General features: G+C 38.2%; 2 long non-coding RNA genes across 2 annotated transcripts; both read right to left on the bottom strand.

Moving 5' to 3' along the window:
* Positions 1-25,245: 25,245 nt before the first annotated feature.
* LOC309507469 lies at positions 25,246-27,792 on the bottom strand. Its single transcript, XR_014209153.1, has 2 exons — positions 27,649-27,792; positions 25,246-26,268 (listed from the first exon to the last, which is right to left on the bottom strand). It is a non-coding gene; the product is annotated as an uncharacterized lncRNA (long non-coding RNA).
* Positions 27,793-43,973: 16,181 nt separating this feature from the next.
* LOC309508133 lies at positions 43,974-70,892 on the bottom strand. Its single transcript, XR_014209406.1, has 3 exons — positions 70,550-70,892; positions 50,759-50,903; positions 43,974-44,090 (listed from the first exon to the last, which is right to left on the bottom strand). It is a non-coding gene; the product is annotated as an uncharacterized lncRNA (long non-coding RNA).
* Positions 70,893-72,089: the final 1,197 nt, after the last annotated feature.

Here is a 72,089-nt window from a genome sequence, read left to right as displayed (position 1 = left end):
AATAACTGTTTTCAACATTGATAATAATAATGAATGTTTCTTGAGCATCAAATCATCATATTAGAATGATTTCTGAAGGATCATGTGACACTGAAGACTGGAGTAATGATGCTGAAAATTCAGCTTTGATCACAGGAATAAATTACAGTTTAAAATATATTAAAATAGAAAACAGTCATTTTAAATTGTCATAATATTTCACAATATTACTGTTTTTTTTTATTGTTTTTTATCAAATAAATGCAGCCTTGGTGAACAGAAGATACTTATTTTAAAAACATAAAAAAATCTTACTGACCCCAAACTTTTGAACGGTAGTGTACGTAAGTGCTTTAACACTAGCATTGCATTTCTGTTTTTAAATTCCTTCTAATTTGCCTGATAGTATGGTGGCCGAGAGAGCTCAATGCACTGCAACTGAAGAAAGCTCATGCAAATAGAAAAAAACACCCTCAAATAGAAAAAAACACCCTCAAATTAAGAAAACATCTTCCTCAGTTTCACAACACACGTGTGCTCCGAATACTCACAACACAACCAAATACAGAAACGCGCTGCAAATAACACAGACCACAACGGAAATGTTTCCAGGGGAACTAAATAAGTGACGAACCCGGCTGGGACGTGCTTACCATAGTGCTTACAGCTCAAAAGTCTACTTTATTTTATTTTATTTTTTTACTTTTTTTGTTGTTGTTGCAAAACATACAGAGATTACATTTTTATGACATACAATTTGTATACAATATACAAAATGTATTAACAATTTGTTCAATGTCATCAGAATACAAATGAGAAAAGAACAATGAGCTGAAAACTAAAATAAATAAATAAAAAAGATAGAGAAGAAGAACATGAGGGAAAGATATTAATCATCTACACAGTAAAAAAAAATGTCATGTTATGTTTAAATTTTCATAAAGAAAAGTTTCATAAGAAATGTTAGGTAATGTAGGGTCCAAAGTTTTAAAGTTGAGACACTCACACGCAAATTTTAAAAGCTTTTTTTGTAAAAATGTATATATTTATTTACAACCGTTATGTTAACAGCATTATATTTCTGTCGCAAGAACAGCTATTCAGCTGATGGACACCGTGCTTCGTTGTCATGGGAACATCCCAGGTGAAAATAATGAGGAAATTACGTTGTCTTTCGTTGCTCCCTTCATTAACACTAGAACTCCCAAGGCGGTCATTTTGACCGTTTTTAAATTTTACAGTGTAATAACTTTGTTAAAATAAAATAAATGTGGCTGTAGGACCCTGACTTTTCCTAGATATCTGTATATTTTATTCTGACACTGTTATTTTATTAAAATCACAAAACACACAACAGTTCTGACTATTTCTACCTAGAATGACCATAACGGTCATTTTGACCGCACGCATTATAAATATCATAAGTCCGCTACATTGCAAGTTTCGCGGAGGGACTTCATCACACAACTGGCGAGCGAACTTCGCTCCGACCACATGGAATCAAAAGCCATACAACTGGAGGAACTGCAAACAAAATAAAACCAAGGAGACGTGCCAAATGTCACAAAAGTGTGTGGGAGCTGCACACGAAAGGCGGTGTTTACCTGTGTGGAATGTGCGTAAGCGTCAATGATGCGGGGTGTTTGCGCCGTTCAAATGGGCAGTTAACCTGATTTTGTTCGTTAATATTTTTTGTTCACTGAAACTAATCGTTCTAGCAGTTCATTTTCTTGTTTAGCTATTCATGTTTTTTCTTAGCCTGTTTGTATACATTTTCACATTCATTTGAATTAAAATTTTGTGTCCTGTTTATAGGCTACCTATCATTGTAGATCCATTTATTTTTTTTTTTTTTATTAATTATTGAACTTATTTACAAACAGGGCTGTACTAAACGATATGAGCTTTGACGTTTCCTAACTTTTGTGCATGTCTATTCATGTGGTGAGTGCGGTGAAAAAAATATTATTTTGACGCAAAACGTCCCTTAAATAGAGGCAGCGCCTGTCGGGGGAAACTTTCTTTTGTGCTTGTTTTAAGGGCTATGACGACAGGAATTAAAAGCTTCATTGGAAAAGAGAAGGTTAACATGTACAATAGATATGACATGACGAAAATGACGTTCAGTACGGCCATATGAACGTCAAAGTATGAACGGTCAGAATGACCGCTATGGTCGTTCTAGTAGTTATGGAATTCCGGTAGTTCTAGTGTTAAAGGGATAGTTCACTTTGAAATAAATTTTTGGTATGTTTTAGCTTACCTCAAGGGCATCCAAGATGTAGGTGTCTTTTTTTCCGCAGTAGTTTCAATTTTGATATTTTTAGGTCAAACCGTTCTTGTCTGTCAGTCATATAATGCAGGTCTATGGTCACTGTCTCAAAGAGCATGCACAGAGTCCAAATTAAAACAATTCCCCGTCGTCCAAATTAAACAATTCCCCATCGTAAGTACACATTGATGGCCTAAGACACGAAACGAGCGGTTTGTGTGAGAAAACGAACAGTATTTATATCATTTTTACCTCTTATACACAGCCATGTCCGAGTGATCTGATCTGACGTGTACGCAGACTGGTTCATAGATATATACACTAGATGTCGCCTTGTCTACGGCAGTTCATTGGAACGAATGTCTTTAAGGCGACATCTAGTGTATATATCTATGCACCAGTCTGCGTACACGTCAGATCAGATCACTTGGACATGGCTGTGTATAAGAGGTAAAAATGATATAAATACTGTTCGTTTTCTCACACAAACCGCTCGTTTCGTGTCTTAGGCCATCAATGTGTACTTACGATGGGGAATTGTTTAATTTGGACGACGGGGAATTGTTTTAATTTGGACTCTGTGCATGCTCTTTGAGACAGTGACCATAGACCTGCATTATATGACTGACAGACAAGAACGGTTTGACCTAAAAATATCAAAATTGAAACTACTGCGGAAAAAAAGACACCTATATCTTGGATGCCCTTGAGGTAAGCTAAAACATACCAAAAATTAATTTCAAAGTGAACTATCCCTTTAAGTGTGTTCCAAACGGCTACATAATGGCACTAGTGCCCAGCTCACTCCAAAGTCCCACTTCAAGAGCTCTACCGTCTGCCCTTCGAAGGGAGCAGGGCATAGGGATGCTCACGAGCAATAAGCACGTCCCAGCCGGGTTCGTCACTTATTTGGTTCCCCTGGAAACATTTCCGTGGTGGCCTGCTATTTGCAGCGCGTTTCTGTATTTGGTTGTGTTATTTGGAGCACACGTTTGTTGTGAAACTGATGAAGATGTTTTCTTAAAGGAGCTGTACGTAAGAAATGTATTTCAATTAATCATAAAATAGCCCTGATATGTCACTAGACATTAAGAAATCATGTTCATTTCAAATACTTATATCACTGACAACAGTAGTCCGGCCAGGATATTGTCATTTAAAAAGTGAAGTTGCAGCCCTCAACTGATGTTGATGTTGTCATCTTGTGTTTTGGCCTGAAGCGCCACCCTCCACCTATCTACCAATCACAAAGTCAGTAGTGTTTCGGCATCGGGGTTGCCAGCTCTGCTCTAGTTACCACAGCTACGGAGCAGCCTACGTTCCTGCTGGATCCTGCAGCCTATCTGGCAACCTCGAGTCAGGGGGGAGGGGGAGGGGATACACCGCTCTACAGTAATTTGAAAGTGATTGCAGTACCAGTTTTGGCCACAATCTTACATACAGCTCCTTTAATTTGCGGGTGTTTTTTTCTATTTGCATGTGTTTTCTTCAGTTGCTGCGCATTGAGCTCTCTCGGCCACCATATGATAGACTTCCATTTTAAACTCGATAGTGTGAATGCATTGGAATTGACAGTATGCAACAAATGTTTTTTAAGACATTGGAAGATAACCCAGAATACACCTTTACATTGTAACGGAAGTAGTGACATATCACTGTCAGAAATAGGGGTACAGTAGGAGTCCATTTCTGTCGCCCAAGGTACAATCTACACTAACGTTCCCCATAGGGCTTATTATTGGACCTCAAGGTACATACAGTATATGTACCTTTTTGAGGGTCAAAAAGCATTAAAAGGTACATATATGTACCGTTTCTTTTAAAGGTTAAGGTACAATCTTGTTCCCTTGAGGGTACAGCCCCAGTGCAAGCCATTGTACCCCTAAAGGTACAATTATGTACTTAATTTTTTGAGAGTGCATTGCATACTACAATTGAGTGAAATGGATTAACGAAAAAAGAAAAACGTGAGTTTGCAGTAAATTGTAAGTAAGGGTCAGGGTTTAAGCAGACTTAGACCGTTTACACCTGGTATTAAGAAGCGTTTTGGTTGATCAGATCACAAGTGGATGACGCTAAATACAGGTGTAAATGGCGTCTAAAGCGTTTTGTGCTTGTCTACTTTCAATCAATTCCAGAGGTAGTCGAAAATGCATTCGACCGGATTGCTTTCGATGTAAACGCTCATGTGGTCGAATGCATTCAAACAGCCACAATCCCACAAAAGACGCCTACTCTCCACCTACTGACCTAATGCGTAAACATTATGGGAAGCGCGCTAGCCAGACGGGATTTAAACTTTGTTGACGGGAGACCCAAGTTTGGTTTGAAGACGAAAAACGTACTAAGCACAATGTTCTCTCACCATTCTTGATATCTAACACACACTCATAGCGTTTGGCGAGGTCTTGCAGCAAACGAAAGCTGCTGCTCTCCGTATGTTTTTCCATCATCTCCGTGTGCATTCATATGTAAATTGCGCAAGCTTAGTTTGTCCATTGGATTAAAAGATCTGAAAAAAACAAAAACATACCTTTACCTGGCCCATGGCCCTACCCTTGAAGAAATCAGGACAGAAGTGGTTGAACGTGGACAAAAGAGACGGATTTAAACACCAGGAGTAAACGGATATGAGTCTCCCTTGTCTACTTGTGATCCAATCAACCAAAACGCATCTTAATACCATGTGTAAACAGGACCTTAATGGTTGGTGAAGTCCGGCATATGACAGGAGATAGAAGTTTGTCATTTCATGCATGGATTAATCATTCACAATAAGATCAATACGATGCTTTTAGAAAATAGGTAGGGTGAATTTACATTGACATCATTTAATGCTGTTTTTTGTGACTTTTAGTCCATTTGTGCAAGCTTTCATTTGTGCACAATGAAAGACAGTGGAGCCCAGCACAACATACAATGCCACTCACTTTCATTGTATGGACAAAAAACAGAGACATTTTTCAAAATATCTTCTTTTGTGTTTAAAAAAAAAAGAAAGAAACGCATACAGGTTTGGACAAACATTAGGGTGAGTAAATGATGACGGATTTTAAAGAATTTGAACCATCCCTTTAAGATATGAACTAACTTGGGTAGACTGCCAACTTTATTATTCCCTAGGCTTTTTAAATTTTAATTACTCTCCCTAAACATTGGAGTGATTATTGGCTAATATTATGCAGGCGTTAAAGTGATCAACAAAGAGAAGTACATTAATTCATCACTCAATATTTGAAATGAATTATTCATAGTATTAGTTTGGAGTCGCGCAGCAGTTCTTAGAAGCAGACATTTATCTTGCAGTTAACCTTTTGTCACAGTGAAAACAGAACAATGTTATGCTCTATGGTTGACATGTCCTGGTTATATTTGCTGGGGAGAGTACAGTGAGAGAAGTTAAACAGGTTTCTGTTCAATACACTGACTCATTAATGAGCTGGGTAAAATGTCACTCTGGAGGTCCAGATTAATTAAAAACCACAGACAGCTGATTACAGGAAAATGACTTACAGATTTCCTACCGGCTGCTGAGAGTCAAATGCAAAGTTCCGATGAGCTAAATTACACTATTATTGATTGCTTGCAGTAAAATTAGACTGTAATTGCTCCAGCTCGCATTGAAACCGTTAAAGATGGAGTAAATCCTACAAACAACATAAAAGCTATTCTGGTGCTAAATGACAGACATGTGAAAGTAATTTCTGAGACAGTTTCCTGCTGAGATGCAAAATGAAGCATTCAGGGCAGAAAAAGCTTAGAGATTTGGGATTTTTAAACATGTAATACTGCACTTCACCAGAGGACGAAATAAAACGAATATTCAAGTTTGAATTGATTTCCATCTGGTATAAAAGTACATGAGTGTAAGTGAAAAAGTATTGTTTATTTTGTGTGTGGAAATCCTATTGACAGCATAAGGTATCCACCTAAGTCGTGTAAACCCTCGGCCTTATGACATTATTGAACTTATTACAGTAACTGTTGACAGTATGATGTTGAACCAGACAAACCTGATACTGTAAGTCACAGTGAGCCTTTAAATATCAGCATATGGTAATACAACTATTAGTAGATTGTGGTAATAACTTATCATCATACCTTAAATGATGCATTTTCAGCATAGCCGCTCTATTAGCTGCACTCGGTTCTTTTGTTTTGTGCCCTATATATGTATATTTATCAGGGCAGGGCAGAGACAGCCCTGAGAAACAGAAACTGGCTCTGGACAAAAGTTGCTGAAACAGAAAAAGGCAGAGGCCCGACACAACTGCCACTGCCAAAATAATACCAGTGACTCACAGTTGCCTTCAAGCCCTGTTTCAACATGCAGTCTGAGCATGAACTTTTAATTAAACACACTATATATAGAGGCTACACAATCTCCGATATCTTACTATTTAGAAGAAGTGAAAGTTGTGATATACTTCACTCAAAGTCACCTGCCAAACTAATGTACACCTTTCATTTGTACGAGGGTTAAGGACAAATACATTTGAAAAATATTCAAAATTACAGTTTTTATTACAGTTTTCAATCACATTTATTCACATTTCTCGATACTTAAGTCACTTTTTCAAAACTCTTTGCACAGTTCTCCTTCACTCTCAGAAAAAAAGGCAAACAAGCGACAGTCTCTACTGTACAGAATTCAGTGCAGTATATTTGACCCTTTTTGTATAGATGGTTATGAAATTAAGACTAACACCTGTGTAGGTGATTAGCTACATCTAATTGTTTTTATAGTATATTTCAAAATTGCATTACTGTACAAATTTGACTAATTGCTGTTTTATTCAAATAAGTTTAACAGTTTTGAAAAGAGTAATGTAAACATGCAAATTTGAATGTAAAGTCCACATGTATGGAAATGTTGTGATCACTGTGTGAAGAGTTCGGAAAAACTGACCTAAGTAATGAAAAATTTGCCCTAGAGATTTGTCCTTGACACATTCAAGCTATTTTAAGGCATGAAGAAATTATTTTAACAGGAAAAAAACGTTTAACCCTCTGGTACTGTTCACCAGAGGGTTAAACAAAATGATCTTTTTATTTCAATATTTTAGTTTGATAATGTTTTTTATTTATATATTTTGTATTTTAGGGGTATTTTATGGTACTTAATTTTATTTAGGCAGTAGTTATAATCCATTCATTCCCTTTTTGAGCATGGACCTGAAAATGAAATTTCCAACTTAAATGGTAATACATCTTTAATGCATGTTTAGAGCACAGACTTAAGTTTTAAAAATGTTTCTTATAAAATGTTATTTTACATTTAATGAAAATTGCATAAAATACCAATTTTATTATGAAAATACCATATTTTATTTTCCAAAACACGTTTTACTCTAAAACTGTGAGAAAGTCAAAGCCATAAATCTGAGCAAGCTGTGTTCCAAATTTGAGGTTGATATCTCAAAAATTAGCTTTCAGTAAGTATACCAAACATTTTGGGAAATTCGTCTCCCATTCATTTCCAATGCGGTCAAAAATAATACAAGTGTGAATATTTTTTCAAGACGATTTAATCTTTTTTAATCATGTCCATGATTATTTTTATTTTTTTCACATAGCAAGTGCCAAAACCTAAGTTTCAAACCATTCCGATGGCGTAAAAAATTCTAAAAAAACAAAACTTTTGCCATTTGCCATTTTGATTATCATAGATGCGTTTTAAGGGATACAATTATTGACTGCAGGGGGACTTTAAGGGTTAAGCAGGACATCCCCAGTAAAACAGGCCTGGAGTGACTTCAGCAGATGTCTGCAGGCTTTTCCCCTCCAAGAGTGGGATGGAAGCTGTTTTATACATGCTATGTGGGAGAGGGATCTGCAAACTCTAATGCAGTGTTCCTGCAGTGCACAACATGAATAATAATAATATAAAAAACTCTAGTCAGTCTCACTGAAACAATACCTGGCAAATTCCTGGACAACGGATGTGTTGTCCAAACCAAGTAAAGTGTGGGCGCCTTGACCCCGCTGGCCAACTCAAACCCTCCTGAATTTGTATTCAGCCACACTACACATTTTAAAACAAGTGTTTTGGTATTGTAGTGCCAAGCTTTCTCTGCGGAGCTAGAGCAGAATGCCAATTCAAACACAGTTGTGCAGCCGTAATATTCTCAGCGCTTAGGTCTTGAAGAGCTGAGCGAAAGCAGGATAGATGGTGTTATGTAACCGCAGCCCGTTCCAGTCTGTTTGCGTCAACCAAAACAGACGGCAGCAGTTTTGAAAGGAGCAGAATGCAAAATTAGACTTTGCAAACAGCAAAATGAATCCTTTGTGTGAGCATACGGCAGGATGCGCAGCATCAACTGCTCATCCAGATGGCTAACACATGTTCTTTCCTGTTGCTGTCACTCTCTCCCTTTTTTCCTATGGAAAGGTGATCCACACCAGCAGCCCTGCTATATCTGTCTGTTTGGCAAAGTTATATTGTTGCAGCAGAGCAGCGCCTTGATCTAAACTCCACCACTCTGAGCTAAGAACCACCTTTATTCCAATTGGCAAGGGTTTGTATGCATGCACACACTCTCTAACCGCAAAAGAAGGAACGCTGTAATACACCCCCACAGTGCTAGGTAGTAAAGCATTGAAAAAAGAGGTGGAGCAGAGGTGAAAATGTGTGTCAGGTTAATCCTAACAACTGCAAACCATTTTTTGTGCTAAATACGCTATTGATTGAAGCCCATTGATTTGTGCACATGTGTGTGAGCGCATGTGTGTGTGTGTGTGTGTGTGTAAACAGCTGCTCTTGTGACACATTGGCATTCCTGCCAATATCTGTCAGTATGGAGCTCTGAAAATAAATCCCAGGCTTTCGGCTGTCTCGGCCCACACAGAGGAAATTTGAAATCACACAGCAGTTTTAGATAAGAAAGTCACACAGCCTCGATTTCTGCCAGATGCGTCAGCCAAAAACTGCCCGGGCTACAGATGCTGTCCATACTTGTCTCTTTGTTGCATCTATATCAATATTTAGGGAAGGTGTTGGCTGTTTTTGTAGTATTAAGTATAAGAGATACAAAGTAAATGGCTGGTGAATGAAGCTTCTCTGCCTTTAGGTGTACTGTGATAGAAAGAAGGCCCTCCACATTGATCATTCAGCAGCACGTCTCGTGATTTTCACCAGATGATGATGTCAGCTTCGCCTTAAAATATTCCCGATATAAAAGTAATGCGGTCTGTTGCATATTTTCATCTGTAGTGATTCCATACACACAGTGACTTTGAATACCTCTTCTAGGAGAATGCTTTTTTATTTGTAAATCTTTTGAAGAGCGCAAACTCAAAACGTCAGGGCGATACGACGGTCCTGGTTGCATAATGAAAAAAAGGGCTCATTAAAATTAATTAATGAAATGCTTCACTGCTTATTCATATTCAAGAAACGTTTGGGCAGCAAATCAAAGTTATGTGATGCGAACAACAAAACAGGAAAGGATATCATAGAGAAGAAGACCTCATGATTCTGTGTCAAGATCAAGTTATCTCTTAAATATGAGATAATGTGACCTTTTAATGACAAGGAAGTTTGGTTCAGGTTGTCATGTGGCGTGACTCCTCAAAAACGTAATATTTATGAATGAATAATTCATGTTTTTTCTTTAAAAATGTCCTTAAAACATATTTAAAACACGTTTTTTTTTGTATGCATTTAAGGTAAACTATATTACGTGTTTACTTGATCGTTACACCACATGACATTTAAACCAAGACATTCAATTTAAACTTTTCTTGGAAACACTAAAAAAAGTGTTTCAAAACTATATTTGAACGTATAACGTTCATAAAAGCACATCATGTGCATTAAACTAGATTTCCCCCCTTTTATTTGTCATTGACCTACACCAAAAGTTATTCAGATAGACTTCTTTGTTTGCAAAAAATCTGCTGTGATTTGCTTGGAAATTGACCCTGACCTTAAGTACAAAGTGTATTTGGACACATGTGTCTATGTGTACACACACACACACACACACACACACACACACACACACACACACACACACACACACACACACACACACACACACACACACACACACACACACACACACACAGCTACTTAATTCATAAAGGCGTTCTTTTGCACCTGCAAATCCTTTGACACAATGCAGCTGACTGACAAAGAGGTGAAGCCTTCAATCTCATTGAGGCAACTGACAGCCAATGAGGCTCCCACACAAAAAGGAGAAGAAAATAAGATTCTTTAAAGGCATCCAATGGAACCATAGAAGGAAACAGCTAAAAAAAAGAGACAAAAAGGAGGGGAGAGAGTACGAGTGTGTTTGAGAGTTGAACTCAGGCAGGCTATGCCTAAAGCAACTCATCCCACTCACCAGCCTTCACCAAACACAATATTTCACTAAACAAAGAAAACGTGACTTCTAAAAGTTCATTTGAGTCGCAACTACATTCATTAAAATGACAGTTATGTGTTCAGTTAAGCTAACGCTCCTCTTCACAAGCTCTCAACTGTGGTTTCATGCCATGAATAAACCTAATAGATTATATCAGCCTCATGAACTGTTTACTTAGTCAGGCCTACCTGACTTGGGATGGGGGTTGAACTCTAGGTGGATAAAATATGCAAAATCTTCTTTGTTATCAATGTGACAATGAATGCCATCAAAATTACCAAGCACTTATCAAAAGTGGGTCATATAATGCTTCTTAACATTCATTGTTAAAGGGAATTAACACAGGGCTGAACCTGCATATCAAGTTCTGAATCAGCATCTAAATTTACTGAAAAAGGCAAGATGCTTCATTGGCATCTAGATCTATACAGAACCTTTAACATTTTCTTTTTAACCTTTTCTCTGCACAAAAGGTTCTTTATAGTGTACAGATTATTAAAAGAACTGAACCCCCAGATTTATTGGAAGCTTTATTTTTAAGAGCGAACCAAGTTTGTAATCGTAACTGCAATATTTCTTTCATTCACCCCCAGCCCATGTGATACCCCACCTCTCTCAAACAGTGGAAAGATGGCAAGATGTGCTTTGCCAGACACCTGGGATATAACTCATGTGGACCGGCCCTCCCTCTGTAAATGAAAGCACCATGTGTCTGAAAGAAGCGGCTTGAAAGAAATGAACCCTGCACAGCAATAAGATGGTGAGCTTTCTTGGCCTCTATCTGATAATCGCCTTTATTATCCAGACTATGGATAGTGCGGAAAGTCTAATTTGAAATGATAGTCCATGTGGTGTGAACAAAGAAGAGGTGACACCTGGAATTTCACTATAGTCAAACTGGCTATTGTATTTAGTTGAATTAAGCTAATAATTTGGAACATGCGCTTATAATGAAATCTGTTACGCAGGAGAGCAAATATTACATTGATAACGGCAAAAACACATTCTTATAGTCACTTCCTCGTAAGTGTTGGTAATGTAACCCCAGAGATACACACAAGGTCCTCTGGGTGTGTTTAAAAAAAACAAACATCTAATGTTGAATTTGACAGTTCTGACATTTGTAGGCAAATAAGGACTTCAGCACTCATCCCCTCTCAAAATGGTGCTGGTTATTAACAGAGTCGGTATTGTGGAGTTTTATGCCAGAGTCTGTCTAATTTTGATGTAAGATTTTATATTTTTGAAAGAAGTCTCTTACGCTCACCAAGGCTGCATTTATTTGATGACAAGTAAAATACGGTTATATTGTGAAATATAATTACAATGATTTTTTTCCCGATTTTAATATATTTTAAAATGTAATTTATTCTTGTGATGCAAAGCTGAATTTTCAGCATCATTACTCCAGTCTTCAGTGTCACATGATCCTTCAGAAATCATTCTAATATGCTGATTTGCTGCTCAAGAAACATTTCATTATCAATGTAGAAAACAGTTGTGTTTAATATTAATTGTTGAATCAGTAATCATATTTCCCCCAGGATTTTTTGATAAATAGAAAGTTCAAAAGAGCAGCATTTGTTTGAGATTATTGTCACTTTATTGTCACACTTTTGATCAATTTAGTGCAGCCTTGCTGAATAAAAATATGAATATATTTTTTTTAATATTTTTACTTTTAAACATTAATGAATTCTAATATTCTCAAAACTCTAAAATCTGCAAAATACAGCAGTAGCGTTCTATTCCTTCGGCCACACTTTAATATTTTTCTAAAACAAAACATAAGGTTCCCTTTCAAGGGAACTCCCGTTGCGTCGAGAAATGACGCTGTGGGAACGCTTTGCGTGATGACGTCTTGAAGCACATGTAAAATCAGTCCAATGGTGTGGCGGAACGTCAGAGGCGGGTGACGTCACGTACCAGGAAACTATAAAAGCCGGCCCAAAACAGAAAACGAAAGCTTTCTGAGTCTTCAGTTGCGCTCTGTGTTGAAATCTGTCCTTGTTATTTGGTGTTGTCTGTCTCTATATATATATATATATATATATTCAGTATGGCGAGCAAGCAGCAGTATCGAGTGTGTGTCCATCCCTGCCCGCGTTATTTAACGGGAGGTGACACACACACTCTTTGTGTTGTTTGTTTGGGAGAGGAGCATGCCCAGTCAGCACTCGAGGGTGGTGACTGTGAGCATTGCTGTGCGCTTCCATTGCGTACGCTCCGATCCCGTTTGGCTCGGTTCAATCCCGACCACGTTCCCCAGGGCTCGGGTCCCGCCGCGGCTGAGGCTCGGCGGCGATCTCAGACCTGGGGTTCGCAAATGGATCTGTCAGTGGATGTTGAGACGGGCTCTGCCTTATCTCAGCATCAATCTGACAGATCCAGTGCCTCTCATCAGGGTGCGGAAGCACGCGCTGCGGTTTCTTCCCCCCTGATAGAGGCACCAATACTGCAATTGTCCAGCTCTGAGGAGTTGGATGTTGTGAGTGTTGAAGCTGAGTCTGAGGATTCGCCACCTCAGTCTCATGCGTTTGAGGAACTGCTCGATGTTATTACTAGAGCAGTTGACAGACTGTCTATTGAGTGGCCAGAGGATAGGCAGGACGTTCGCTCGAAAAGTAAGCTCGACGAACGCTTCCTGCCATCTCGTGCTCAGCCTCAGCGAAGAAGCCTTCCGTTTTTCCCCGATCTCCACACCGAGGTGTGGAGATCGTGGGGAAAACCGGTTTCATTCAGAGTATATGCACCACAAACATCTCACTATTCATCTATTCAGAAATATAAAGATTATGGTTATGGGGAGATGCCGAAGGTGGAGGAGACGCTTGCGAGCTATCTCTCTCCAGCAACGGCATCTTCCCTGAAAGCTCCTTCACTTCCCTCTAAACCAGTAAAATATACTTCATCCCTGGTTCATAAATCTTATGCAGCCGCTGGTCAAGCAGCAGCGTGTCTGCATACGATGTCCATTATGCAAGCATATCAAGCAGAATTATTGGGGGATTTAGAGGAGGGCGGGGGAATTGGTCCCGATACAGTGGCTGAACTACGCAGAGCCACAGATTTGTCTCTCAGGGCCACCAAGGAGACCGCTAAATCAATCGGGCGGTCTATGGCAGCCCTGGTGGCCACTGAGAGGCATCTGTGGCTCAACCTGAGTGATATAAAAGAGAAAGAAAAACATGTTCTCTTAGATGCTCCGGTTTCCACTGTGGGTTTATTTGGCGATGCAGTAAACAGTGCAGTAGCTAAATCTCAGGAAGCTGCTAAACAGGCAGCTGCATTGCAAAAACTCCTCCCCCGCCGTTCTTTCTATGAGGCTGCTGAGCGGGAGCAGCCTCACTCCTCTAAAAAGAGCGCTGAGCACCGTGCCACTCAAAAACAGAGCGTTTCCTCCCGTGCTCCCCCACAAAAACCTCGGGGACACGGAGGGCGCGCTCAAACCCAGCAGTCTTCGAGGGGTAGAACGGATCTGCGGACCGTTATTACCGCCAAGAAGGCTGCTGGGAAAAAGTCCTGACGTCCGAGGACCCAGGACAAATGAGGGTAGTCCCCCCCGAAGTAGAGCGGTTAACACCTCATTTTACGGTGCCCGTCTCTCTTCGGTGCCCTCAGGGGACCGTTCTGCCAACCCTGCCACCTCTGGTGTTACAGGGCGCAGCGGTCTCCGGCGAGCACATATCTCAAGGTCCACCCGGAAACGTAGTGGCCTCGGGATGCCCGCCCCCTCCGAGGAGGGTGCTAGAGCAGTCTGTTCGGTCGTTCCCTGCCGGTTCGCCGTTACAGGGCGTCGAACCGACTACTCAACAGCAACAAAATCCAGAAACCAGTCTCGAGAGGCTGGTACCTCTAGTAGAATCTTTGACAGCGTGGAAGCTACTGTCAAATGTTTCTCGTTGGGTCCTGCAGACCGTGGAAAAAGGGTATCAGATACAATTCAAGAAACGCCCACCTCGGTTTATGGGGGTCCTGCCCACAGTGGTGGGCCCCGAGCAGGTTCTGGTTATGGAACAGGAAGTGATCACTCTGTTAGAGAAAGGGGCCATAGAATATGTACCTCCCTCCAGCAGGGAAACCGGGTTTTACAGCCGGTACTTCATAGTTCCAAAAAAGGACGGGGGATTGCGTCCCATTTTAGATCTTCGAGTTCTGAACGAGTCAGTCATGCAGCTCAAGTTCAAAATGTTAACATTGAGGCAGATCGTGCCACAGATCAGGTCCGAGGACTGGTTTGTCACGATAGACCTCAAGGACGCATATTTCCATATATCCATCCGTCCGTGTCATTGGAAGTTCCTGAGGTTTGCTTTCGGGGGCAAAGCATACCAATATCGAGTTCTTCCATTCGGCCTAGCTTTATCACCCCGCACTTTCACCAAATGCATGGATGCAGCTCTGGCGCCACTGCGCCTCCAGGGTATTCGCATTATGAACTACATCGACGATTGGTTGATTTTAGCTCATTCGCATCAGATGGCGGTTCAACATCGAGATGTTGTTCTCGCCCACATGAAAGAGTTGGGGTTATGGCTGAACGCCAAGAAGAGTGTGCTTTCTCCATTACAGAGGACCACTTTTCTAGGCGTGGTTTGGGATTCTGTGTCGATGCAGGCGCGCCTGTCACCGCCACGGATAGATTCCATCCTTGCAGCTGTGAAAAGTGTAAAGCTAGGCCAGCTACTCACTGTCAAACAGTTCCAGAGACTGTTGGGTCTCATGGCAGCAGCTTCCAACGTGATACCTTTTGGACTGCTACACATGAGGCCCCTGCAGTGGTGGCTCAGGACCAGGGGGTTTTCCCCGAGGGGCAACCCATTTCGCACAATCAAGGTCACGCGGCGATGCCTACGTGCCTTGGTTATGTGGAAGAAGCCTTGGTTCCTGTCCCAGGGCCCAGTGTTGGGAGCTCCTTGTCGTCGCAAATTGCTAACGACGGATGCTTCCCTCACGGGCTGGGGAGCGATCCTGGAGGGTCGCTCGGCTCAAGGTCTGTGGGAAGACCATCATCGTTCCTGGCATATCAATCGCCTAGAGATGTTAGCTGTCTTCCGGGCTCTGAGGAGCTTTATCACAGATCTCAGGGGGCACCATGTGCTAGTACATACGGACAACACATCGGTAGTCGCCTATATCAACCACCAAGGGGGTTTGCGCTCGCGCCCGTTATCCAACTTGGCACGCCATATCCTCTTGTGGTCCCAGGGGAAGTTACTGTCACTCAGGGCAGCTTACATCCCCGGGGTACAGAATATAGGAGCAGACACTCTGTCGAGGCAGGGGCCGAGGCCCGGGGAATGGAGGCTCCACCCCGAGGTGGTGGAGCTGATATGGAGGGAGTTTGGCCAAGCACAAGTGAATCTGTTTGCGTCTCGAGAGACGTCTCACTGTCCACTTTGGTTCTCCCTCACGCATCCAGCTCCTCTGGGACTGGATGCTATGGTACAGACGTGGCCGAGGCTACGTCTGTACGCCTTTCCCCCAGTTGCTCTGCTCCCGGGAGTTCTGGAAAGAGTTCGCAGGGACCGGGTCCATCTACTTCTTATAGCCCCGCGCTGGCCGGGCAGAGTATGGTTTCCCGATCTTGTGTCCCTCCTCGACGGGCATCCTCTGGAGTTACCCGTCAGGAGGGACCTTCTGTCCCAGGCAGAGGGCTCGATATTTCACCCTCGGCCAGAACTGTGGAACCTGTGGGCTTGGCCTCTGAGGGGGCCCAGCTCATAGAGTCAGGTCTCTCAACCGAGGTTGTTGAGACCATTCTACAGTCCAGAGCTCCCTCCACGAGGAAACTTTATGCCCTGAAGTGGAGAGTATTCACTTCCTGGTGTAGTGACCGTCGGTTGGACCCAGTCCACTGCCCAATTGGTACAGTGCTGGAGTTCCTGCAGGACCGGTTCACTGCAGGTCTGACCCCGTCCACTTTAAAGGTTTATGTGGCGGCCATAGGTGCTTACCACATTCCTTTGGGTGGAATGTCTGTGGGGAAAGACCCCTTGGTATCTCGTTTCCTTCGTGGCACTTGGAGGCTGAGGCCTGCAGTTCGCTCTAGGGTGCCACCTTGGGATTTGTCCTTTGTGCTACAAGGCTTATCCCAGGCCCCCTTTGAGCCCATTGAGGAGGTTCCTGAGAAGTTTCTTACTCTGAAAGCTCTTTTCCTTCTGGCTATTTCTTCTCTTAAGAGAATAGGGGATCTTCAAGCATTGTCGGTGGCTCCGTCATGCTTAGAGTTTGCTCCGGGTATGGTTAAAGCGTTCCTTCATCCGAGACCGGGTTATATCCCCAAGGTCCCCACTAATGTGGTCAGACCTGTTGTTCTGCAGGCCTTCTGTCCTCCTCCCTTTCAAAATGCTGACCAGGAGGCTAATAATTTGCTTTGCCCTGTGCGGGCGTTAGACGCTTACGTCCACAGAGCTGCCTTGTGGCGTAAAAGTGATCAATTATTTGTGTGCTTTGGGTCCCCTAACAAAGGGGGCCCGGTGTCTAAGCAAAGGATGAGCAAGTGGGTGGTCGAGGCTATCTCACTTGCTTATGAGGCGGCTGGGCAGCCTTCTCCTTTGGCTGTCCGGTCGCACTCGACGAGGAGTATGGCGGCCTCTAAGGCCCTTATTTCAGGAGTTTCTTTACAGGACGTCTGTGATGCGGCAGGCTGGTCCTCACCGCACACTTTCGTCAGGTTTTACTCTCTGGATCTAGACTCTGCTCCAGGGTCTCATGTTTTGTCTTCCTAGTGCTGCTCTACGGATTTCACACAGGACAGACATTTGTAGCTATGGAGGCGTTGGTATAGACGTTCCCACAGCGTCATTTCTCGACGCAACGGGAGTTCCCTTGAAAGGGAACGCCTCGGTTACGACTGTAACCTCGGTTCCCTGAAGAGGGAACGAGCGTTGCGTCGCCCTGCCATATCTCCTTCATGCCTGTCAGCTCGACTTCAGACTTTTACGAAGCTTTCGTTTTCTGTTTTGGGCCGGCTTTTATAGTTTCCTGGTACGTGACGTCACCCGCCTCTGACGTTCCGCCACACCATTGGACTGATTTTACATGTGCTTCAAGACGTCATCACGCAAAGCGTTCCCACAGCGTCATTTCTCGACGCAACGCTCGTTCCCTCTTCAGGGAACCGAGGTTACAGTCGTAACCGAGGCGTTTTTGGTGAACTTTGCAAATCAAGCCCAAAAGCAACTTTTGAAGGAGCATTAACAGTTCAAGATGATTTGATTTATTGCAAATAATATTGCTTAAAGGGAAAATTCTGTCATAATTTACTTATCCTTACAACAAGTTTGACTTTCTTTCTGCTGTCAGTAAGGTGATGAAAATAATGACAGTATTTAATTTTTGGTCAACTATCCCTTTAAGACTTTTTTTCACTCAAACTCACTCAAAATGCATTTTTTCCCAAAACAAGTTGACTGCTACTTAAAGTGAAGGAAGTAGAGGACTGAATCGTGTTTGCACATACCTGCTGTGAGCGCTGAGCATTAAGTTATTACTGATGTTACATTTATAGAGCATTACATTCATACCGGTGTGAAATGAATCATTTCACCTAAATCCTTTTGAGGTTTAAAACTGCATGTTTCTTTGTTTTTGATTTTTTACAAAAACATAAACTCATATTTCTAAAGGGAATCTAGGGAGAGGCCGTTTATTTGCCCAATACACGATCATTCAAAAGAAACTAATATGGCAAGTCAGTAGTTGCACATTATGTATTTTCTCAGCCCCACCCACCAACATGTCATCCGTTCAACCCTCTGCCACTTCAGCAGAATGATTTAATGTCCATATCCTTTTCACAGCCCCCCTATTATTGTCCACGGTGAGAAATGGCTCTAGTCTCTTTTTATAAGGTTAAGACAGAAAGTGACAGGGCAATACCTGTAAACAGGCCGATGAGTCTGGGAAAGACAGAAGACCTAATCTCAGTTTGGTTGGATTTATCATATCTGCTCTAGTAATCCTTAACACAAAGCCTGGATGAGTGCCGTCTTTGTGTGTGTCAGAATAGCAGGCTTGCAGAACAAGCCTTGGCGTGTATTTTCTTTTTTCTCTTTTTTCTTTGTTCAGCGGTAACACTGTGGCAGGTATGGAATCTTAGGTTACAGTGGGGATATCTTCTGACAACATGGAGGTACTGAGGGTACTGGGTGGGGTAAGCTGGGCCGGAAGGTTGATGTGGAGCATCGCAGCTATGTGCATCCATACTGCATGACACGCAAAAAAAGTCTAATTCTATCATGACAACTCTCGGAAGATTTTAGCATGGTAATGGATATGACAATGTTAATGTATTTGGTCTTGGCAGAATAGATCTGCTACGCTGCAGCAGACGAACGCTGAAAGCTGCTATAGTGAATGGTAGCCAGCTATGTAAATGTTGAGCAGCAAGCTCATTGGCTGCAGATGCAACATGAACCAATCAGCTTGTGCCAAGTAGTTAACGCTGTAAATATATTTTTGTTAAACCACCAGAGGCAAACTTTTGTTTAAAAGCTTAATTAGAATGGAACTTTTAAGATTGACCGTATTTTCGTTTTCAGTCAAATTGCCTTTTGATTGGGAGTGCTTGGGGCACTACTATAATAGCATCAAAAAGCACTATTTTTAAAACACTAAGAAGGCTCGACACAACATGAAACTGTGCTGGAAGTATCACCAGAGGCTCGACACATGAACTTGAGCATTGAAAACATTGTTTGTGTACACAGAGTTTACTAAAAAGACTGATTTTGAACAGCTCACTGTAGCTGTTGTTGTTTCTGTCCGCCGCATTTTGACAGTCAAAAACAGTCGATCTCCAAATGCAACGTTACAGGGAGGAGAGTAAAGATGGAAAGCTCATAAAGCTTAGTTCCATACAAATTCACGGATAATTTGTTGTTTTGTCGTTAGTGAAAATCAATATTGACCTTGTATTTGAAAAAGGATCCTCATATACACTGTAAAAAGTGAACAGTTGGATCAACTTAAAAAAATTACTTCAATTGGTAACACCTAAAGAAATTAAGTTTTCTCAACTTAAATTATCATGTAACGTGTAAAAATTTACTGCATAAGATATTAAGAGTAGTTTAAAGAGAATAGATCTTTAATATGTGTATATTTTGGCACATTTTTCACTTGTTTAAAGTATAAACAAGTTAAAAACGAGTGGAAAAAAATCTGCCAGCGTAGGAAGACAAAATACACTTATATTCAAGATAATACAGTTTATGAAAGCAAATCTTAACGTGTAAACCCTGACATATAATATAATAGCCAGATTTATTTATTTATTTAATTTTTGAGAGCAGTTTATTGACAAAAAGTTTTTATTGAGTATCATATTTGATGTTGTCATATTTTGACTTGTCATACTTGAGAAGAAAAAAACAACTTGATTTTATTCAGAGACACAAACAGAGCAAAAATATGCAATTTGGTGCAGTTAAAAAAATTAAATTAAATGTATTAAAGTATAGCAGACTACTTGCTTAAAATGTTTATGAATATCACTAGTCACACTATATCTTCCAATAATATCTTAGTAAGATGATATTTACATCCTTTTTATGATCAAATGTCTGTTTTTATTGTGGGAGGGCAAAACATATAATGAAATACATACGATATAATGATGATTGAGAAATGTACAAATAAACATTCCTCAAAAGCCTGATGTATTATACTTGATACTTACATTTTAACATGATTTGTTTAAAAATGATATATGGATAATCATGTAAACCTAAGCTGCTTCAGCCCTGCAAGTGTTCATCTTGAAATTTGACTAACAATATACAATTTACTTCATAAAAATCAGTAAAGATTTCACAGCAATAAGACGCGTACCACGACCTGAAGAAGGATGTTTTAATAATCATACTAAAAAACCTTTTACTTGCAAATTTTTTATTATAAACAGATGGCATGCAATAGATTGCGTACAACAGGTTTTTCAGCAAAGATTTGATCATGTTGATAATTTGTGTATCAAATATTATAGGGTTAATGTCTTGTTTAATTATCAAGATTAATCTTGTTTAGTGATTTTTAAAATATATATCTTTTTTACTAGAAAAGACTAATCAAAAAGACTCATTAGAAAGTCACTTTTGCAGTATATTTTTGTCTCTATTTTTTCTAGTTTCAAGCACAAATCCAACAAAATTTTTATGTTTTTGCTTTTGCCAATGAGAGTAGAATATATTCTCTTGTTCTGAGCAGAGTTGGGTAACGTGAGTAACATGACGTGAGTTACGTAATCAGATTACTTTTTTCAAGTAACTAGTAAAGTAATGCATTACTTTTACAGTTTCAACAAAATATCTGAGTTACTTTTTCATATAAGTAATGCAAGATAATTTGTTTTCCCATTTATTGACTGACAGCTCTCCTGTCCCAATGTAAAGAGAAATCAGGAATAAGTGCAGAGGCGTTGTGTGTGAACATGATGGTCATTGTAGATCTAGACTAAATGTGAACAAACATTTACTCATCTCACTTGCACAAAAACAGATTTTTTCTGTTATTTTGTTAAACAAACAAGGTGAGAAAAAGTAACGCAAAGGTAACGTAATACATTTCCATAAAAAGTAACTGAGTAACGCAATTAGTTACTTTTTTAGGGAGTACCACAATATTGTAATGCATTACTTTTAAACCTAACTATTCACAACACATGGAATAGTTCTAAGGATGCTTATAAATAATAAAAAATAAGACTAAATACTGTAAAATTATAAAAAACTGATTTAAAAAATGTATATGGCAGCATGAATCTGCATGAGTAATCTTTAACAGTGAGATAATGTGTAATATTTAAATAATCAAATATTTAAAATTATTCCGAGGAGCTGTAAGTATGACAGAGCTCAGTTCTGCGCAGACCTTATACTGAGACATGCTGAAAGAACAAAAGAGCCACAGGTGCAAGCTCACTTTACACCTTGACCTGGTTTGTCAGCTTGTCTGCTGAATTTGTGCCACTGCAAAGCGAAGTGTCAAAAGCAGCAAATCTGCGTTGACGAGAGGGAGATTAAGGGCTAGAGGTCAGAGAACAAACACAAAACTCCTCGGAGATTCAGGGAATTCTCCAAAACACAATGCCGTTTTACACACTACGGTTTCCTTTATTGTTGAATGAATATCTGATGGCTAAATGTGGCTGGATTGCAATCGGATATGTTAAGTATGCGTGCTTTGTGTATGCGCACATGTGTGTTTATTTGTTGCTCTTCGGGTCTGTGAACCCGAGCAAGGTGTTACAGCAGTGCAGCTGTTAAAAGACGATATCACTCTTTAGTCATTGTGTGTTTATTTTGTGTGTGTGTGTAAATGCACCTGGGGGTGTCCATGCTTGCAAACCTTCTGAAAACCTCAAAGCTGTTCTAGCTGAGACACAGAATACCTGCATCATTGTCACTTCAGCACCTTAGGCAGGCAGAAGGCAGTGGATGGGGAGAATAAGTCATTTGTCAAGAGCTGGGCAAGTTGAAACTACAACCCCATTTGTTCCACTATAGAGCAGGTTATGGATCCAGTTAATGAGAAGAGACAAGGTCTTACACATTTTCTAGCACACACATATTCACATGCAAACATTGACCTAGCTGTTCACACACACCCACACACACAAAAATGGCCGCAATACTCGCTGTAATGCATGGAAAGCGTGAGAGACGCTTTGTCATCTGTCTACATTACTGTAATAATGTAGATGGGGAAGAGTCAAGTGAAAGGGGAAGAGTACTGCAATGACACATAAAAGAACAATGATCATTCACCATAAAGTTTCTACAAGTTATGATGTGTCAAGAGGCAAGACGTCCTTTTGACAGCCTCCGTCTCGTGAAATATGAGCCTATATGTCTGAGGAAGTTATGAAATTGTGTCCTGAATATAAAAACAGGCACTGGCTGGTGAGACATAGATTCTTTCAAACTGACAAATGACCAGGCCCAGTACATTTTAGCATTGTGTTTTTGTGGTAAATGTGGTCAAATGTATTCAATGGAGCTGAGAGTACCACACTAATATAGCAGGCTATACAGTATAGGAGTTTAGTTCAAAAATATATATGTCTGATATAATATATTATATAAACTATTCAATTTAGTCTGTTGTAAGCGCTTCTTAAAGAGGCAGAAAAAAGCATAGAAGTAAATAAACTCAAAATGTAAAAGACTAATGGTCTAAGGATCATTTGTGGTTTTGAAGCCACGATAAGAGAACAGTTTTCAATTATTCTATGGTTCAAGTCAGACTCATTCAACTTATCACTATTTCAGCTTATCTTCTAACAGAATGATTAAACAGATTTGTTTTAAGGGTTAGCGTATACATACCCTTGAAAAAAAGAAGTGTGCTCAATTGTATGTGCACTTTTAGTGTACTTTTAACTTTTAGGAAATATATAAAGAATTTTGAGCATCAACAGAATATGTTGTATCCAGGAACATGCCTTACTTGGCAAAATCAGGGTGACCTGATATATATAAAGGATATATATGTGACCCTGGACCACAAAACCAGTCACATGGGTCAATTTTCTGAAATTGATATTTATACAACATCTGAAAGCTGAATAAATAAGCTTTCCATTGATTATGGTTTGTTAGGATAGGACAATATTTGGCCGAGATACAACTATTTGAACATCTGGAATCTGAGGGCGCAAAGAAATCGAAAAATTGAGAAAATCGCCTTTAAAGTTGTCCATTTATGTTCGTGATTGTGCTGCATTCACTCACCAAAATAAATGTTTTATACATTTATGGTAGGAAATTTACAAGATATCTTCATGGAACATAATCTTTACTTAATATCCTAATGATCTTTGGCATAAAAGAAAAATAGATAATGTTGACCCATACAATGTATTGTTGGCTTTTGCCACAAATATACCCGTGCTACTTGTGACTGGTTTTGTGATCCAGGGTCACATATAAAGAATTTTGAGCATCAACAAAATATGTTGTATCCAGGAACATGCCTTACTTGGCAAAATCAGGGTGACCACATTCTCATCTCAGGTAGCATCAGAAACTCACTGCACCAGCCTGATAATGACCTGTTTATGTTTACTGGCCCAGTGTGATATTAGATGCCTTAAAATGAATGGTTTTGTTTTTGTGCATCATAAATTCTGTTGGTGGTCATTAGCAGCCTTGATTCTTTTCCACTACCACACTGTGCCAGCTGTTCTCAGGTCACATCAGTCACCTGACATGGACACATCTGTCTAACCTCACTTCTGCCCTTTGCAACACATTTTACAATCGCCCTCCTGCTGTACTCTCATTGCAATCCATGGCCATCAAACTCACCCTCAGTCTGAATCAAAACGAGCCTCTCATACATATTCAATATGCAGCCTTTCCAAAATCTACATGCTTTAAGGAAAGACTGGTTGCATGTGGACTTTTGTGGATGATTTTTGCATGCATCATGAGTGTTCATTTTGGCAATGTGTGTGTTTTTAGGCATGGCGGAAGAACATCGTTTTCATACTGAGAATCTGCTGTGACAGATTAAAATGGCAAATGATATTCATGTCTGATGTGCATTGTGGGTTTTCAGCTGATCACACTGAGATGCATAAGAACTGAGGGTTCAGTCAGCATAGTAATGTTCATTATACCAGTGATAACAAAAGCATGACAGCTGCATTTTTTTCCAGTTGCTGGCTCGAAAGAGATGAAAAAATCCAACGTCTCTGACAATTAATAATTACAGTCCCTTCCTTTTGAAAATAAATGCTGTAGTAAAACTGTAGTATATATAGTGGTTCATTGGATGTAAAATGACAACATATGGCATTCGTAAGAATTTGTAGAAACGTGTACAATTTCATTTGTAAGTTATCATACATTCTGCTTATGCCGTAATAAGGCTTTTGCTTATTTATTGCTAAAATGCAATAGATGTTCCAGCAATATTTTTTTTCAGTGTACAAATTTAGACAAGGCCCAAGACAGAGATCCTGTAAATAGAAAATTCCCATCCTTGCATAATGCATCATTACTATAAAGGCCCACAGATAAAAAAGCACTTCAGTGTCGTTTTGCTCTGACATTGTGGCAGTGAAAAGACTAGAGCTTTACTATATGTCAGCCATGAAATGTTTAATGAAGGATCAAGAGTTATGCAGGGAGAAGTGGGACAGTGCGTATGGGAGTTGCTTTTCCACATTTTCCACAAGTCTGCCATCTGACTGGCATGTCTGAGCACATTCTGCGGAAAAAAACGGTAGGGAGGGGGGTATAAGACGGTACATTGTTTAGAGGATTACTGTCATATCAATTTTAATATATTTCTCAAACATGTTAAATGCAGGCTATCCACACTGGGCTGCTTCGTTCACAAAACTGTCCTTATGGGAGAAAAGGTGGCCATCAGAGCTGAAATAGATGGGCATATAAGAAAGACTGGGGCATTGCTCAAGGATGAGTTGTGTCTGTAAGGGGAAGGAATGCTATAAATCTCTCTGGCAATGTTCCGGTAAATGTCTAGAGTCATCTCAAAGGAGCAGTGGAGGAGATGTCTTATGTGTTTTAATCCGGCAAAACACCTTTGATTCTGAATGCTTATTCTTTTGTTCATTCATTCTTTTTTTTTCTTTTTTTACAGTCAATGAGACTTAATTCAACTTAGCTTAATTTAAAACCATAATCATTACTTCAATACAAACCTCCTATGTAGCCATACTACTACTCCAGGAAAAGTGAGAAAAAAAAAGCAATACAACTGATAATTAGTGGAAATGAAGATCAAAAACAGGAAAACAGGAAAGAAAATGTCAAGTAAGAACAAAGAGCTGCCAAATATGAAAGAATATTTAAGTTACAAATTCACTTGCTTTTATAAGCAGCCCAATAATAGAGCAATTTTATATTTATGGTGAGTGGGTTTAATTGCAAATCTTATATAAATAAATAGTTTTACACCTGCAGTGTGACTAACTTAAAAGCAGTCAAAAGTAATGCAAAAAATACATTAATAATATTTTGTATGGTTACGTGGCAAAAAATCCTCTGCTTTCCCAAGTACAAAACAGTCTGCTTGGAAAAAAGCCCAAGCATTTAGTTCAAAACATACTTTATGAATTACAGTACTGGTGGATACGTTAATACATGTACTTCTGCTCTAGTCAAATTGACTTGCAGGTCTAATCAAATACTCAGATGAGAGAAAAGGTCAAAAAGCACATTAATGCTCTAATAACGCAATTTTTGTTGCTTCCCAATGGTGCCGTGGTCATATAAAATTTGAAATTCTAATGCATTTACATGAATAATTAAACCAGAAAAAAACAGCGTTACAAACTGACTCAATAAATAAAATCCATGATGTATTATTCATATATGTGATGTCTAAATTGGACTTTAATGTGGGTCACAAAGCTTAGTTTTGGAAAATAACAACAACTTTGTCCTCTTTTGCTTGTTTTCTCTAATGGTATTCTGACAGGGTCTCACACAGGCACTGCGATCATGGTAAGAAATCCAAATGAAGGGAGAAGTGAATAAAACTGCTGGGTCTCATTGTGCGAAGCATCTCCCGTTTTCATTCCAAGACTGCAGTAACTAAGCATCCTCCAAACCTCACAGAAAGCATCTGATGTGTGCCCTGCGTCTCAATTCCACGGCCGGCTCCTCGCTTCTGTCAATCAAACACACAAACTCATACACACAAAACTATCTCATATAATATATTCAAATCAAGAAACAAGTACAAACAACTAATGTTGACAAAGGACCTCCAGTGACACCACAAAAAGGCTCAATCAGGGAGAGCGGCACTGCGGCAATGACAGTTTTGTATGGGCGACAGCTGGTTTTGTTAGAGCCGACTGAGAACAAACCCAGTTGTGCTGGGAGCGTGTAAGAAAAGACCCCGGAGATGTCTGAATTTTGGAATGACGGAACGCCTCTATGCTGTCCATTCAGAGAGGCCGGATGGATTTTCCCAACCTAGTAGTTCTCACGCTTAGTGCTGCATCTCAAATAAACCTCCTATGGATTCCCAACTTCAGAGAGGAGGCCAAGGAGGGGTTATTGGGAGTGGGGGGAGGAGTGGGTCACGCGTAAAAAGGCGTTTTATAGAGATGCTGATTTCTCATTCAGCCCAGGCTGAGGGGGTACGGAGGCCCAGGAAGGAATGCAATGTGGAAGAGAAAGAGACAGAGAATGATCGAAGTTCTCTTTCAGGGTATGTTTACACGACAACGCTGTACTAAAAAACTTTGCGTTTTTCACGTACAGACGACAACGTTGTCAGAACGATCCCGTTCACACGGATCCGCGATAACGACTAAAAATGCTGTATTCTGCTGCCAGGCCAGTAGTTGGCGATGTCACGTGGTAAAGAAACACTACGCGCCAATAGACTGAACACGTAATACGCATGCGCATGATGTCACCGTTTTCACAAATTTGCATTTTTGTTGTTTACATGGAGGATGATAACAGTATAATTTTCAAAAGCTTGCATTTTCAAGCCACCAAAATGCCATTGTCATGTAAACGAATGGCAAAAAAGCATAATTTTCCCCATTTTTTTGTTGAAAACTGTGTCATGTAAACGGCCCCTTAGAAGTTATACTATGTATTTAAAGTTACCATGAAATCAAAATAGACATTTCCACATTTTTTCATGGAATATTGCTGTATTTATTATAAATGATTTATCCTTGCACATGATCATTTTTTCAAATTTGTTCAAATTTTTATCAAGTCATGTACCCTCGTAATCAATATAACGTCCCCTCCCTCTTGCAATGACTTTGCAAGTGTTTAACCAAATTATAGGATGATATGATATGATGATATATCTTCTCAGATGATGTGAGACAACCTGTCACTCACATGAGATCACAGCAAAAACAAACCACAACCATCCAATCAATTCCCAATGGACAAACTCAAGTCCCATCCTCCATTTTTCTTGCTCGAGAAGCTGTTTCACTCGTATGTCACAATAGGGAAGAAAAGACTATCACAACTGTGCCATGCCGACTTTCAATTTTGAGAAGCAACTTACCGCTGGGAATGGGGTGGCCTTTCAACCCAGCCTGGGAAAACCAGCAATTCTCTGCAAAAGCATTCAAAGGTTGCTTTTTCTCACCTGCAGATAGAAAGAAACAGAGAGTGAGAGAGAGGGAAGGAGGAGGAGTGTTTATCACAAGCCCGGCTCTTCTTTTGCAGTCAGGCGAATATATACATGTATAAGTCCCGCGTGATAACGGTGAGATGTGGATTTGCCAGATTGTAATCTCTTTCATTCAGGAATACCATTGAAAAGGCACACAGAACTCCAGGCCTGCGTTTTCCTCCAACTCGCTTCCCTTTCTCCGTTTGTTCTGTGGTAGATCAAGCCGTAGACATTACCAAGCATGAAGATGAGCGTGACAAAGAGCTGTCATCCATGATAAGGATCGTAAACACAAAACCATCCGCTGTGAAACAGGTTACAGCATAAACAAATGCTTTTCCTCCTTCCTTCATCCGTATTTAGCTTGGGGAACCTTTCAAACATTTTAGTAAAAGTGAATAAACATATCTCTCTTTAGCCAAAAGTTTGACCAAACATGATTAGATTTAACAGTCTGCTCGCTGAGTGTCTGATGCATGTTTCTCACAAAAGTGGCTTTAATATGAATGGCTATATTATGCATCTTCTTGTTTACATATATGTTTACAAGGTGTATCAACTTTTAGATATGTCAAAGCTTGCCAGATTACTGGCATTCAATCTTTAATATTTAGAGTTTTGTTCGACTTAAAAGCAAGTTACACTAGTGTTCAAAAGTTTAGGGTTGGTAAGCTTTTTTAATGTTTCTTATCTAATCAAAAATCCAGTAAAAAATTTACTCCAGTTTTCAGTGTCACATGATCCTACAGAAATTATTGTAGTATGCCAATTTAGGGCTCAAGAAACATTTCTTATTATGGTGAATTTTTCTCTTTTTTTTAATGATTTTTGTAATGGTTTACTGTCTTTTTTTATCAATGTGTCCTTGCTGAGTAAGAGTATTAATTTCTTAAGCAAACATACTGTATTATCTGTATTAAACAAATGTTTTTTCATCTCTGTTTTTTGAATAGTTGTGAAATAGTTTGTATATTTATTACATTTTTGGCTGTTTCTCCTGTACAACCATTTCAAGAGACGCCCACACCATTACTATTATAATAATAATAATTTTTACTAGTTTGTTATGGCAGTGTCTATTTATATTTGATGCAAAGAGTATCGCACTATTCACATTAAAAAGCATCTAGGTTTTTTGCACTTTTTGTAAATAGCTGCTGTTGTCTATCATTGTGGTATACATTTCAGATAGCTCCACCCCTAAATGGCACATAAAATCTAAATAAATTGCATTTAGCTGCATTGCATATCACCCAAATGGTGTCTTTCTGTCTTGGGCGGTTCTTGGCCAGATTAATGTGGATCAGAGTTATAATGTTTAGTCAAAGGTCTGGATATTCTCTCATTCCATCACTGTCACTCACATTATTCCCAGTCTTCTCCCTGACATATGGCCAGTTTCTTCCTGTATCTGAATTTGCTAAAAGTTCAAATTATGCACGGACACTGACGGGCTTAACAATAATTTACTTTTCCAGCTGACGTGACTGTTAAGCAGATGTTCGCAATGTGGAAAATAATCCCCAGTGGAAAGACGTACAGAAAAAATACAGTTCGAAAGGACGAACACATGGCCGTCAAATTGCAAATGTGAGAGTGTCTGTGCTTGTGTTTGCATGTGTTTACCTCACCGAAGCTCTGTTTACTGGGGAACCCGCAACGGTTTTGCTCACATTGTACTTCACAAAAAACTAAAACTTTGATTTGACTTGACTTTGATTTGACTCAGTTTCCAGATTTTTTAACAAATCGTTTTTTTTTTAATGCACATGAATCAACTGTGAGACATATCATGAATATTTAAAGCTGATATGTGTCGTTTTTTGGTGTTAAATACTTTTTCCTATCCCAGCTTAACATGTTGTGACGACTGTAAGAACATCTTAATTCTTATACTTTCATAGCATGTACTGAATTTGATGAAAAAACGTGCTCTACCATTCTAGGTCAAATAGATCTTCTTTTTTTTTATTAACACATTTGGTAACACTTTATTTCGATGGTCCACTTTAGACATTCTAAGTGACGCGACGTGATCTGAAGGCCAAGTATGGAAACCCATACTCGGAATTAGTCAGAATTGAATTCACCTCTCCCACCTACATTTTCCTGCTGTTACTGAGAATCGAACCCGCAACCTTCGGGTTACAAGTCTGACTCTCTTGTCAAATAACAGTCATTAGTATATTAGTAGACTGTCTGCTTAATATCTGCTAACACTTTATTTTGATGCTCCCCAACAAACATTCTACTGACTATCAGGAACTTTGCAGCTACGTCAACTTATTCTACTAACCCGAACCCTAACACCTAACCTTAACCAAACAGGCTACTAATACTCTAATGAGAGCTAGTTGACAAGCAGTTGCAAAGTTACTTATAGTTAGTAGATTGTCCATCGAAATAAAGTGTATAACCACACTTCATCTCAGCAAGGTGACAGTAAAGACATTTATAATGTGACAAAAAATAAATAAATCAAAACAGCATATTAGAATGATTTCTGAAGGATCATGTGACACCGAAGACTGGAGTAATGATGCTGAAAATTCACATGAATAAATTACATTTTAAAATATAATAATAATATTTCACAATATTACTTTTTTTTACTATTTTTGAACAAATATAATGCAGCCTTGGAGAGTTTATCAGACTTCTTTCAAAAATATATAAAAAAATACCCAATACCTAAACTACCTTACCTTACTAACTATTAATAAGCAGTAATTAGAATTTTATTGAGGCAAAGTCATAGTTAATAGTTAATAGTGAGAACTGGACCCTAATCTAAAGTGTGACCCAAAGGATAATCAACACATTGCAGAAAGCTGAACAATCGATGATGTGAGTTTTTGGGTGGGTCTGTTTTTTTTTCCAGCCAATGACAGACAGGGAGAGTGTTCTGGAAACTTGTTTGGAAACATTAATTATTTTTTCAAATCTATTTGGTGGCTTTCAAATGGTACACTTAAGCTTAACTCTGTAATACTACATTTATCTGCCTATATTGATTAAGAAACGAGCAGGATGGAGTTTTTAGGCTTAGAATGGGAGAATGGGTGAGACAAGACACAAGAGAACGACTGACAGCCATTGGACACATTTCGGTTTCCTTGGTTACAATGGGGGTCAATGCGAGCTGTACATACAGGCTCACATTAAAGATTCTCTTTATTCTCTCTCCTTTCATGTGGCCAACCCCACGCTCCATTCACCACTTGTTTTGTTTTTTCACGGTCCACCATTAGACGGCTGTCTAATAAAGGTTAGAGCTTTTCTTCCGCCCTCTCTTTTCAAAGATCACCATGTCCATTTACTGAATCCATATGCTGCATTCTCACCAGAGATCACAGCAAAAAAAAAAAAAGAGAGTGAAAAAAGTGGAAGAGGAACTTATGATGCGTTTCATGCTTTTCACTCCAAAATATTTGAGGGTGTGAAACATAGTGTCTATCAGGGGAGAAATTGCTATTTGATAAAAGACAAAGTAACTGTTACTATGGGACACTTAGATGGATTCAACCGTAACACTTGGAAGAAGAAGAAGAAAATTGGGCTTTGGAAAACCTTAATGAGCAGATGTGCTTCTTATTTACAACAAGGCACGCAGCAGTGCGCTGAGAGCTTCATGTCTAGTCTGGTAATGTGTTAGGGTGGATGCGCAGTCACATACTCGACGGGGCCGTGGGGAGGCAGAACGCTAGATTCACTGACGGGAGGGCACAAGGGGGCTGTCCAAGCCAAAATAAATCAGCCTGCCAATTAGGTACTGGCTGATTTAGCTTTGATGTGGCGTCCGTGCCTAAGAGCCCTCCGTACACAGCACCTGAGTCTAGAGAGTAACCGAGGGAACGTGGACTCGATCCAGCGCCAATCATCGACTAGGCCTTATTGTTCCCTAGCTGACCTTCCCATCAATTCAGAGATGGGTAAAAGGAATTAAAATTGTAAGGAGAGGAGAGGGAGCTGAGATGCCTGAGAGCTCCTAATGAGCATGTTGAATACAACAGCGCTAGGCAACTAGCAAAGCCCAAAAAACACAAGGACGGAAGCAGGCCTTGAGTCCCGGCTTGTGACAATAGGCCTCTAATTGGGCTCCCAATACCGGTGGGCTAGTCTTATATGCAGCACTGTGTACACATGACCAGCCAAGTGTGAGAAACTATATTACTCGAAGAGTCTTCGAGATGGAGAGCGCTCTTGTGCTCTCTCTTGACATTCCTTCTTTGAGCATCAACAGATGGCCATGAAGCATTTGGTTTTTCATTCATTCATTCGTTTATTTCTTTTGGAAATTTAAATGATTGACCACGAGATAAAACGAGTTATCATTATAGATAAATCGAATCTAAAGTATCTTCTAAATTAAGGAGAGCTCGGGTCTAGTTGTCAGACTTCTTACTCCAGTGAATATTTGAAGTCAGTATCAATGGCCTTGAAAAATTTTTCAGATTCTCATTACAAACAGATATTTTAAACATTTTTTTGCACAGGAATAAAGAAACAAGCAGTAAGTAAACAACTGAATATAGACTTTTCATTTTTAAAAGAAACTGCAATTTTGATTAAACAAGGATTTAATCAATCACAAGTTAAAATAAAGACATTTATAATGTTACAAAAGATTAAATGCTGTATTATCAAAGAATCCAGTTCATGTTTCCACAAAAATAGTAAGCAGCACAACTGATTTCAACATCAGAGAGAGAGAGAGAGAGAGAGAGAGAGAGAGAGAGAGAGAGAGAGAGAGAGAGAGAGAGAGAGAGAGAGAGAGAGAGAGAGAGAGAGAGAACTAGCCCCGGACTCCCCTACTTAAATTAAACAATTGATTTAGCAGAAGGGTTGAGCTTTACCCAGTTGAATCCAAATATCTGTGGTATCTGTCTGTCATTCTGAGCTGATCCCTCATAGAAGTGTCTGCCTGTGTGCTATTTAAGCCTTGAGATCAGGTCTAAAGAAACATATGGCGGAGTGAAACCGGTTCCTGTCAGCAGTTTCTAGCACCTCTGTGTTGGCCAGGAGAACTTTATGAGCAGAATGGGTCTCCTGTTTTTTTTCTGTGTGGTGTTAAAGCATGGTATTTGTTGAGGTCACAACAAACAGCGAATGATGTTTTGAAGTTTTTTGTCTTTCATGTGGCCACAAGTTAAAGATGGATGAAAGTGCGCTCAGAAAGAGAATTTGCAGTACATGTTCTTGGAGAACTACTAAGAAAATAAGCTTATGTTTTAAATAGTATGTTCAGATCTTCATATATTATTGAGAAAGAAAGAAAGAAAGAAAAGAAAATCTTACACTTAATGTTCAAAAAAACATATGCCGTGTTAACATGAGGGAATGCAAATTCATTGTGGCACATTTTTAGAAAGCCTTGAACAATGTCAGCAATGTAGTTGTTTTTAACCCTTAATGCTGTTGCCTCTTTTGGAATAAAACAACCTCTCGTCTGACTAAAATTACCAGCATGTGGTATGTGGGAAAACGTTTGTCACACAAAAGGCATTGCGTGTCAGAGACTAGGGCAGGTGAGGAGCTTTACTGTGTGGCAACTGCTGTAATAAAACAATGGAGCCAAATGAGCACAAGCCGTCAATGTCTGCCTGTCAGACAGATGCTCCGCTCAAGGGACATTAGTCTGCTAAAACATGTATATGTAATCTTACGGAACTGTGGGAAGTTTAGGAGACAATGGATTAACAGTTGTGTTCAAATCTCACACACAAATGAGAGAAAATCTGTCTTTTTCTGTGCGTCAGCCAGCCAGATGACAGCCATAGAATATTTAGATATTTGATATTTTCATGTATATGTTCTGACAACAGGTCATGTTGTGTAATGCATTTTTGCTTCTCAGGTAAATGTATCTTGTTTTAAAGTTGTTTGAATCTTTGCTAAACAAGACAAGGAATAAGAATAGGACTGTTGTGCAGTGTAATATCTTCACCATGTGGTCACTTACAATGTGTGTAATCTGAGATTAAATCGACTAATTGCAAATGTAAGACTTTTTTGTTCCTTTAAGTGAACCTTTCAGTCCTTTGCACATGACTGCGCCAGAGCTTTCATAACCAGTTTTTTGAGTTTGACTGTTGCTGTCATTGAGTATTTGCGCTCTCATATGCATAAGGGAACTTAATGTGCTTTCGGGGCTGCAGAATGAGACGGCTGTTGAGGTGTGAGGAGTGTGTGGAGGTGTGAACAGGTGTCTGGGTTCACTGGAGTGTAGGAATGGAAGCTTCTCCAGGTGCACAGCTGCAGGGAGGGGCACTGCTGACACAAAGACACATATATATCCTTGGGGGAAGTGTGTTTATGCAAGCATGTAGCTGTGTGTAGGGCTGTGTGTAGGGGTGTGTGTGTGGGTGTATGTGTGTGTGTGTGTGTGTGGGTGGCTTAGGCAGGTGGCTGTGCATGCACTGCAAAAAATAAAACATAAAAAAAAGAATTGCCTTATTTTCCAGAACAAATGTCTAAACATTCTTATAACAAATATGTGAAAAGCAAAATTGTACAATAATATAATAAGACTTGCTTTCAGGAAATATGTCTTGAATTAAATCGATTATTAATTGTCTACTTAATGTGATTAGTTGTTTCAAGAATAAATGCAACAAAATTTAGTGAGTAATGTGAGTAATGCAAAATTTTCCTTTATAAAATTAGAAAACCAAGTTTAACAAAAATATATGAGTTATTTTATTTTTATTTTATTTTTTCAGTTGGTGAAGGCTGGGTTAAAAACAGTGAGACGGAGTCAGTTGTATTTGCCTGGTGTGAATATTTGACCTTTCTGTTCAAATCAGTTCATAATTAAACTGCAAGTTATTTGCAAACTGGCCGTTCATCTGTTTTATTGGAAGCCCAATGCAAATGCCAAGCGTTGCTGTTTTTCTCACAGACCTCATCCATCATAATTTGGGAAGGGTTACGATTAAACAAGCGCTCTCATTGATAAACACTTACAACCTTCCAGTTGCTGTAAGACAATGCGCCAACAGCAAAGGTCAGAGCTGCACTCACATGCACACACACACTGGCCCGAGAGAGCAAAGATAGCAGCGAATGGTGTGAAGGAATAGTTCATGCAAACATGAAAATTATGCCATTATTTACTCCATGTAATCATATTTACATTATAAAAAGAATCCATTTAAACGCTGCAAATCTTTTGAAGTTACAAAACCGCTTTTGATGGAAATTTAAGTCACTGTTCACTCGTATATCAAAATGTTAATTATAAACAAAGCATTTATTTAATAAAGCTCCAAAAACGTCTCATTTTGATATTGATCTGTGACGTCACATGGCCAAATACATATATGCCTCCAGAGCAAGACATCGACAAATAGTTCTACATCTCACCATAAGCTCCGCCCTCCACTTAAAGGGGTGATATAATGCCCTTTTCACAAGATGTTAAAGAAGTCTTTGTAGAGTGTGTGTGTGAAGTTTTAGCTCAAAATACCCCACATATTTTATATAGCATGTTAAATTGTCCATTTTTGAGGGTGAGCAAAAACGCACCGCTTTGTGTCAGTTCCTTTAAATGCAAATGAGCTGCTGCTCCCGGCACAGGGGGCGGAGCTTCAACAGCTTGTATCCTTTTACCTCACACAGACATGCACTGAAAATTTCTAAAACGTTTAGCCTTTTATGTTCAAACCGGAGTCGGACAAAGATGGAGAGACTCGAGAAGAAGTGACAACATGTAGAAGCAACAGGACATTTCTGAATGGTTAGTTGATGAATTTATGTGTAGTTATCTTCTAGTCATTGATTAGCATATTCTGCCATGCTAATCTATAAATCGCGTTCCCAGGGGCGGCTTTATGTAAATTTTAGGGTTGGTGATGTCACTAACCCGGGAGGAAGCTCGTGTAGTCCCCAGTACCAGCCGTTTGTTATAGTCCTTAAAAAAAGATTTCTTTGAAAGCAAATATCTCCCTTTGCTTTGAACTTTGAGCGTTGTAACTTTGCAGATGTTGTTTATGCTCAAACAGCAACATTACACACTAACTAAACTTAAAAAAGTGAATTCATAATCAACCACCCCTTTAACTGCTGACATTTGCTACACTGGATGTGAGTGTCGCGTCAAAAGCAAATAGAACCCATTATAATCACTGTCACCGTCTACACTGGATCCAGTGTTTACAGAAGTGCACTTGAGTCTGTCGACAACAGGACAAATGGAAGTGTGAAAGAACGTTCGCTTTGACGCATCCAGTTTAAATAGCTTGTTTGTGTCTCTGTACAGATTACAGAAGGATCTCAGCGTCGGAAACAAGTGGATGGTTTATTGTAATGGCATCATGGATCACGTCTGAGGATATGTTTGTTCGGAGCATTTGACAGCAGATTGTTTTGTAAAGAATGCATAATGTAATGGAGAACATTTTAGTTGAAAGATGAAGCAGTCAGCTGTATTGAATCTGACAGCAGCTGCATCACACACCATATGTAAATGATTTCATAATGCTTTGTAAATTAAGGGTTTTCCACATATATGCAAAAACTTTATTAACATTTTAAGTGAACCTCAAAGAACATATTAAAATAATAAAAAAAATCCATGTCATGACCACTTTAAATTTCATTCCATTCATCAGACAATGCTATAATATCAAAATATAATGTCTTATGGTGATTGTCCTTTTAATAGTGTTGTTGTTGTTGTTTTTTGGAGCTTGACAGGTCAATAGTCACTGCACACTGTATGGATAAAGCAGCATGAATATTATTAAAAATATCTTCTTTTGAGTCTAGAGAAGAGTGGAAGTCATATGGGTTTGAAATTAGATGTAAAGTAAATATTGAGAAAATTGGGTAAATCTCGCTTAGTTGTTATTTAAAGCAGATGGCCAATTGTCCCGACATAACAGAAGATTTTTGAAGTTAATGATCCTGTAACACCAGCAAGTAAATGTGACTGCCTAAATGCTCGTTTCACTAATATTCCTTCCCTTATTTTAATGTAAACTTCAGGCACTGAGCCAGACACACGCCCTAACCTCTGGCTGTCCTTGAGACATACATTCATCATTCTCTCATCCTATGAATTTTAACAACATTTTTCACCTTTTTTTTCTATTTCCATCCCCCATGCCTGTGGTCTCTCGTGCCGTGTTTTGACTCAGCTGGATTTATCTTTTGTTATTATCTTCCTGAACTCCAATTACTGTATGTCCTGTGGAGAAACAAAGCTTTAGCGCACAGGCAGAAGAGCTGAAAACTACAATGCATGACAATATCCTCAGGATTGCTCAGAGCACAAAGACGGCTCAGCAAAATTAGTTCTCTGACAAATGAGCATAAGACGGCTAAGCTTCAGGGCTGCCTCTACCTCAGAGGGACAGGAGACAGAATATTATACTAAAGACTCTTAAAGGGACAGTTCACCCCTAAAATTTAAAATCGGTCACTATGTACTCACCCTCATTCTGTTTTAAACCTTTATGAAACTTTCTTTCTTCCATGAAATACAAAAAACAAATATCCTTATCACAAAGAAAATAATCATAAAAGTGGTCCATAAAACCTGTGAACTATATAAGTAGCGAACCATATGATAGCTATGTGTGACGAAGTACACATTTTATGTGTAATGCATTATAAATGTATTCATAAAGCCCGTAATAATGCATTTTATCTTTTCATAAATAATTGTAACCGAAGTTAAAATGCATTTTAATATTTGCAGATTCCTTGTTACATCATTGGTTGTTTGCCATGTGTTTTAATGCATTATAGGTGTATTATAATATTCAAATATTAATTTAAGGTGACTAGGTAAATATTAAAATGTATTACAAGTGTGGTTATAATTATTCATGAGAGCATACAATACATACGTTGCATTACAAGACATAATTAATGCATTAAAAATATTTTTATATATATTTAAAAGGCTGTGATTCATATGGAACCATAATTAGCAACAAACGTATGCCAACCGCATGTTTGACCAGTTGACAAGTCATTCTAATCACTCTTTAATAGAATACAACAAGCAGGGATGGTTATAACCAGCACAAGAAAGTAACAGAGGGCTGTAGAACAGGCCAATGGACAAATGAGAATGAAAAATTCCATTAGCCCAGGTCAAAAAAGTGACCAGTCCTGGAAGTAAAGGTTGTATGCAAATCAGCATTCAGGCAGAAAGATAATATGACGGCCTACATTGCACATTTCAAGAATGTCAGAATCTATTAGAAGTGGGAAGCTAATTACCACAGACTCTGAGGTTGATTAAAAGAAATCACTAAGCAGCAGCATAGCGCATTATGCTAATGATCACTCATTTAGATGTGTCATGGTCTGCAGCTTTTAAGAGGATTTGGGTAAGTGGAATTTCTCATTTCTCACAGAGAGTGTAATGGCGGACGAGCAAACCACCATACTTTTACAAATACTACTGTTGTTGTGTCACAGGATGTAGTTTTAAGAGTTTTTTAGGTGAGAATGTAGTTATTTATACATCAAATATAGAGTGTGATATTGCTCATATACTGTATGACCACTACTATACTATATACACACATTATATACATTATATCAGTACTAGAAACCAATTTTTTTTATTTTTGACCAACAATATGCTAATTAATAACATACATAGCATCAGCAAAGGACAGATGTAAATTTTGTTCAAATTTGTAAATGCATACATTTTGTAAATATTTTCAATAATTCAAAAAAATAACAGCTTTTGATAAATAGACCCACTGTAGAAAACATGGTCCTACTTAGTCGGATGTTCAGATTGCATTTGCAATATTCATCTGTTGTTATGAAGGCAATAAATCATCCATCTAATCTAAATAACCTTTTCATCATAGTATACTTGCTTATTTTACGAACATGCATCACCACATGACATGATCTTACAGGATGAACTGCCAGAATATTTGTCACGAAGGAAGCTAAATTAGCCTTGAAATATTCCAATGCGAACGAAGCCAATCATCTGCAACTTTGACACTTACACAAAAAGAAAGACAGAAAGAAATCAGCACCATTCAAGTTTCGCCTAAAGGCATTACGAATTACACAAAAGGGAAAAGTAAAGGACTGTCCAATCTACGTTCCAGTGGCTTTTCAAACAGAAGTGTGTTGTAAGTAATGCATTTAGTGCTAAATACTTGTACATGATGTGTGTTCATGTATTTCAACATCATTCATTAAGTTAGTTATTCACCTTAGAAATAACATACTAATGTCCTTAAAGGCACACTGCTCAATTTGATCACCTATACAGTGTTTCGTCAAGCACATGTGCCTGATATTATGAAACGAATAGTATTCACTGCAAGTACGATAATATACAAAGCGGAAAAAGATGGCATTAATCAAATATTTAAAATATAGGCTACGTATTTGTGTTGTTTCTACATTCATTTGGAGATTAAATGTAAAATTATTACAATATAAAAATATATTAAAAACTTTAATGTTAGGTGCGATTAATCACGATCAATTACAGAAAAAATTTGATTAATTAGTTAATTTTGTTTATTCAATGTACTATTTATATATATATGTGTATATATATATATATATATATATATGTGTGTGTATATATATATATGTATATACATATAGCTACATATATACATACTGTATATATTTCTCAGTTAATATTAGGTCATAAAATCTTCACACATAATATAATCATAAAATAATTGTAAAAAGTAAATTTGATTAATTCGTTAATTTTGTTTATTCAATGTACTATATATATGTGTGTGTATATATATATATATATATATATATATATAGATAGATAGATAGATAGATAGATAGATATAGCTACATATATACATGTATATTTCTCAGTTAATATGAGGTCATAAAATCTTCACACATAATATAATCATAAAATAATTGTAAAAAGTTGTTTCAATTTTAATCAAGTTTAATCATGAGTCAACTTACCAAAAGTATTTTGAAGTACCCTATGTTTTATTTCTCCACATTAAGCAATACGTCATATATCAGGACAAACATTATATAAACAGTGGGGTAACAATACACTGAAGTAAGCCTGTAACTCACTAAAGAAGTAAATGTGATACTTTTTAAAGCCCTGAAGGAGGTAAACAGTCAGAGTCAGAGGAAGTCATGAGCTAAAGGCCCCCACACAAGGATACAATCAGTTAGCTATCAGCAATTCTCAACACACATTGTATGCACTTCACACCCATTGTGTTTACTCTGGTTAGTCAATAACGAATGAAGAATAGCAAAGCTTTCCCCTTCATTTGATAATGCAAATAAATACTGTTTGGCAGAGAGATTCCAGTTCCATATGAAACTATACACACACGTGTTCGCATGCCATGGCCGCACAAACATTTATACTGTATGCATAGTGCACACATGCACACTACAATGATTAAGAACAAACAGGGCCTTAAATAAATAAAACATAAATAATTTCTGTGTATTTGAACCACATTGGATATTTGGATATTCACTTCCTCTATATGGAGTCCTGTTTGCATCCGCAAAGACGCCGGAACGGGGGACTTTGTTTAGGTTTTTCAACCCTGTAGGGGTTAATCCACTGACTGAAAAGAATCACTTACCACTCTGCCTGCTTCCTTGGCCTTTCACGATGCCCCCTCAGTAATCCCATAATACCCATGCCTTTCATCACGAGTCCTGTACTGTGTGTGCTGTCTCAAAGAAAGGGATGAGGGAGGGGAAGAGAAAGCAAAACATATCTTGAAGAGGTAGTGTGTTGGGCAATTTGACATGCATACCCCCTTTTTTTTATATTTGCTCATTCCACAAGACTGGAGCAATTTCCCTTCCGGGGACTCGACCTTATGGACTCAAAGTGCAACAAAGAGAGCAACTGGGGAGTGGATTTCTCAAACACAGATTGCTTCTTTACGCTCTGAGTCAGACTATGTGCATACAGAAAAAGAGTGACAAATTATTACAATCGGATACCAACATAAAGCACTGTATCACTCAATTAGGAAATCCATTATCATGTTTGCTTGTGCAATCCATCAAGTTACTTTAGAGGACAGAGAGAGAGAGAATGGAAAATCATTTCCTCTATGAACTAGAGATTGCTTTTATGACCAATACCTATTCAGATGCCTTTTTAAATGTAAATATCTCATAACCACAACCTGATGAGCGGTTTTGTCACAATAATAATTGAATGACCACTGTACAACTTTACAAAAGTAGAAACCTAATATGAAGTATTAAAATGCTGCTAATAGTACTACTACTAATTTAACAGATTTTAAATAATTGTTTAATTTATTATTGTTTAAAAATAAAATAAATAAATAATCATTATACTACAAAAATAAAAACACTATAACACTATTACAATTTTAGAATATTATTATTATTATTATTAATTATTTATTTATTATTATTATTTGTCAAAAATCAGTAATAATAATAATAATAATTAATTAGGGCTCTAAAAGTATTATTAATAACAACAATGATAATAATAATAATATATTGTTTTGCATAATGTTTTATATTGTTTTCTTGCAGTCTAAATGGTCCCGAATGAATCTATTATTTGTTTATTATATAATTCATAATTTATTTTATAATTTATTTTCTTTATTTACACAAAACATATTTCTCACTTGAAAATTAGTTTCTATGTAGTTAAAGCTAAATATCGGTAATACCAATCCAGTGTTCCAGGCAGCGGGGCGTTATTCAAGTCATGCCCAAGACAGTGCATCCTCCCTGGGATATGCATATGCATATGCATATGTGTTTGTGTGTTTTTTCATGACGTTTCAGCCGGTCAATTCCTGGAGGTTTCGTACTCCCAGAGCTCCATCGCGGTCAAAATTGAACTCTCTCACCCACCAAAGTGAGCCTAAGCGGGCGATTATCGTTATAGAAACGATTATCGATCAATCTTTATTATGAACACCCTCTATGAATACCTAAAACATTTTGATATTTCAATGACTAATCAAAAACTTAATATAAATCATTATTATTATTCTTTGTACCTAAACCTTGTGAATCCGGCTGACATAACGATTTAAAAGTTCCAGTATTGTTCATGCCCTCAATATGAAAGACGAGAGGGCCTAAATGAGCCTGCTTTTAGTGAGCTGCCACATCTGTGTGGCCCCTCAGAATCCCCTTCATCTGTCTGAGTGCCCTCGGGGCAGGGCAAGCAGCCCCAGCTGCAGTCATGGCTGTCCCGAAGGCCCTTGTGAAGGCCAGTATTGTCCATTCATAGGGATCACTGTGTGAGAGGTCACAGCAGAGAGAGAAGGGGCAAAAATGGCAGGAAATGGAGGTGGTTTGGCCCTGTGGGCTAATGAAGGCTGCAACTAACAGAATAAACAAGCAAAAGACTCTCACGGTTTTGTCTGTTGTTTCCCTGTAAATAGCAGGGAGAGAAACAGAGAAAGAGAGAGTTGTATTTATGTCACCCGGTCATCTCCCCACCTACCTTCTCAGTCTGCTCCTGTTTGTAGCTTCCCACCGTCTATTTGAGGGCAGTTAAGATACACACCATGGCTGGGTCTGTGGAGCGCTTCACAGATGTGCAGATAAATCTTCATTTTTCAGCCAGTTAAGAAGACGTCGGCTGCCGCCGCCACGCTGGCTCAGGCCAAAGGCACCTTGCAGGAGCCAGATATCCTGCAGAACAAATTGGGGAACAAACAGAACCACAGGGTCACTCGCACTGTCTTTATCTACAAAGTTAAGAGGCCCTAGTGGTAGGGAGCCACGACTACACAATGGTCACTAACAGACATGTTATGAAAGTACCCCACTGGGGCTGTTAAAGATGACTGTTGCATTAGACAGTCTAACTCACACATGATAAAAGATGTCTGGCTGACAGTTTAATGTTGTGAAACATAACTTTTCCAGTAAGACTTAAAGGTATAGCGGAGGATGTTTTACTTCCTGGTGGGTAGTCTAAACTATTGGTCCTCCTAATTGTCAATCATTCTGGTGAATCAATCAAACTTTTCAAAAAGTGGAGAGGGCGGGTCTTATCTAAAATTTGGAAAGATCCTCCGCTATACCTTTAATATTGAGGAAATATCGGAAAAAAAAGTTATTGATCTCCTCAAAATGGGCAACCGTTCAAATGTTTAGGGTCTGTATATTTTTGTTTTGTATTTAGTCTCTAATGCTTAAGGCTGCATTTATTTGATCAAAATACAGTAAAACAGTAGGCTAATATTGTGAAATATTATTTTTAAAAATGGTTTTCTATTTTAATCTATTGTAAAATGTTAATTATTCCTGTAATGCAACCAAATTTTTAGCATCATTACTCAAGTCTTCAGTGTCACATGATCCTTCTAATATGCTGATATGCAGCTCAAAAAAACATTTATTCTTATTCTCAATGCATGTTGAAAACATACAAGTTTTGCTGCTTAATGTTTTGTTTGAAGACATGATACTTTTTGAAAAGAAGAGCATTAATTCGTAATAGATTTTTTTTTGTAACAATGTGAAAATGTCCTTACTGTCACTTTTGATCAATTTAATACATCCTTAATAAAAGTATTAATTTCTTAAATTCCCAAACTTTTGAACTGTAGCTGTATAAATATAATTTTGATGGTTAATGTAAATATTATTTTATCTTATCAAGAATGTTATGATGGTTGTCCAATACAATCGATCAATAGATAGATAGATAAACAGACAGACAATGCAGTGGATGGATGGATGAATAGACAGACAGACAGACAGATAAGATAGATAGATAGATAGATAGACAGACAAACAGACAGACAGACAGACAGACAGACAGACAGACAGACAGACAGACAGACAGATAGACAGATAGATAGATAGATAGATAGATAGATAGATAGATAGATAGACAGACAGACAGACAGACAGACAGATAGACAGACAGACAGATAGACAGACAGACAGACAGATAGACAGACAGATTATAGATAGATAGATAGATAGATAGATAGACAGACAGATAGACAGACAGATAGATAGAGAGATAGATAGAGAAACAGACAGATAGACAGACAGATAGATAGATAGACAGACAGACAGACAGACAGACAGATAGATAGACCGATAGATAGATAGACAGACAGATAGACAGATAGATAGATATTGATGTCTCTGTTTATTATAAGTGTATTAAGGTTATTAAGGTGATTCAATCTAACCAGCATCAAACAATAATTCTAAAGCATTCTTATCTAATTATGATGCATGTTTTTTTTATGCATATTTCATGTGATGTAATCATCAAATCGTGACACTCTTTTCACAGAACTCTTCTCAGCTTCTCAGGAGTCTCTAGAGCCCACCGCTTGTGAGGTCTGTGAACAAACAGAGAGTTGTTCTAATCCTTCATCAAACTGCAGTGCTTTTCATGATGCTGTGCCTTAATGGAAAAGGAAGATGTTTAAATACACTTAAAAGACTTAAAAGAATCAGGAAGGCCTCAGATATTATAAAGGCTATTCAATAGTTTGGCCAGAAAACATCAGAGTAATTTGTTACCCTGACAAGACAATTTCAGGAGCATTTGTGAAGCTTTGAGCCTAATAACCCAGTCAGCTACTGCTGGCAGATCATGTCTTGTCCAGACACGGTTGAACACAGTAGTGTTACATGATCCTAATACTTTACAAACTGTGTTGGTTTCTATTAACAATCATGTTCACCCATTTACAGCAAACATAGTTGTGTAATGCTGAGTCTCTAATGAGATTGACAATTAAGGTAAAGTGTTCAACAAAGATTTCGACAATAATGGTGGGAACTCCACTTGAGAATGATTGCAAATGCCCAGGTCTGTGGACATAATACACCTAATTACTTCTTCGTAAGCAGTCTCTTTTCATAGACAAACAAAAGCCGCTCAAAAAGGGAGCAAAATACTATGTTATGCCCAGAGAATGTAAGACATGGGGGATTTTAAAGCTCAACAAGATGCCGAAAGAAAGAAAGAAAGAAAGAAAGAAAGAAAGAAAGAAAGAAAGAAAGAAAGAAAGAAAGAAAGAAAGAAAGAAAGAAAGAAAGAAAGAAAGAAAGAAAGAAAGAAAGAATGTAATGAGACAATGAGAGTAAAAAATAAAATAAAAAAAGAGTTGTGACTGCTGACCAACTGACTCCTCAGTCCAACAGTGACTGGTAATAAATCAGAGTAATTATCAAGCCTCTCAGTATGTTTGTTCTGATCTCCAAAAGACCCAGACAGTGATAATTACCCCCCTCACGAGCACACTGAAGCATGGCACAAAACAAAGCATACCAGTTAACATATACACAACATATGAATACCCATTTTTAGCCATAGAAGTTCTGAGGGTTAATTTGACTTCATCAAAAACACAAGGTTTGTAAAATAGTGATATGAAGAACATGTCACCGGCATGACTTGTATAACTATATATTTGTACTTATATGTACTTAGACTAGCGTTCAAAAATTTGGGGTCAGTAAGGTTTGTTTTAGTAAGAAATTAGGGTTAACAACCTCATCCCAGCTCAGCTTAGCGTGAACTGAGAGAGGTGAGAATGCGGCCAAAGTTAAGGGTCTCTTAAAGTGACAGTACACTTCATTACTAATGTATAATATGAACTCCAAACCCATGCATATCAGTATAATTAAATCAAAAGACAATGCAATGGAAATAGAACAATTAATATATTCATAATAAAAGAATCACAATAGTTTTAATACTATACAATCATAGAGAAAATTAGGATTTTGAGTGAAAATAATAAAACCGATTTTACAATGTTAATTTACTTTTGAAATAAGCATTAATTCTTTCCCCGCCATTGACGGAATTTTCCGGATTCCTTGTTTTCATCTGAATACTGAATCTCCTGATCAAAAAGACACGTGAAGAAGAAGCAGAAACAATCGGTATCATATTTAAGCAGATGCATGTACAATAACGCGATCATCTAACAACACTAAACAGAATATAAATCAAAACTGCCTAATGTTACTAAATTAAATCTCATTGTTCACCCAGTACGAGCTGTGAAGCTTTGGGGGTGTTGATGGACTCGATCTTGTCATGATTCTGCCTTGTCTCTGATTTTCCCTGGTCTTGAGGCAGGATCATGACAGGCCCATGTTTTGTGTGTAAGCACATGGCCATTTGTTTGGCTGTGTGCTTGCGTTGTCTCGTCTTGTAACCCCGCCCCCTTGTTATCTCATCTTGTTATCATTATTGTATCATCGCCGTCACCTGTTTCCCTCATTAGTTTCTCCCTATTTAATCCCCTTGTGTTTGCTGTCCTGTGCCGGTTCATTGCCAATCTTTATGTGAAGATTCATTTGTGAGTAACCTGTTGAGAAGTCTTGTGAAGTGTTTTGATCCTGTCTTAGCTGTTAGTTTATTGTTCAGTTTTCTGTCAGTCTTAGTCTAGTCTTGTTTGTCAATCCTGTCTTGTTTTGCCCCCTCGTGGGTTTTGTTTTCCCTGTTTTTTCTGTAATAAACCCTAGAGATGTCTGCAAATGGTCTGCGATTGGGTTCTCTCCTTCTAAACCATAACAGAATGAACCAGCCCAATATTGAACCCAGCAGACAGTATGTCCTTTCCTGCCAAGCGACAATCTTTTGAAGGGACCCGGTTGGTCGTGTTTCGCGGGATCCGTGGAGGCCGCAGTAGAGGAGGTGATCGAGAGGGTTCTACAAGGTCTTCTCCTGCTTCACTTCCTGTGATCCCTGAGGGTCGCGTCCTGGCCGTTGTTGCCCTTGGTGATAAGGCTGGTTCCACTTCTTCTCCTGAGGCCTCTTCTGTTCCCATTGTTCTCCATGGTAAACGAGGGAGACGAGTTTCCTGGGATTCCCCGTCTGAGTCTTCCTCGACCGAGTCAGCGCTGCCCGAGAACGCCATCCCTGCTCCTGTTACGGTTCCAGCTGAACATCTCCAACTGGTCGCTAGCCCAGCTACAGATTCGGCTTCGCGTTCAAGGAGAAAGAAGAGGAGAAAGGGAGCCTCTCGCTCGTCATCTCTCGCTCCTGCAAGCGCTGTTCCAGAGCCCGCCCCTGCAAGCGCTGTTCCAGAGCCCGCCCCTGCAAGCGCTGTTCCAGAGCCCGCCCCTGCGAGCGCTGTTCCAGAGCCCGCCACTGCGAGCGCTGTCCCAGGCGCTGTCCCAGAGCCCGCTACTGCAAGCGCTGTCCCAGAGCCCGCTACTGCAAGCGCTGTCCCAGAGCCCGCTACTGCAAGCGCTGTCCCAGAGCCCGCTACTGCAAGCGCTGTCCCAGAGCCCGCTACTGCAAGCGCTGTCCCAGAGCCCGCTACTGCAAGCGCTGTCCCAGAGCCCGCTACTGCAAGCGCTGTCCCAGAGCCCGCTACTGCAAGCGCTGTCCCAGAGCCCGCTACTGCAAGCGCTGTCCCAGAGCCCGCTACTGCAAGCGCTGTTCCTCAGCCCACTGCCGTGAGTGCTGAGGAGAAAGCTGCGGCCGATTCAGCTGCTGAAGCAGTTCTTCAAGCCGTATCAGCCCATCAAGACTTACCTGTTGTTGTCGCGGCAAAGACCTTATCTAATTATCTGTCACGTCTAGTCAAGATCCTTGAGGTCCCTGTCAGTCCTGTCAAGTCCTCTAGTCCTGAATCCACAGCTGCAAGAGATCCGGTTCCTGAGTCAGCTGCAGCCAGTGTTGATCTGAAGCCCGCTACTGCAAGCGCTGTTCCTGAGCCCGCCACTGCAAGTGCTGTCCCAGCTAGTGTGTCCAGTCCCGTCCCAGCAGATGTGTCCAGTCCCGTCCCAGCAGATGTGTCCAGTCCCGTCCCAGCAGATGTGTCCCGTCCCAGCAGATGTGTCCAGTCCCGTCCCAGCAGATGTGTCCAGTCCCGTCCCAGCAGATGTGTCCAGTCCCGTCCCAGCAGATGTGTCCAGTCCCGTCCCAGCAGATGTGTCCAGTCCCGTCCCAGCAGACAGGAGGATGTCTGTGTCCAGTCCTGTCCCAGCTAATGTGTCCAGCCCCGTACCAGCTGTCACCCGACCTCTGTTTGTTTCCCCGGACACCCCTGTCACCACTTCACCCCGGTCTGTTTCCCCTAAGACTGTTCCTCATGTTTCCCCATCCAAGTCTGCCCGGACCCCTCGTCCTCAGCCATCGTCCTGTTTCCTCCACCTCCCTTGCCTTGTTTATTGTATTTGATATGTCACCCCAACCCTGTTATTGTTTTTTCATGTCTGCCTTTATTGTTATTTGTCATGTTTTGTTGGTTTGTGTCCATGTCTCAGTCCGTCATGTCACGTGTTTAGTGTTCCCTTAGGGAGCGTCTGGAAGCCGCTCCTTAAGGGAGGGGTTCTGTCATGATTCTGCCTTGTCTCTGATTTTCCCTGGTCTTGAGGCAGGATCATGACAGGCCCATGTTTTGTGTGTAAGCACATGGCCATTTGTTTGGCTGTGTGCTTGCGTTGTCTCGTCTTGTAACCCCGCCCCCTTGTTATCTCATCTTGTTATCATTATTGTATCATCGCCGTCACCTGTTTCCCTCATTAGTTTCTCCCTATTTAATCCCCTTGTGTTTGCTGTCCTGTGCCGGTTCATTGCCAATCTTTGTGAAGATTCATTTGTGAGTAACCTGTTGAGAAGTCTTGTGAAGTGTTTTGATCCTGTCTTAGCTGTTAGTTTATTGTTCAGTTTTCTGTCAGTCTTAGTCTAGTCTTGTTTGTCAATCCTGTCTTGTTTTGCCCCCTCGTGGGTTTTGTTTTCCCTGTTTTTTCTGTAATAAACCCTAGAGATGTCTGCAAATGGTCTGCGATTGGGTTCTCTCCTTCTAAACCATAACAGATCTACTAAATATGTTTTGATCATCTTTCTGAATCTGATCCGGTAGTCTTTGACAAAAACGTGTTTTTCTCAGCTTTTTGCTTAAAATATTGCTTTTTTATGAAACTTACCCACATTCAAGTGTTGATAAAAAGAAAATGCATGAAGCTAGAATAAAATTTATTTGTTGTTTAAAAGCAAATTCTCTGTTTTTCTTTTGATATATTGCTTGTTCGGATAGTCATACAACAAAATATTCTGGGGGCCATGAAATTTTTGTGAAAAAGATAAATGCTGGTGGTGGCTGGTAAAAAAAAAAAAAAACGCTGGCAGGGAAAGAGTTAAAAGCAGAGGCTCTTCATTTCTTTAGATATATTGCATGTTCAGATATTCATACATCACAATATTCTGTGGGCCATGAAAGTTTAGTGTTGTGATGTCTAGCAACAAAAAAAAAACAAATGCTGGCAGGGAAAGAGTTCAAATGAAAATTCAATGTTTTATCAATGTATTATTCAAAGTTAGATCACGCTAATACAGTGACAAGAAACACTTTTGAATTTAGGTAAAATAATCTGAATTATAATGCACCGCTTTGGTCTTGACAATGAAAACTTCACATATCAACATTTAGTAAATAATCAGGCTCAAATCCTGTTAAATGCAACTGTTCTGCTCCATGAACTGACTTTTAAATTTCAAAGTGGCTGAAAAGAGAGAGGCAGAGCAAATCCCAGGCTGATGCCATCGTTTCACACTGAATCTCCAGGTGCCAGAGAGAAACCCCAATCATGGCAGCTGCGCGCCATCACACACACACACACACGACGCACCCCGGGAGAGAGCAGGACAGGCAGATACCAGGGGGATTTGTTGACATGTCTCGCATTCAGGAGAGAAAATCACATCCACAATTTTTTACATATCCACACAAAAATACGCAGCCTTCAATGTCACTGCACTTATTTTATTCCTCTGAGAGAAAACCCAGTAATTACAAAGGTTAGGCTACAGTAAAAGCAGTCTGATGGGCTGTCAGACAACATTCACGCCACAGCACAGGGGAAAGACTGTCAGACAGTAGTAATCTGGCAATATGAGGTTTTCACGTGTCTTTGTAAAGAGATTATGCAGCTGCATGTAATTGACATGGATAATTATGATTGGTCGGACAAAAGGCCGTGTAATTTCACCACATCAAATCCCCGAAGGTGATCTAGTGCTCAACACTGCAATCACAGGGTGCTAATTTTGTAAGTCGTGTAAGTGCAGCACAGAGTGTTTTCAGAGATATTCTCTAAACAAACTGTTGCTTTTCGCTGAAATAATGAGTCAGTAGGAACTATCAATGTAGGAATGAAAGATTTACAGATTGGCGGAGGAATAAGATCATTCCAAAACAAATGGGTGTCATTTGTGTCCCTCACACATGTTAAAAAAATTATGTTCACAATCCCCAGCAGATGCTGTCTGCAAACTGAATGAATAACCAGACCCCAGAGGTCTATCAAAAATATATATAATTACCTATTTTTAAATGATATTTGACAGACCTCTTGGGTCTGGTTATTCATTCAGTTTGCAGACAGCATCTGCTGGGGATTGTGAACACTTAATTATGTCATATCATTTATTTATTTTAGATTGTCATCAAACATTTTGCATAAGTTATATTACACTACTGTTCAAAGGTTTAGTCAGTGCGATTTTTTAATGTTTTTGAAAGAAATTACTTATGTTAAAAAAAGCTGCATTTATGTGATAAAAAATACAGTAAAAACAGCAACATTGTGAAATATTATTAAATATATATTTTATATGATTATTTTTCATTTAATTTTACTAAGGGCCGTGGTATTTAATTTTGATACAGATCATTTGATCATTATATACACATATTACGACAGGGTGGTAATGACTTCATTTATAGTGGTAGAGATGGAATATCTATCAGTGCTGCCCGATCGAAATCTAGCCCGATCGTGTCATGAAAGTCTTCCTAAATCAAATTAAAGTTCTCATAGATCTATACAGAAAGTTTGTGGTGTCAACTGAGGCTCAGATTTCAACATATTTCTCAAGGGCAGTTAAAAAGATCAATTCCACCGGTAAAGAACTGTTCCATCTCATTAAATTAAAACTAATGCCGACATAATGTGCAACAACACCATTTATTTAGTGCACCATTGATTTTAGCAGCTCAGTGAAGGATTCATTAGACTTGTGTTCGACTGATACCTCAGTTCCACCTGGCTCCTAGAGCAGTCCCTGGCACATCGACAGCTGAAACCTAACGCTGGCGAGCTGCAGTGTGAATAGGCTTTCAGCAGTCTGCTTCTCTCCAATGGTTCCTTTAACTGCAAGTCTCTTGGTCTTCACAGCCCTGGGTGAATAGAAAAAGTGTCAAAACAGACAAAGAGCCAAGTGTATTTCTGTGATTTGATAAAAAAAAAAAAATCTGTTAAAGTCCTTATGCTTACACTTTATTTTGATGGTCAACTAACTATAAGTAACTTTGCAACTACATGTCAACTAACTCTCATTAGAGTACTAGTAGACTTTAAGTAGACTTAGCAGACTGTTATAGTAGACTATTAAAGTTATGTGTTAGGGTTCAGGTTAGTAGGATAAGTTGGCATGTAGCTGCAAAGTTACTTTTAGTCAGTAGAATGGGGGAGCATCAAAATTACTTCATCAAAACTTTTGAGCAATCAAAAGTAATCAAAATTACTTTTGGGGGAGCATCAAAATAAAGTGTTAGCAGATATTAAACAGTCTAGTAATACTGTAATTGACGTGCATCTTTCTTTTTTTTTTTTTATGTGCCCCTTAACAAGTCCCCAAGTCATTTCACTCGGCAGCCATCTTTAAAACACCTCTCGGGGATGCAAGTGCAGTTCCTATCTCTTTAAATGGGGAAATATCAATTCTCCAAAACTGTTCGCCAAGCTTACGATTAAATTTGAAATCCCCAATGAAATCTGACAACAACTGTCTCATAAATTTTGTTTCTAGATACTGGAATCTTGACAAAAAAAAAATCATTTTTCAGGCTGGACCAAGCTAATGCGCATACGCAGTCCCATGCGCACGAACACAAAGCTTCTAACGACAGCTGCAGTGATGCGATCACTTTACCGATTGGCTCTTTTCTTTAGAAGGCGGGACTAATTCTGCCATATTGTGCGTTGCACTTTCCCTCATTCATAGTAATACGAGTGCACCATCTTTTTGTCTTTAATCAAAACAATCATCAACATTTCTTCTCTGATGACGTGTTTAATGGTGTGAGGGCAGGCCAACCTGTCACTCACATGAGATCACAGCAACAGCAAATGACAATGATCCAATGAATTCCCAATGGAATACATTTTTTCTTGTCCTCACTCTGATATACATCAAAAATAGGGAAGCAATTATTATTATAACAATGTCCTAAAGACAGAAAAGTTTTTCCTATGATTTTTTTTCAATAAAGAACATGGATCCGTGAAAACGACAAAAAATGCTGAATTATGCTGCAAGGCCAGTAGTTGGCGATGTCACTTTGTAATGAAACACTACGCGCCTATATAGACCGAACGTGTAATACGCACGCGCATGACATCACTGTTTTCACAAATTCACATTTTTGGAGTTCACACAGAGGCAGTAATGGTATCGTTTTCAAAAGTTTGCGCTTTCAGTCCACCAAAACGCTGTTGTCATGTGCAGTAAATGAACGCAGTCTTCCGTTTTTAGTTGAAAACGGCGTCGTGTAAACGGCCCCTGAGTAATCAAGTTAAATTAAATTGGTTTTAATGCCGTCACTTTATTCAAATGTTAAGCAGAAAGCAAAACGTGATTTTTAATAGTTATAATCATTAAATATGAATCATAATTCCCTAACAAGATCATCAAATGAACTTCCATATTTTCTTTCAATGAAAGACCATAAAGCAGATTATTATATTTTAAATAAAACCAAAATGAATAATAGATTAATAATGGGAAGACTTCTAAAGCGAACCCTGTAATGAGATGCAATCAATTCTGACATATCTCTCTAGTGGAACGACACCCTGGTGATGAGCCCAAATCTGAATCTCATGTTCACCTCACACCTGCCTGTCCCCGACAGCTCTCCTGTCCCCGACCTGCACACTGCAACAGACATAATGCTCAGTTCATCCACAAATGCTTGATACTGAATGTCTATGTTCAGGAAGGGAATTATAAAGAGAAAGACATTGTGTGAACAAGCCTGGAGACGCTTTGCTGCATAATGCAAGAAAATTAGATTAGCAATCAACTTGTGAGGGGAAAAAAACATCTACCGTCAAATTGAATTTGATTGGATATGTTTGGCAGAAACCTGATATTGTGAATAACAATAAGCTTAGCTTATTTCAAGGGAAAAAAAAGTGGAATTTCATACAGATGATTCCACTTCACGAACAAACTACATGAATTATGTATTAGATGGAGATATAGACATTTCCTGCTTTTGAAACACATTACTAAGATCTTACATTTAGAATTTCAGTAAACTTTAAAGATGTGTTTCTCTAAAATTAACAGCCAGGAAGAAAAATATAAGTAACGATACATTTATTTCAGCAGTTTTGCACTGTATTGATATTCCTCAAACATTTTGATTTTGTCCTAATCCCCAAAAACCATACAGTACATTTAACCTGAACTGCTTAATATACAAACTCCATTCACACAAGACATGAACATTAGTCGAGGGAACTTTAGTGTGTTTGTCCTATGGAGTTGATGATAAACGTTACAGTGAAATATAGACAGAAAATCTATAGATTTCCTAAAAATATCTTCTTTGTGTTCTGTAGGAGAAAGAAATGCATATGTGTTTGGAATGACATGAGGATAAGTAAATGATGACAGAATTAATTTTTTTTGGGATAATCTATCCTTTTAAATGTATTGAAATAACCAAAATGAATGAAACTTGCTTTGAGGATGAAAAGTCGGGCTTAAAAAGCTACAAAAGTGTTTTATTTTAAATTATATAAACATAATAAAGACCACTGAAAACTGGGGTTGAAGGAAGCTGTTATTTGATGCAATTTCTACATAGCAAAATGAATTAGGTTTTTGGATCTGAAGTGGAAGAATGGATCAGTGAAGATGTGGTTATTTGTTTGATATATCCATTCATCATCTCCATTTTAGAACCAGATATATGCGGAAGATTCACCAAATCCCACAAATGCACTATTGATAGTTTCTTCAAACCACAATTTTAGTGCTTCACTGCTTCGGTTTGCATGCAGAGCTCTTTACCTGATGCAGTTTATTGGCCCACTGCAATGCATCTTGTTAAACTGATACAGATTGCTGCTGTTGGACATGTCTCTTTTCATTACCTGAATATTGACTCCCAGAGGCTTTCCACCTTTGCAGCTTTCTAATGGTAGGTTTACAAGACGGAAAAAAAATGTCCTTTGCGTTTTTGCACATTCAGACGACAACGTTAAAATGATCCCTGATCTGTGAAAACGACTAAAATGCTGTATTCTGCTGCCAGGCCAGTAGTTGACGATGTAACTTTGTATAGACACACTACGCGCCTATAGACTGAACACGCAATACGCATGGTCACCGTTTTCATAAAATCACGTTTTTGTATCGATATTGGTATCATTTTCAAAAACTTGCACTTTAAAACCAGTTTTCAAAAGTTTCCCCCAAAGCGCCGTTGTCATGTAAATGATGGTCAAAATGCAAAAAAAGTTTTCCATTTTTAGTTGAAAACGGTGTAGTGTAACTAGCCCCTAAGACTGTTGCCACTGACTACTTTGCTCTTATCAAAGAGGTTTCATTCAAGGACGCCGATAAACCGTCGGTCTTTCAAAAATATGCATAAAATATCTGATTAAGAGAAAGATATAAATTTAATACAATTGAGATATTTGTACTTAAAGAGTCATTTGTGATGTGCACATAATATACTCTCGGCTGACCTTCAGAGAACGAGTGTGTCATGCTAAAAGGACAAACAAAAGTAGTATGATTAAAATGTAACGTTTTATTTTATATTTAAAACTCATAGGGCAAGTGCTATATGGTTTGTTCCATTAATATGATAACATCTATTTCCACTCAGCTGATCTCTAATGAGTTTTCTGCCATTTTCAAACAGAGGTGTAATTGAAAGCTGGTCATGCAAGACACTGCAAAGGAAGCATTCTGTCACATTACAAGCTCCAAGACAATCATTGAAACATTTTATGCTATTTTAATAACTAGTAATTGAAGTTCAGTTACTGAACTTCATTGCTCCTAGATACATAGTAATAATATATATATATATATATATATATATATATATATATATATATATATATATATATATATATATATATATATATATACTTAATTTTAGGAAATGAATGTTATTATATATATAGTATATACTGAATATATAAACACAAACACACACATATAAATTCAGAATTAAATAATACAATATAACATTTTAAATAGGAGGAAAAGTAATTAAATAACATAAATATCAAATATTATATGTTTGAAATGATTTATAAGTTTATGTCAAGGCTCTGGACAAACAATCCTTTTATGTGTAGCTTTCTATTACTCTCTCCCTGATCTAATTAAATGTAAATAGCTTGTTTTCTCCTGTTGCAACATGTCTACACTTCCAAAGAGCAAACTGCTGTAACGGTAGCAGTCCATTTAGCAAGATGTGATTAAACTTTTTTTTTAAAAAAAGGTTTTCATTTCAAGCAGTCAGCAGTCACATATTAAACACTAGCGTGCTATCTATATACATACAAAGCCAAATGGGGAATCGAGGACATTTAATTTGCATTTTTACAGATGAAGCAACCCAACCCCCATAACCCTGATTCTGTGCCTTTTGAAGTCTACACTGGAAAACCATAAGGAGCCAGTGGAAAATCTGTATACATATCCTCTTACATCCTTTTAATATCATCAGGTAGCATTTATACTGCTTATTGTGTAGGTGTGAATGTACTTCGATTTCAGGAAACAAGAAGTATTAAATAACAAACAAAATAGTAGCAACAAGCACACCTGTTCTGAGAGTCTATTTAACTTGAATTGATTGAATATTTAATGTCGGCCCACAATAAACATTTTCTGATGTGTATTAAAACCCTTTCTGTCAATTTGTCTTCACTTTGTAGTGTAAGACGGATATGAAATATTGATGGACTAAGCATCATCGAAGCACTATGGAGAAAGGTCTAGCCCTTTCATCGCCGCAGCACAAAGGGAGCTATCATTTAGTGAAGTCTTTGTTGCTCCCCACCAAATCAATATTCGCTGACATTTTTAGTAAGGGCTGGGCCTATCGGGGGGTGTAGAGCCAAGCAGTGCTGGAACAAAGGCAGTGCTTTTGAAACTATGACAGGCATTGCATGGCCATTAGCTTCTCTCTGAATCCTGCCGAGAGATGGAGGAGGAGGGGGTGGCCGCCATGGAGAGACTGTCATTTCAGGTCTTTCTGTTTCATCAATATTCAACACTCGGTGACACTAACACCTACCAGGATGCAACTCAGTGTATGGAAGAGGTGCAAATAATTGAATATGGATGAAAACACCTGTTTAGATTTAAATCAACAATTTTAGCCAACAAAAATACAATTTAATCAAATCAAGTTGGTAATTTTGTGCAAAATAATGTTATGGGACCCTGTTAAAGGGGTCATGGCATGGGAAATCAAGTTTGCTTTGATCTTTGGACATGTAAGGTCTTTGTACCGTTAAAACATCCTGCAAGTTTCATTTTTTAAATCAAGCTACAAAAATGGTTTGTTTAGATATCGTGGGATTTGTGACGTCACACGGGCAAATACATTTGCATAAGAAATCGATTAATAGTTATACATCACCAAATGGCATTAAGTCGCTTAACGGTTGAAACGCTTGTGTCAAGAGCAAATAAAACCTGTTATAATCTACTATTTAATCTAGCTATAACCATCTAGCTGTCAGAAAAACTATAACACAGCTGAAAGGATTTCCATATTTTTTTCTGCTCCGGACAGATAGCCATATGTCAAGACGCATGTCATTATCTGCCGCAATACATGATGTCCGAGTCCAAAACAGTTATTAAATAAATATAAATCATTAGAGTATTAGAAAAAAGAAATTTCCACAAGATTCTGCTGAAGTTGAATCCGCATTTATATTTGCATGTTGTAAAAAATATGTTTACATTACATAGTGCTATGCTACTTATAAATAATATTTATATAATTAAATAATATCAAATAATATTTGATAGTAATGAGTCCCCCTGGTCGTTAAAAAAAAAGATAATTTTAGATGGAGGGAATTGATGATAATCGTTTTTTCCATTTTTTTTCTTTTCTTTTTTTTTGTGTGCAAAAAACTGTATTGACATTATAAGTGAACCTCTAGGAACATATTAAAATAATAAAAGAACCATGTCATGACCCCTCTAATTTATTTAAATCCTTCACGAGTCTGTCTCATGCAGTATGCTTGGATTATTATATCCTCAAATTAAAATGCAATCATTCATTTAAAGAATCTTAATGTAGAATACAAAATGCATGGATGCTCTCAGTTATGTAAATAGTATTTACATAATTATTGGGCATGAAAATCTAATTATGAACCCCCCCCACTCACACACACACACACAAAAAGTTAATTTAATAACAAACAAAAAATTACACACAAATTATATTATATTACATATAACAACAAACCACCTTAGAGTATGATCCCTGTGTAGATTCACCAATACTTGTAGAATAACATATTTGGTATGTATGTCTAGGGGCATCTTTTTTTTTGTTTTTTTTTTTGCTGACATGAAAGCGAGAGATAGCACAGTGAATGTAACTGTGGATCTCAATATCGATTGGTGCTGGAGCAAGAAAGTTTATCTTTATTATGCACAGAGTGTCCCAGGCGAGTGACGAGATCGAAGCCGGTCATACTGTAGGAGTTTGCCACTGGGCTTCCCCCGAGGCAACCTCTCCTGCAAAGGTATAAAGTAATGAGGGGTAGTGAGAGGGGCAACATTAATGATTGAAAATCTGTTCCTGTCAAAACCCTTGCTGGTTCAGGGGAACTTTACAGGGCTTTTTATTAACATGTTGTGTGCTATCGGTGTCAGAGGCTGTCTGCTGAATGGACAGGCTAGCCGTGGGCTACTCGTGTGAGAGGTTGCTGCATTTCTCACTTTTTGACCTCCACACTAGGCTGACAATTCACTCTGTGCAATGACAAGAAACTGCCTCAGGCCCTTCCTCGCTCCACACATAAAAACATACATGAGCCAGACTCGTTTTATATTTATTGGATTGTGAGGTGTTTATCCATGTATTTGGAGAGACCCGTATCTCCTTCCCTATTAAACACAAACACACTGTAGAAGCCTGTTTCTGCCTCAGAGTAAAAAATAAATAACACAAGATAATACTGTGAGATAAAATGAAGATATGAGATATGAAGTCACATTGTGAGATATAAAGACATAATTGTGAGACATAAAGCTGCCCTGTCAAGAAATAAAGCCGCAATTGCAAGATATGAAGTCATATAGCAAGATATAAAGTCACTTTGTTGGATATAAAGTCATAACTGTGAGACAAAGCCACAATTGTAAAGTCATTGTGTGGCAATTACAAGAAATAAAGCCGCAATTGCAAGATATGAGGACAAAGTCCTAAACATTTTTTAACAGCAATATAGGTTGAAAATGGTTTTATGTATTTGTTTTCCATTTCTCCATGCAATCATCCAAAAACTGATATTTAATCCCACCTGCTGTCCCTAAGCAAGAGCACATACCTATTCATTTACAGAGGCGAGAGTATTCTTCGTGTGCATGGCAGATGAAGGTTCCAATATTTCACTTGTGCCAGTGAAACCTGGGAGATAATCAATATGACATGCCAAACAATAGAACACAATGATTGGAGTTTAATACCCTCAACTCGAGAATCGCTAATGTTCCTGTTGTAGAAAATCGATCCTTCTAACACCACAGCAATTCGAACTTAAACGCACACTGCTGGAGGATTAGAGCACCATCGATGAGTCTCAATAAAAAACAAAAGTAATGAGAAAAAGATTTAATATTTTAACGGGGAAGTTTCACCACAGTAACAAGGGCATTTCCCTTCTGTAAAAACAAATGCTCAGCTCCTGTTTATCAAGAGACTGTGAAACGTCCAGAAAAGCGTATTATGATATGTGCCTGAGGGATTGATACAGAGATAGACGAATGAGCTGTCATTTTAAGAGAGGATACTGTAATACAATATATTTACTTTGTCTTTCGCTCTTGATACAGCTACAAATCTTATTATAAGCTCTTACATGAAAAATAAATTTGACTAAAACTAAGCCTGTTGCACTACCGCGCAGTCTTTAAAGCTAAAAGATGATGTGTTCCGACATGTCTTTGGGATTAAGGGAAGCGTTTAAAGAGGGGCTCGATCAGGGGGGCTACAGATAATTAATTAAACACAACCAAGGGGAAGCTGATGACAGCCATATTGCTCTTCTTCTATAATAGGGTGTTGAATTCCCTGCCCCTGAGGCGGGCTGCCGCTCTAGAACCTTTTTCCAATATCATGGAGGTGATAAATATTCAATGACACAGAGACTTGTGGGCAACAATTGGATCCATTTCTCTCCGCGTTTGAAGGAGGGCGCTGGCGGAGTGACATAATGTGGTGATTCTGTGTGAAAGCTGAAGTCAAGACTTTTATCAACGCCCCCTGGGATACTTGCTCTGATCTCCAAATCCAGAGACGCCAGTGACCAATCCCCAGATGTCAGTAACCAAACCCCAGAGCTCACTATTCCTACTCTTCACTGGCAGATGCTAAACACACTAGTATTACTGATAAACTGGTCAGAAAGAAAAAACAAAACGTACTTTTCACTGCTTTTTCTTCATTCCAGTGGACTTACTAACAGCTGTTAGTGTTAAAGCTTGAAGTCTGTTGATTAAATGCTGCTACTTCACACCAAATCGGTTTATTTTCCTTTTGTTTGTTCCTTAAAAGTCCAACAGCACTGGGATTTTTCTGTTCATCCACCTGTGCAAAGATAGAAGTAGCTAAACATTTAATATTTGACAACAGTTTTAGGATAGAAATGTTAAACGACTGACAGCAAACTACTTTATTTGGTTTCACTTTATTTTGATGGTCCCTTTAACACATTCTGTTGACTATAAGTAATGTTGCACCTACATGTCTACTAACTCTCATTAGAGTGTAAGTTGAGTATTAGTAGACTGGTAGGGTTAGGGCTAGATTAAGTTGACATGGAGTTGCAAAATTACTTATAGTCAGTAGAATGTCTGTTGGAGGACCATTACAATAAAGAGTTAGCAGATATGAAGCAGACAGTCTACTAATACTCTAATGAGAGTTAGTTGACATATAGTTGCAAAGTTACTTGTCACAAGCACGTTCAAAAGGGACCACCAAAATAAAGCGTTACCCTTTATTTTCATAAAATTTCACCATTTTGAATTGAAAATACATAATCTACGTGATTCATGCAATGTAATTTGTAATTATCAGTAAGATGAGACACATTAACAGAGCCATATGAAACATAATAGACATTTTTTTCTACTCGGTTGCAACTCTATTTCACTATGAAATCAAAATGGACAATTCTTATTTTTTTATGGAAAACTGCAGAATCTCTTCTCTTCTCTGATAATATATTTTTCAGCGCAAGGGTGGGACAAGCTGTCACTCACATGAGATCACCGCAATAGCGAACCTCAATGATCCAAACAATTCCTGATGGACAAAATCAAGTTTCGCCCTACATTTTGTTTGAGAAGCTCAACTTCCGTTTCATGCCGACTTTAACTAATTGGGCCAAAATTCAGAATTTATTACATTTGTGGCCTTTATCACAGTTAGAACCAAATGTGATAAACCTCAGACCTCTGTATTTCTAAAACCAATCAATGTCTTTATGAGTGAGTCATTGAATCTGTCCCTTAATCGATTCCTTTAAAAACGCTGATTAATTCAGAAACAGAACATGACTGCTTGGAAATGCTCAATTATGATTGAGCATTTCCTGACTTTGTTAGGAGACAGAGATTTTTTTAAAAAAAAAATTAAATGTTTAAACAGTTTAAAAACTGTTTTATAAAAGCAATTTCACACTCACAATCATCACAGATTTTGTGTGATCTTGTTCATCTTAAATGAAGTTCATCACCTTTTTTTTAGAGCAACAGCACTCTTGTTTGTGTAATATTACTTAAATGTATAACACTTTCTTTAATTATCAAAAAGAAGCACTGAGTACACCTTTAAGATTATGGTAGGAAAGAAATCTATACAAGTGGATAAAAGTAAAGGTTTTCACTGGAAAAATCATTTCTTGTAAATATAATGGGTTAATGGATGTGTGCCTGGCCTTTTTACTGACTGAAGTCACTGGCTGACAGACTGATCAATAGAACAGATTAGTTCCCACTGTCAGCTATCACCTTTCCCTTGGTGTAGGGTATTTGAGCTCGGACCAGTGGTTTTGGGAAGAAGGGGTAGTTGTAGGAGGATTTGAAAGACAGGACAAGAGAAAGAGAGAGAAACAGGGTGTAAATGAAAAAATATAAAAATGTTATGTTACTGTTGAACTACTTTAAAAAGTTTCAATCCAATTTCAATGTAGAAGTTAAGAAAATAATAAAGAAGAATACATTCAATTCCTAAAATGAATGAAGGCATTATATAGGCAAATGTAAGAAGCATTATAAACAAAACTGTTAGAAAAAAGCATTAATTTTTGTTACTTGACAAAAGCATATCTGGTGCTGTCACATGAACAAAGACAGAGTATGAAATGCTGATAGCGCCCATCCCAGACTGCTTTTGTCTAACCGCGTCCCCTCAGTCGGCCAGTGTCCCAGACTCTGACCCTAATTAAGTCATCAGACACAGGCACTTGACCAGGGGTCGCCTTCTCCACTGCAGTCTGGATCCATGCGGCTCAGTCTGAATGCTAAAAACACTTATAAATCAGCTCTGATAACCTGCTCTTCTCATCACCTTCCCCGTCAGCGGCTCTGGTTGTGCTCGATTACAATAATCTTTGGGTTCACTGACTGTATTACTTATGCTCCGAGTTTTAATAAAACATTTCATACATACTGAGAATGAAAAAGCAGCTTTAATTATGGCTCCAGCTTGTCAAGGCTGACCCTCTCATTGGGTTCAGTGCCATAATCAAATGATCAACAATAAAGCTGTTCCTTATAAAAGATGATGAAATGATTGCTTTTATTAAAACAATGTGGCGTAATTTCAACAGGTTTATAGTGTAATCATGTACACTTGAAGTAAGTACGATTTTTAAATGTTTTTGAAAGACGTCTCACCAAGGCTGCATTTATTTTATCAAACGTACAATAAAAACAGCAATATTGTTAAATATTATTACACTTCAAAATTCTAATCATAATCAATGTTGAAAACTGATGTGCTGCTTAATATTTTAAAATGTTTATAATATTATAAATGTCTTTACTGTCACTTTTGATGAATGTAATGTGTATTTTATGAATAAAAGTATTAATTCCTTTAAAAACATCTTAATGACCCAAATTTTATAATGATAGTGTACATTTCCTCTCCATGTATTCTTTAATCTCTCGTATGGAAAGTAGAAGAAAAAAATATGGGTAGAAAACATGAGGGGTTGTGGAAGGTTTCCAGAACATTGCTGAGTCGTTGCTAGCGGTTTAAAATTGATTTTTAGAGGATTGCTATTCTGTTGCTAGGGTGTTCTGATTTTTATAGTTGCCTTAAGGCATGCACCCACAACACAACAAGAAAATCGGGCTGATTTTGGGCCCAATTGTCCCCTTCTGACAATCCTATAGGTAAAGTCACGATTATCTTAATGGTTCTACAGATTATTTTATCAGATTTTCCTGAATCTGTTCGGAATAACGTCAGGCCCGCACCGATCTCGAATCGTAAAATATTCAACATGTTGATCAGAAGTCCTGTTGTGTGGACCCCGAGGACAAACACGCACAGACTTTGTAGATTGTCACGTGGAATGAAATGATACCCAATCAGAAAGCGAGCTGACGAAAGACAGAAACATAATGCGACTTCAACCAAACTTTTTTGTAAAAAGTAGTCCAAAGTAAATGCCTTTTCTTTTTGCCCGTCGTCCGCCATGTTTGTTTTCTCTAAAGTCACATTTGAGATTTTGCGAGATTTCCTGACACCAGATATGTCAAGTAACAAAAATTTATGCATTTTTCTACCAGTTTTGTTTATAATGCTTCTAATTCTTTTAAAGGGATAGTTCACTTTGAAATTAATTTTTGGTATGTTTTAGCTTACCTCAAGGGCATCCAAGATGTAGGTGTCTTTTTTTCCGCAGTAGTTTCAATTTTGATATTTTTAGGTCAAACCGTTCTTGTCTGTCAGTCATATAATGCAGGTCGATGGTCATTATCTCAAAGAGCATGCACAGAGTCCAAATTAAAACAATTCCCCGTCGTCCAAATTAAACAATTCCCCATCGTAAGTACACATTGATGGCCTAAGACACGAAACGAGCGGTTTGTGTGAGAAAACGAACAGTATTTATATCGTTTTTACCACTTATACACAGCCATGATCTGTTGTGATCAGTGATCTGATCTGACGTGTGCGCAGACTGGTGCATAGATATATACACTAGATGTCGCCTTGTCTACGGCAGTTCATTGGAACGAATGTCTTTAAGGCGACATCTAGTGTATATATCTATGCACCAGTCTGCGCACGCGTCAGATCAGATCACTTCGACATGGCTGTGTATAAGAGGTAAAAACGATATAAATACTGTTCGTTTTCTCACACAAACCGCTCGTTTCGTGTCTTAGGCCATCAATGTGTACTTACGATGGGGAATTGTTTAATTTGGACGACGGGGAATTGTTTTAATTTGGACTCTGTGCATGCTCTTTGAGACAGTGACCATCGACCTGCATTATATGACTGACAGACAAGAACGGTTTGACCTAAAAATATCAAAATTGAAACTACTGCGGAAAAAAAGACACCTACATCTTGGATGCCCTTGAGGTAAGCTAAAACATACCAAAAATTTATTTCAAAGTGAACTATCCCTTTAAACGCCTTCATTCATTTTAGGAATTGAATTTATTCTTCTTTATTTATTATTTTCTTATAGTTCTGCATTGAAATTGGATTGAAACTTTTTAAAAATCTCAAATCTCAAGAGATTTTGCAAGATTTCCCATGTTCTGGTTGTTTCTGAATGGAATCTGGTGTGCTGTCTTGGTCACATTGTGGCACTCCACACACAATAGGAACAAAACTGTTAAATCTATGATTTGTTTTTTATTGTCATGTTTGTGATCTCTCACTTTTTGAAAAATTGATAAGATTTTAAAAATATTTTAGTGTACTGTCTCAACTCAAAAGAGCCCAACACCCATTTCCCTAGGGGCCATTACATATGGTCAGATTGGCCTTTGAGGGCTGCAGTCTTCAGTATGTAAGACAAACACTTTGTAATCTAATTGTAAACCTCACTGCTTAAAAAAAGCTACACGATTAATTCTACAATAGTAATGCTGGTAAACAATCAATAAAACAATCAACAGCAGAGATAGTAGCCCAATACATCAAATAAAACCAAATTAAGATATATTTTTCACTCCATAATATTGTACTTTAACACAACATAATACGCCGCATGCAATAGGATCAATTCATCGTAGCATTGCTGACAAGCAGTTTTCCTCATCTAATTTCAGTTGATCTGGAGAGTGACCATATGAAGGGGTAAAACACAGCAAGTTCTTTGCACTATAATCCTATTAACATAGATCACTAACACATTGTACACCAACAAGTCAATGGGAACAAGGACATGTGTAATCGCATTGCTTGAGAAAAGAGAGATTGCCCCGAAGATACCTAAAGCGGTGTTTATTTCATGCTATTGATGCAATGGGTGGAGGCTTTTGACACACACATAAGGAGCTGTATGGCTGCTATGTCGAACATTTAATCACATCCACTTAACGGCAATTTACAGTATTTAAAATGTGTCAAAATCACCAAGAAACACTGTAATTACCATTCACCTGCACCATTATTTGTCACTCACATTAACACTGGTTTAATCTTATTGTATACCAGAAAATTCAGTGTTCTGAGTCCCTCATATGTTTAGGAATCTATATTAGATTTACCTTTAAACAACATCCACCCTTTGACCTGCATCATATTGATCGCTGCTTATCCTGCACCTTCTGTTTCCATAGTTACAGTGCTAACCCTTGGGAATGACCTTTTAACAGACAGGCACTATTGGTTAGTTTTCGGTTTGTAGGACAAGCACTCATACACACTGGTTCAGGTGTCAAAATTGGCAATGCATTTAATTACTAGCTGATTCATTTCCATCCAAACCGTGGATAATGGTACCGGTGACTAATGACTCCATCAACCTGTCATCCATGACACAAGGCATCTGCATATTATATGACAAACAACTTAGCTTCAACAGGACAGGTCATCTGTATGACCCCTATTGACCATCTCATTGATTTGAGAGCAAGATAAAACCCAAATGTCTTTATCCAGTCTAGTATCTCCATAAAAAAACAATAATATTTGACACAAATGTGTTTTAAGATGGTAACACTTTACAGTAAGGTTCAATTTGGCATTAGGTTAAACATTAGGAAGCGTGAACTAACAACAACAAACTTTTTTTTCAGCATTAATTAATTTAGGTTAATGTATGATTGTAAGATCGTTGAAAAGTTTGGGGTCAGTAAGATTTTTTTATTACAAAGACCTTTACAAACATTTACATTGGGGGAAACAAATTAGGCTGCGCTGTTTTCAACATTGATAATAAATGTTTGTTGAACATCAAATCAGCATATTAGAATAATTTCTGAAGCATCATGTGACACTGAAGACTGGAGTAATGATGCTGAAAATTCTGCTGTCATCACAGGAATAAAAACCTTTTAAAATATTAAAATGACAAAAGTTATTTTAATTTGTAATATTTACAAATATACTGTTCTATAAAGTTTTACTGTATTTTGATCAAATGAATGCAGCCTTGATGAGCAGAAGAGACATCTTTCGAAAATAATTTTAAAAAGTATTACTTTACTTTGAAAGGTGGTGAATATTTTCACAAAAAAAGGCTTGTTTGGGTAAAATATGGACAAACCCAACTATTGGGTTTAAAAACTTAATGTAACAATTTGAACCAACGGTTGGGTTTGTCCATATTTTACCCAAACATGGGTTGATACAACCCAGCATTTTTATATATAAATATATACTTAATTTATATTTTATTAGAATTATCAGTAATGTATATTTATTATTTATGGCCAATAATTAATTATACATTTTAATAGATTGCTGTTCATTGTTAAAGACCAAAACAAAAATATTGTAATTCTGTCATCATTTACTGACTTTTGGGTGCACTATCCCTTTAATTCAGGTTTGTTCATAATAAATTAACTATTGTGAAATGTAAAACACATTAAATGGAAAACGCTATAAAATAACTAAAATATACCGTATGCATTGATGTTTTGTGTGAATTAATTGAACCTTATTGTAATGTGTTACCATTAAGCCTAACTTAAAATCAATTTCTTAAAACTAATTTGTGGATTACATGACATTTTAGAATGGGATTAATGTCCACAGCAACAAACCACAGAATTTCCACCACAGCTTTGTGTGTGTGTGTGTGTGTGTGTGTGTGTGTGTGTGTGTGTGTGTGTGTGTGTGTGTGTGTGTGTGTGTGTGTGTGTGTGTGTGTGTGTGTGTGTGTGTGTGTGTGTGTGTGTGTGTGGTAGATTAGCAAATGGCTTTCCTGGATTCAATTACCAAGAATGGAGGCTCCAAAGGACTGTCGATAGCTGTAATAGTAAAAGTTTTCGAGAGAGTTCCACATGTAATGCTAGCTATTTCATATGCAAGCATGTCAGCCAATCACATCAGTGGGCGTTTACACTGAAGTCTTACAGCAGACATGCCCCTTCAAACAGAGCGCTCAAATCAGAGGCTAAAATGCCTTTTATTTCTAAATTATGACAATTTTTTATCTAAAAAAAACACACTAACATTATAAGGGCACCCAGGAAACATTATAAAATAATAAAATAATCCATGCCATGGGACCTTTAAGAAAGAAGACCTGAGAATAAATGTACCGCAAACCACTGGAACAGTGGAGAAACTAGCATGAGACACAGCCTGCAGCTATGGCTGTTGTTTATGAGTTAGAGAGGAAAAGAAAAAGAGAGTGAAAGAGAGAGAGTCTTATAATTAATCTGTCTGTCTGACTGTGTGACTCAGTTTTTGGTGACAAGAATCAAGGGATGAAGGGATACAATGACCCATATAACGGTGGATAAAAGCCAAAGTAAGACATGCACTGTAGCAGGTGTCGTCGATTACTGTGTGTTTTCCTCCCAATAACAGCTTTAAAAGCCTTTAAAATACCCTTTTTAATGGGGCACAAGCAATATATGTCAGACATTTGTCTGATCAAATGACCTTGTTGTGATCAAATTAATCACAAAGCCTCTTGTTGCTCAAGTTTAAAAAGATAATTATCTAAAAAATTAATAAAAATCCAACAAAAGGTTTAAGGACATACCTTGTTTATGATATATGACATTAGAGGTGTCGAGCATTTTAATAAAACACATTTTCTAGTGTATCGCTAATGTTTCTGTCACAAGGCTGTTGGTGTTAAAGGGACAGTTTACCCAAAAACAAAAATTCTGTCATTAGAGATCCCTTCATCTGATCTGATTTTTTAAGGCAGCATAGATGCATCCTTCGCTACTATTGACATCCCCACAATCCTGTGTGTTCCATTCCATGACAGATGGACTAAAAAAATATATATGACTTTTAAAAATTGCGGTTGGTGGTCAGTTTGAGACACTTACTTCCTGTTGTGTGCACACGCTCTCAAGTGGCCGAGACCGCAAGTGTGGGTATTTAGACAGGCCCATTGTCTGGCCCTTGTCTTGAGTTATGGACTCACTTACCTGGATACTTACTTGGTGAGTCTTACCTGAAAGATCTCCAGCGCTTTATCTTCGATATTTGTTTCAAGTCATCTCCTTGCGTCTGCTTCTGGTGATCCTGCCCACAATGTCAGTACTTACCTGCAATAAGTTGGTTCAATAAACGTGCAATTATTGCAGTACTCCTATTCCTCTCATTTCTATGTCTGTGATATATCCTGACATTCTCTTCTCTGATAACGTGTTTTTCGGCACAAGGGCGAGACAACCCATCACTCACATTTGATAACAGCAATAGCAAACCACAACCATCCAACGATTCAGTCAATTCCCGATGGACAAAATCAAGTCCCGCCCTAATTTTTTTTTCTTGTTCGAGAAGCCGTTTCACTCGGATATGTGTCACATTAGGGAAGTAAAGACTATTGCAACTTATGTTTCATCCTGACTCTTAGTCAATAGCGAAGATGAGTGAAAATGTGAATGTTAACAGCTAAGCTATGTCTAGATAATACAAACCTTCTTGACTAGCATAAAGATGGGACATCTCTGTTAATTTAGCTAAAAATGGAAAGTGAGATACAGCATAAACTGATAGTTCTGCTGTCGAAAACGTTAGTTCTGGAGCCAACTATCTCAGCCGTGGTGCTCAGTTATGCTAATGAGCTATGGGAGTTTCTGATTCATACAGTATTTGGACTTCCTAGCAAGCACTGAATATATGTAATGTTTTTAAACTGCCAGTTTGACATGGAAAGTCTGAGTGAAGACATTAATTAATTATGTCTATAGTGTCCATACAGGGGTGTCTTTCTATGCCATGGCTGCAGACTACATGCAGCTCTTTCATTATTGTACTCCATGGTGTCTAACCTCACATAATGAACGCCTTGTTGGTGCTAATGGTTACTATTATAAGAAACTGTCAAAAGTTCCACTTACAACAGCCCTCTATTACATTTACATCACAAATCTCTAAGAAATTACCCACACTAGAGCAGGCTGTATTTTGAAAGGCTTTGTGTCATGAATTTAATCCCTATACCTATTTGTTTAATTTGGTTACATAATCAATACTTTTTTATTTATTAAAGTTGCAATGTAATATAGTGTCAGATTTTTTTTCTTCCATATTGTGATGTACATCCAAGTGAAGTGGATTAACCAAAAAAAAAAAAAAAAAAAGTTTCTCTCCATCGGTTGTTCATGGGATAAAGGCAGATCTGAATGAGTTTGCAGTTGATTGTAAGAAAGGGTTTAAGCAGACAAAATGATTGGAGAAGTCTGGCATAAGTCACCAGAGAGAAGTGTGACATTTCACTGTAAGATCGAGTTATGATATTTTGATTAAATAATTTTAAATGAAACATGCACAAATTAATCGTGAACTTTCATTTAATGCCAATTGCACTGTAATAGTTAACTAGTATTGCAATATTTCTGTGATACTTTGCGACTGCTCAAAAGAGAAATTGTTCTATGGTAAAATATGCATAGACTCATTTGCTTGAGTACCAAATCCTATTTAAATCCCCCTATTCAATGGCCTCTTCAGATGGCCTGAAATGCAAATTGGCTTAAATACGGGTGTGATTTCTATTATTTGTTTGGGCACTAGAGAAAATGCAAGTGGTTCCACTTACAAATATGAGAGCCCTTCAGAATCCCTGTTTTATATCCTATGCTTATCCCTTCTTGTGTTCAAACACCATTTTAGGTTTGATGACAATTTCAAATGCATTCCTACAAATTAGACTGGCACCCAGACACATCACACAGCAGGGAAGACCACGACACAAAAAATCAGCATCACAGTTTTGCTATGCTAGAATAAAGGGATTATCATAAAAGCTTTTAATCTCCTCCAGACACGAGTAAACATTCATTCTTACATTGCTTCATCATGCAATTAGTTTTCATAGTTTTCATCCTGTGAGAAGGAAAATCTTAATCGATTACAGTTGAAGGGGGGGAGTTGAAGAGTTTAGTTTGGTTTATCTACAGTTGCCTTGATAACTAACTGAAATGAAAAAGTTTAGGTTGAAGTATTAAAATTACTTATATTAAAACTGAAATAAAAATAAAGCTAAATAGAAATATTATGCTTCCTTCACGTGCAAACGGAAATTTCTCACTTTCCACGCATTCAAGTGCTTTGTTGTCGGAAAGAACAGGAATCATTGAGTATACCAGGTTTATTCTTGCCTATTTATTGGGAAATTCTTATTAAAGCAAAACTAATATTTAGTGTTGCATTCATTGACAACTGTAAACATTCACCACACTTTCTATCTGGTCAGTTTGCTGACAATTCTGGAATTTGGGTCAAACACAGGCTATTTTTGCTGTGTATAAAGCATACACTACGCTTCAAATGATTATTCATATATAAATATGTACTACTACTTCAATGACAACACAAGGCGATGCAGCTGCTGTGGAAAAATTTAAGATTACCAGTCACACCAGCAATCGTTCTCCCCTCCAACATGTTTAAAGTTTATGGCCCGCCCAACTCGGGAACTTGGGTATCAAAATTGTTCCCATGCTTCCGTTCATGTCCAATTTTTAACTAGGATTTTTTAACTTGTATTTGCGACAATTCTGATAGCATGTGAAGGCAGCATTAAAAAACGAAATGATTATTAATGAATTAATATTAATAAATACATTCATATTAATTAATAATTAAATAATTAATTAAATTAAACTTTAAACAGATTTGAAAAAAGTACAATAGTGATTTACCCTTGCTGCAAATTTCAAATAGGTTAAAATGATTTTGTTAAAATTTGACAACACTTTCAGGTCTCTCCTACTGCAGTCATATAATCTGAAGTGTAACAGGGCTGTAAAGTTAAAAATACTATTTTCTTGTGTCTTTTGCTATTGCTTAGATTGAACATGTATGAACAAGAACATACCCATATACAAGTACTATACACACACCTCATCCGTTCCATCTTCTCACACTCACACTCACACCTGCCCCATCTGAAAATGCCGGTTTGGCAAAGCAGCCGCATGTCCTCTGAGCACCTGCAGTCTGTCCAACAAGGTCATTGGCAGCATAGAAGAGGCCTGTCTAAGGTTTGCCAGCAGCAGGACAAATGGGAGGAAAGTGTTTCTTGTTCCAATCCAGCTCTCCAGCAGAGGTGACAATGGCTAAAGCAGCATGCCAAATCCGCTCTGTGCAAAGAGACAAAATCACTTTTTTGATATCTTTGGCCACCTTTAGAGGTTTCCTAAAACAAGCCTGTTTCAAAGAGCCTGCGGATCTGTGGTTTAAAGGTCTATGAGAAGCCAGTTTGATTACAGACCTCAAAAAAAGGCAGTAAAACAAACTCAGTACCTTTATTATGGTAAGTGCATTTTACTAATGCAATTTGTGCAAGTGTTGCCAGTCATTAGTTAGCGCAGATAAAAGTTTGCATTATCCATCATATTTGGAAATGGAAGTCATTTGATTGCCAAGCACAGTAATTGCAAACAGGTGCACCGGCTAATTAAAAATAAGAAAAATCTTCATAAAAGCAACAGCTTATATTAGATTCTCAGTATTATTATGATTCCATAAACACTCTGAGAGATCATTGCACTTGTACTTTTTGTGGTTTAAGTGGATCAGCATGAGTGATGACTTAATTATAGGAGAGATTTTGTTTGCATTTTGTGCGGTTTTCAGTCTCTGGCTATGTTCATTATAATATCATATCACCACCTTACTGTTTCTGCAGTAAATAGTTTGTATAATGTGGATAGTATGCAAAGGTATGTACTACATTTATCAAAGTGTGTAGTATAGCATACTATACAGTACATCAACTTGACCTACACATTTTTTGTTATTAATATATTATAATCTAAAGAAGGAAAAATAACATGCATTTAATGAGATTGTGACAAACATCTTAAGGTGATAACAATGTAGCATTTTGTTTGAAATGTGTCTCGCTGCATAATGCATTGAATTCCACATATGTTTTTTTTTTTAATAGTAGTCAGTATTCAATATATTCTGCATGTAGCAGTGGGCTAGTAAGAGGCTGTGGTGCAGTCCTTCTAATCCCTATCAAATGTGCTTTGATTTGAAGGCAGGCTACAGTTTATCTTTCCCGGAGGCTTGTGGGTTAAAAGTGATCCTCTTAAAATCTCACTGAATTTTGGCTGACGGAATATTTTTAAGGAATTATATGCTGATCCTCTTGAACACTCCAGATGACACTTGCGCATGAAAACAAAGGAACAGAACTCATGACCCAATCAGAAGAGCACTTTCTGAGAATTCTTCATATGGATGCAATCCAGAATTATCTAAATGCTATGCTCTAACCAGCCCATGCAAGTGATTTTGTGTGATTAACACTGAAACCATAACGCAATGACAGTAGTAGTTTGAGGTCTGGCCATGATATAAATACTACTATCATCTTTGCCAACTGTCAGCTTTTATTCTGTTCAACATGCATGATGTCATACCATCATCCTC

Source organism: Leuciscus leuciscus (genome assembly GCF_965113295.1).
Source record: "Leuciscus leuciscus genome assembly, chromosome: 10".
NCBI lineage: Eukaryota > Metazoa > Chordata > Actinopteri > Cypriniformes > Leuciscidae > Leuciscus > Leuciscus leuciscus.
This window is presented reverse-complemented; position numbering and strand designations above follow the sequence as displayed.